The 63,435-nt window shown below is 36.2% G+C and overlaps 1 protein-coding gene across 4 annotated transcripts; it reads left to right on the top strand.

Annotated features, from left to right (window-relative positions):
* Nucleotides 1–3,520: 3,520 nt before the first annotated feature.
* On the top strand, nucleotides 3,521–62,583 carry OPA1 (OPA1 mitochondrial dynamin like GTPase). Of its 4 annotated transcripts, XM_050902208.1 has the most exons (31): nucleotides 3,521–3,586; nucleotides 6,936–7,254; nucleotides 7,576–7,672; nucleotides 8,882–8,989; nucleotides 10,216–10,269; nucleotides 10,903–10,970; nucleotides 16,087–16,197; nucleotides 20,849–20,902; nucleotides 23,624–23,728; nucleotides 24,716–24,802; nucleotides 25,719–25,832; nucleotides 26,163–26,243; nucleotides 26,662–26,736; nucleotides 27,060–27,131; nucleotides 27,284–27,383; nucleotides 27,898–28,028; nucleotides 28,566–28,638; nucleotides 28,731–28,803; nucleotides 29,555–29,670; nucleotides 30,266–30,330; nucleotides 30,959–31,035; nucleotides 33,874–34,039; nucleotides 34,572–34,724; nucleotides 35,348–35,456; nucleotides 36,091–36,170; nucleotides 37,353–37,493; nucleotides 38,867–38,983; nucleotides 40,277–40,370; nucleotides 41,690–41,800; nucleotides 59,708–59,785; nucleotides 60,326–62,583. In XM_050902208.1, exons 1-30 carry the CDS (start codon nucleotides 3,558–3,560, stop codon nucleotides 59,770–59,772), a joined length of 3,045 nt encoding a protein of 1,014 aa, XP_050758165.1. In that variant the 5' UTR covers nucleotides 3,521–3,557; the 3' UTR covers nucleotides 59,773–59,785; nucleotides 60,326–62,583. The 4 variants fall into 4 exon arrangements, with proteins under 4 accessions (XP_050758165.1, XP_050758166.1, XP_050758167.1 ...); XM_050902209.1 differs by lacking the exon at nucleotides 10,216–10,269; XM_050902210.1 differs by lacking the exon at nucleotides 16,087–16,197.
* Nucleotides 62,584–63,435: the final 852 nt, after the last annotated feature.

Below are 63,435 nucleotides of genomic sequence, written 5' to 3'. Positions count from 1 at the left end.
AAGACACTGCAAGAAATAAAAAGTTAGATCTCACAAGTGTTTGCCACAATATGACTCTGGGTCATAACTCTGATAGGTGCAAGCAAGTGCTGTTGGCATACAACTTTCAGGGAAGGGCAAGAGGTGAATATTTTTCTTTGAGAGATTACGGAATCACTGGAGACCAGGAGTGTGTTCAAATGAGAAGGAAAATAGGCATTGCTGTTGTTAACACTGTTAGCAACCAGCCTGAACTAAGCGTCCAGCTCTGATCCCCACATATGCCTTGGAGAAAAATTCAAGCTCTGGCATTGTAAACAGAGGCCCCAGTTTGTGCAGGTGGATTTATGCACTGACTGTGTGTCAGGATCCAGCCATGTAGGATGTGTAACCAGTATTTTTATTCATTATTACGAATATCATCACAGAATGTCTTCTGACCTCACCATATAGCTTTGGGAAATGTCATTATTTACTCACTCCTGGGTGAAACTGGAGTTCCCCACTGAGGTCAGTAAGCTGGATACATATGTCTCTGACCTCTAAATCAGGGCCAAAAGGAAGCTGACAGAAAAACAGCACTGAGGGTTTTATCACCTCCTTTATTTGCTCCTGTCGGGCTACATTTGTTTGTTAGTCTTGTGATTCATTCTTGTTCTCATTACTATTTCCTTGTCCTTTGCTACTTTTTGAGAAGTTACACACCAAATATTTTAGGAATGAGGTCAGGAAAGGCAAAACTGTTCTTCCAGCAAATATGTTAAGGAAACTAAAATATTAGTTCTAGGGTAACTGAAACAGATCAAGAGGTGCCAAGTTAGTTCCTATTCATTAGCATTTTATTTCTATGTGGCATGGACTTCTACAAGTCCCAGACATCACAAGCACCAGGAAAGACCACTGCCTATCCTGCAGTGGGCAGGCTCAGAGAAGCTGAAATGGGAGAAATACAGGGAACAGAAAAGAGAAAATGAGGGAGCTAGGTCAACTCATACCATAAAAGTTGCCCATTGCTAATAATACGAGCCAGGCATAGACCTGCAAACCAGATGTGCATGTATGCACAGCACAGGGACAGATATGTTTGTAAAATGCTGGTGACAAGCAGTTTGTGTTGGAGCTAAGTTGTTTGGTCTTGACACCTAGCACACTTTCAAAAGGAACCCAGACCAGAGACTGAACAGAAAAGGATATAACTGTACCAAGCTGTGTTAAGGGTGATTTGTTGTGACAAGATCAAGGGGGAACAAGGTGCTCTCCATACCCCAGCTTCAGTGTTACCCCTTCCTTCCCCCCACTGCAACTCTGAGGCTAGCTTTGAGCCTCTCAACTTTTCATTTTGTTCTTCTGAGACCCAGCAACAGGAACTCCAGTTATTACACAAGAATCAAAATTTTCAATTAAAAATTAAAAAGAAAGAATGCAATAAAGTCTATTTCTGATAAACCTGATTATATGGGAAAACTGAGCATTGCTATCTAGAATCTACAAAAGACAGGAAACAACTGCAAAGGTACCTTTTCCAAGGCAGGCTGATGATTTTGGGAAATGACTCATTATTTTGGGAGGTGCCAGGGGTGGAAAACAGGAGTGCCACACACGCTTTTTCTGCCTGGTCAGCTTTTGCTGCTTCCCCAAATGTCAGCCTTGCCCTTTCTAGTGTCTGTAGAAGACTAGGGTGCAGTAGGGGTCCTTGGGTGCCCTTTCACGGAGAAGGGAGATGAACTGCATGCAGAGTATCCCACCAAATCTGCGTCTCCAGGGAAGACTCAAGGCTCATCCAATTTATTCACTATTCCTAGGCTTAGTCCAGCTCCTTTTGACAATTTCTGCTCCTACAGAACACCCTTATTAAGGAGATTTATATCTTCACAACTGAAAACAAAGAAAAAACAGATTAAAGGTGTAAAACATTCATCGTTTCCATAGTTTGGCAACGTGTCATAATATTCCAGCAAAATCTGTTAATCCAGAACTAATGAAGATGGTGGAATTTGTTCATTTTCTTAAGCAGGTTCACTTTCTCCTGGAGAAAACACCTCTAAAGCATCCTAAATTAGAACCTTTAGTTATATGATGCCCTCTACTGTTGAAAGTAAGAATTACATATTAGTTTATAAATAAAACCAGTTATTTGTATCATGTCCTATGGAGTATCATAATTCTTATTTTTAAATTGAAATTTGCCTAAAAAACCAGATATGAATCACAAAAATAACTGGTCAAGTTAAAACACAAAAGAAAAGGTAAGATTTAAAATATAGTCCCTTAAATTTACAAATAAATAATTCTAAAAGCAAGCAAGCAAGAGACAAAAACCTGTGCTTCACCTCATCCCTACAACTTTTATCTCAGTCCTGAAAATACATGTATGTATTATGTCACCCTTGTGCAACTTACTTTGCTCTGAAATATCCCACTGTATAAACAGAAGCCTGGCCTATAAAACACCCCAAATCTCTTCTGCTGTTTAGCTCAGCACGTGACACCCAGTTCTGGGCATGTTACAGAAAGGAAGCTGTGAACTAACTGGAGACAGTCCACAGGCCACCACAGAGAAGAATGAACGACAAAGGAGTCAGAAAACATGGAAGAGGGACTTGGGGTTGTTGAATCTAAAGAAAAGGAGACTGAGAGGAGTCATGACAACAGTTTTCTAACATGTAAATGGACAAAATAATATTCTCCATGTCCACTGTGGATACAGTTAATTTGCTGCAAGAAAGATGCAAATCAGGAACAAGGGAAAACTTTCTATTGATGTCAGCAAGCACTGGCATTGCTAGCTGAACACTCCAAACGCCTGTGGTCTTTATGGACAGATGAGGCGTGCACCTCTCAGAAATGACATAACTAGAGGTGATCCTGTCTGAGGGCACATGGACAGATCTGCTGAACTCTCCTGGTTCCTCCTCTGCCTCCCGCTTCCATGTGGTCCTGCGGCAAAAACCCCCAGCCACTCACAGAAGCCCATTTGGACACACCTTGTGTTTTCCAGCTTTCAAGACAGCGCTGCCACCCATTTCAGGCACCTCTTCAGCGCAACACCACCTGGGAACTCAGCTAGGAATCTCATATAAGCGGCGTGGAAGACCCTGGTACAACCACAGGCCTCCATCCGGGGCTGGGCCTCACCGCCCTCTCCAGACCTGACCCGCCGGGCCAGGCCGCCCTGGGGGTGCCGGGGGTGCCCTTGGCCAGCCCAGGGGTGAGGGGCTGAGGCCTGGCCCTGCCGTCTCTGGGGTGTGAGGGGGAACACAAGGCCCGGCTGTGGAGGAGCCATAACCCCCCCGCCTCTCCGCCCCTCCTGGCCGGGCAACCCCCCCCAGCGGTGCTCCCTCAAAACCCTCCCTCGCCGCCGCCGCGCCCGGAACCTTTGCGCGGGGAGGTGCGGTTTCCAGCCGGGCCGGCCACAACGGACCGCGGTGCCCGGAAGCGGCGGCAGCCCCGTCAGCCCGCGGCCGCGGCGGTTCCAGCTGCCCTTGCCCGCGGCAGCCCGGGGCGCCAGGCGCGGCGGCGGAGCCCCGGCCGGCGGCCGCGGTGCGTGCGGCTCCTCCGGGCCCCTCCCGGCCGTTAGGATGTGGCGGACGCGGGTGGCGGCGGCTTGGTGAGCGGGGCGGGCCGTGGCAGGGGTCAGGGCGGGCGCTGCGGGCCGCCGGCGGGCCTGGCCCCTGGGGCGCGGCGGCTGTGCGGACTGAGCGGCCGCCAGAGCCGCCACCCTCTTCCGACCTCGGGGCCTCTGCCCCGGGCGCGGTGTCGGTTGTAACACTCGTCCCGGCTGAGCAGGCCCTGGGCACCCGTGGGAATGGGACTGCCCGCGGGAGAGGCCGGAGCCGCACAGCGGGTCGGGGGGGGGTGTGTGTGTGTGAATGGCGCAGGGGTGAGCCTGAGGCCTGCTGGGGTGGGGCTGCTGCTTGCTCCCAGGTGGGGAAATTCCCTATCCTTCAGCTCCCCTGTGACCTGGGGGTGCCATGTGGAAGGGACCTGCATCTCCCACATTCCTGCCCTAACGAGTTCGGGCAGCCTTCGTGTCCAGACGTTGGCCCTCCCCAGCAGCTGCCCTACGTCCCTGTTGTTTTTCACCGTTGTTCTACGTGATTCCAGGCAGGAGCGGTGAAACTGAATGGTAATCTCACAGTGTTCCTTGGCAGATATGGGAGCAGCAATAGGAAAATAAGTGTTGTTTAGTGCTGAATGAGAAAGAAAATACCACGGTGCTTTCTGTTGGATTAAATTTGAAAGACTCCTTTGCAGTCTTAGCTATTAAAAGTGTATATAACCTGTCTTTTACAGAGAATTTGTCCCAGCTGAGGTGGGGATTTTTTGAACTCTTAAACTGGAGCAATATGTGTAAAATGTTAGGTATGACTTCCAGGTGGAATGCTTGGCTATCAATAGTAACAGGCCACTGTTTCTTGTTTTACAAGAAACAAATTATCTCAGTGCGATGCAAGAGTAGTCAGGTTGCAGGCCTGTAATCAGGCAGATTCTAATGGCAGAGCTACTCATGTCTGGAAGGCTAATTTTTGTTATCGTTGTTAAAAACAGCTTTCCAGAGGCTTTAAATTTGGAACTCCTGAAGTACTTCATTTAATAGCATTGTTTTGGCACCCTTTTCAGTCTAACTGCACTTTTCAGTGAAGATCTTAAGGTCATTTTTTGTCAGTATTCATCAGGGGTTTTTAGCAGCAGGAGGAGAGAAGAAGGGAGAAAATGGAAGTTGTGGTATAATGATGGAGTAGTGGTTTTTTTTAATTAATTATAAGATTTTATGTGTGCAATTAAAGCAGGTAGGGTTTGAAATATGTGATAGCACTCAAAAGACAGTTGTTCATCAAGTTCTTGCCATAACAATCTGTGATGGAACTCAATTTTTCCTTCAGTTTAAATATACAGAATGAACGCTGTAAAACACAGTGTATTTTAAAAGAACAATCACAGAGAAGAAAATTACATAATATTACAAAATGCCTTTAACCTAGGTAAAGGCTAATAATGAGAAGTGAGTGCCATAGTATATACTGCTGCTTGGTCTCTGCTGAAAATATTAAATGTCTATGTAATGGTAGTGACTGCAAAACAAAAGAAATAATGGTCCAGTCATCAGCTTGCTTCATACAGGCTTACCACACCCTGATTTAAAAAACTGTCTTCAAAAGTGGGAAATAAAACATTTCTAGTGTGGAGGCACTTTCATTTTTCTGCTGTTATGTAGCCACTTTTGTATTGGTACTATCTGTGTTAATTTCTGAGCCTTTTGCAATTCCATGTCAAAGAGGAGAAACTTGTTACTGCTTTAGGGATTATTCTGCCTCCTGCTTATTATTCTCTTTCTAGATACTAAGTTTGTTATTGCAAAGGCACAGCCTTCTAGATAGTTTAGTGTAGCAGCAAGAGGATACCCTTCAAAATCATAGTGACTTTCATGAACGAGGACTTTGATAACAGTCAGTGGAGTTCCCTTTTTTTAAGCTTTCCATTGCGCTAAAGGAAATTTCTAAACATAGATCATCGGGAGAATTGGTCTTTTAAGAGAGGATAATGTCTCAATTCACATAATTCTGATTTCTAACTTATCTTCCAAAAGCTCAATTTCTGAGTCAAAAGTGCTTTTATAACAAAGTCTTCCACTTCTTTGGACATTAAGAATATGCCTGTCATAGACAATGTCATCTCTAGTACATGGCAAATCTCAAGGCAAAGAACTCTATAGATTATAGAGCATGTTATTAGAAAATGCTGTAATATTTTCCATTTCATATGATTCACTTATTCTCTTTAAGATCTGTTCATTTTAAATGATTTAGGATTATGGGGTGAATAATTTGCCTTCTCAATGGTGTGAAGCACTTCCTTCTTTTGTATTTGTCCCCTTTGTAAGTAAATGCACTTGATAATGTTGAAGACCCTGAAAAAAGCGTCAAGGGACAAGCATTAATTTCAAGAACTGTAACTTCACTCATGTTTGCATCCAGTAAATGATTTAATATTAACCATTCTGATATGATGGTGAGACTAAAAATTTACAGAAGAAATTGCTTTTTCCAGAGCAGTTGTCTTTTCCTTAAACTGGCAAAGCTACCTCAAAATGTTGAAGCGTGCAGATAGTGTAATTGAAAGTATACAAGAAGCTTTACTCCAACCTATGTGTTTGTTTTAACGTAGGCAGGATTGATAAGGTTCCTGTGTTTTAACATGTGCTTTTCATGGCTGAGCTCTGTTTTCAGAGTCAAATCTTTCAGACTGGAATTTTCCCTCTTGCATAACTCTGAATTACTTTATTGAAGTCTTCAACAAATATGGTACAGCCATCTCCAGAAATCATCTTGTCTATGCATAACCTAAAACAAAACAATAATGCTGTAATCCTAGAACTGCAGAATATTAGAGTGAAAGGGACTGAAAGATGTCATAAAGTACATGCTTCAACTCCAAAGGAGAATCTACTTTGCCAAAAAATGTCAATTTTTGCAAAGGAATTTCATCTGTGTATTGTTTTTTTGAAGTTTGAAAATCCTCTACAAACTTAATGTTCTTTAAAAGTTCGTTTTGAATAACAGGATAGGCCAAACTGTCAAGTTTTCTTTTATGTTACAAGTTGATCATAGTCTTCTGTGGACTCTTAGCTGCCGTTTGCCCAAACTGTGTTTTACCACAGACGTGTTACTTGCCTTAATCCAGTGTGAAAGTTAAATTTAATTCATAACAGACTCCATAAATGGTATTTAAGGTTTTACTTCTGTAATCACTAGAAATGCTATACACATTAACGATGTTTACAGCTTTTTGTTTTCCTGGTACCATACCAATGATAGCTGGAAATTGTACATTCAGAATGATGCTCTAATTTATCTGTAACCAGCTAAAATGTAATGTGAATTGCTTCTAAAGAGGTTATTGAGTTAATGGTGTGTTGACAAAATCTGTTACTTAGAGTTTTTATTTCTTTCTTTTAGCGTCATCTGCCGGAGTCTAGCAAATAGCAACTATGGAATAAAAAGAAAATCACCACTTCAAAACTTGCATCTTGTTTCCCGAAGTATACATCATCCCTACTATCCAAGTTCAAAATTTCAAAGACCTCCATTAAGGATATCCATTCAGCTGTTCTCTTCTCTTAATCGTCTTCCCCTACGCAAAACGAAACTTTTAAATGTAAAATACGGATACCAGTTCCACAGGAACTTTTGGCTAGCTAGACTAGCATCAAGGCTTCTCAAACTTCGCTATCTTATATTAGGATCTGCTGTAGGTGGTGGTTATACAGCTAAGAAGGTATTTATCTGTGGAAGCTATTTTATACATTTTGTCTTTGTTGTTATTATATACAGAAGAATAGTTCTTGGTATATCCACAAAAATACAAGATATCGTTGTTTGGTTAACTAATGACAATAGAGATGAGTGAATGTGGAAAACAGGTTATTTAGAGAACTAGTATAGATCTTAAAAGATCCAAGTAGTATTATTCATATTTAAAAGATGGTGGGTTAGTATGTTTTATATGTAGGTATTACTTTTCAACAGATTGCTCATATGCTTCTCTACATACATTTCTTTTTCTATTTCTACTATATTTTTTTCCTTTTTGTATTAGACATATGATCAGTGGAAGGACATGATGCCAGATCTCGAAGAATATAAGTGGATTGTTCCTGACTTCATTTGGGAGCTTGATGAACATATTGACTTCGGTATCACAAAAGCTAAAATGTTACTCTATCTAAAGACTAGCATATGAAAAACTTAAACATAAGGGTGTAGGTCCTTAGTGCCTCTCTCCAGTAGTATCTTTATAGCTGTAATTTGAGTGAACTTGTATTGTTAGAGTTTGGTGTGTGTCTTACCAAGGTATTTGTATCAGTGTGTTTGTAGGAAGAAATTAAGCATTGTTTAGCATTGATATTCCATAATTCATCCTTTCATTTGAGAATGGTCTTGGTCCTTTCATATGGCTGTATAATCCCATTATTGAAAGGAAAGTTGCAGCATGATCAAGGGGACTTACACAGGTTTTGGTAGTATTATGTGCAAAGTTCTTTCTTTCTATATGAATGACACTTAGAAGTAAAAAATATAAATAGATAAATAAAAGATATGTATGAATAAAAGACCAATTGAAAATGCAGAATAGTGAACCTACCTATCTACAAAATTGCCTTGAACATACAGAAGAAAAGAAAATGAAAAGTATGGACTCTGTTTTCCTGAACCTTCTGGTTACAGTAGGGTTTTTTGCATATTTTCAGATGAAAGATAGAAATCTAAAAAACAAGCACTGAGTTACTTCTTATATATGCAGGGTAGTAAGGTGGTGATTTTTTTTTTTAAGTTTATGATGATTTTACTACATGTATAAGCATTGCATAGATAAATGCAGAGATTGAATAACTGAGGCAAATGTTTTCTTGTTTTTATTGCTAGTGGACACTACATTTTTATAGTACTTTAAAGCTAGTAAGTTTGGTTTTTTAGAAGGATTACAAAATTGGCTTATTTAGGAAATTGAAAAATAAGCTTTTCTTAAAATGTACAAGAGGTGAGCATAGTTACTGTGTCGTGTAATTTTAAAACATCCTCTACAAAGTATGTGAGAGAATAATGTATGAAATGTGGTGAAATGCAGCAATAAGTTTTAGACAATTTTAAAGTACCTGAGGCAGCCAACTTATCAGGGAGTTCAAAGTCTAAAAAAGCAATTGGTTTTTCAAATCTGCTGATCTTTCCCAACACTAATGGGGGGAGGTACATGTGGAAAGAAAGTTTTTAATTCTTTATTTTTAAAAAAAATTTTAAAAGCCATGTCCTGAAACAGTTGCTAGGTTTTGCAGCCTAAGCCATTTTTGTTCACAAAAATAATAGGGAAAAAACCCTACTCATTAGGTGTTGTACTGTTTTCCTAGAGAAACTTATCAAAGCCCTTCCTGATGCAGATGACCTTGCCAAACTTCTGCCTGACTTTGACAAGATTGGAGAGAGCTTCACTTCACTGAAAGGATTTTTTTCTCCTGGTGAGAACAATTTTTCAGCTTAGTTTTAATTTTGAAAACATAAGCTATTACAAGATGAGGTTACAGGTATGTCCTTAGACACTAAAAGAAAGCGGATCCTGAAAATGCATGCCTTTTCATTGAATATCTCGTATGAAAGTCTTATGGACACAGGTAAGTGTAATGTATTTTTAAAAGCAAGAATTCTAGTAGCAAGTACAGAGAACCAAAATGTGAAATTGAATAGAAAACTAGCATTCTTATACAGCTCTAAAGAAACAGATTGAAAGCTAGATTGCTTCAGTGAGTCATAGAACCTGGATGTGCCCAGCTGGAATTTGAAGAAGGTGAGTGTGGCACTGGACAGTAACAGTACCACAGCTGTTACAGGAGAAAAGAGTTGGATTATTAAGAATGATAGTTCTTAATGTTGCAAGCATGTGAAATAAGAGATTTGTAATGAAGATTTTCTTTTGGGTTGAATGATCTTTTCCATCTGGGTTTAGCTCCAGAAGGACTTGCTTGAAAATTTAGCTCAGGTAGGGGCTGCGTTTCAAAGGAGTAGGTAGGAGTTCTAAATCCTTAACAAAACACCAGGGGATGGTTTGTTGATTCAGTGTGTCCAGGTAGTAGTAGGCTTAATGGTTTTCAGGTTTTGGGAGACTTAAATAAGACATTTCTGGTCAGTGGGCTTTTTAAAACTAAAAACGATTGATTGGATCATCGTATCTGACTTGCTAATGAGCACAGCTCAAAACTTCACCCAGTCATTCTTGTAATAAAGTGCAAGATTATTCCTATTATATACCTTAATAATTATCAAACCACATAAATTTGTATTCATGGAAGATTATATCTGTGAGGTGTTATAGTCATTGCTCTAAGGGTGTTTGAAAATAGTTCCATATCAGTGTGCGTAAGAAGTGTACTTTCATTTTCTTAAAATACTGTCAATGGCGGAACTAGTTTATTAATCTTACAAACTCAGCGAGCACCTAAGTAGGGATCAAGTTCAACAGAGTGACAAGTAGATTACAATCTCCTATGTATTTTGGCTGTTTAAAATTGTGGTGTTATTAACTGGTATTGTGAGATGTCACCTATTATTTGTTATTATACTCACCTGGGCATAGTTGCCATTTATGATTGTGTGGTCCTCCAAATGAGACAAAGATCCCTCATCTTTGTTTTGCATTTTGGTTTGTATTTATAATTTTTATTTCCCCTCTTCTGCTGATTTTTCACAGGTTACAATTTGGTTAGTGAAGTCATAGGAGCTTCTGATCTACTTCTGTTGTTAGGTGTGTAAAAGCCCTTTTTACTGCCCTTAACCTGCCTCTTTAAAGCAAACTGTTAAAACACTACTATACTAAGAGGAGTGAATATCAATGTAAACACACTATTTACAACAATTTAATATTGAATTACAAATACTTCCCAACTATTTTAAAAATACTTAGGTCCTCCCCTGTGAGAATGAATAGATGAATAGTTGTTATTTCTCTGCCACAGTCCTTAGCAGATGTTTTTTATTTCAGGCATTTCCAGAAGCTTGGTTTGAAAACCTATGTCATGACAATAGGAAAGAATATTTTTTTTCTCGTTACAATAATACCAATGGAATTTTATATTATCCTTTCACGTTTATCAGAAATCATTGATTTTACAATGTTTTCAGAACTTTAATAGTCTAATTGAAGCTGCCTACTCCCTTGTGATATAATTAATCTGAGTCACAAACTGGATATAAAATTTTCAGATGAGTTTTAAACTGAATTTCTTTTCAGTTTCTTAAGGTGGATCTTTTTTTAATAGGAACTTCAAAGATTATTGAATTAATAATTCATAGAGGTTGAAACTTTATAGTAGGTGTAGCTTGAGAATTTTTAAGTGCCTTTTGCATGTTATAATGAGTTTCTGTAATTATGTCCTAGGTTCTCCAGGAGAAACAGCATTCAGAGCTACTGACCAGGGATATGACAATGACAAACAGTACAAGAAGGTAATTACTCCCTTGCAAAACTAAAAATGTCGTGACAACAGGTAATTTTTTTTTAAAAGTGCTTCAGTAGCTAGTTGCAGATGTTTATTTGAAGCAGCTTGAATAGATTTTATCATTGACAATGACTTGAGTATGCATTGTTGTTTTTAATATATAAACAGTACAATGATAATAAACATTTTTGTAAGCAAAATACAAGGCAGTCAAAAATCTTCAGGAATTGCATTCTTAAGAAAATTGGTTTGTAGTAAGAATGTAATTTTAGGTATTTTGTGTGCCTTTGCAATTTTTCAGAGCATCTTCTCAGTGGCACTTGAGCTTATAGCTTATTACTGAAGTTGATTTAGGCTTTTATAGTTATTTTCAAGCACTTCTGCTTGCAACCTCATTTCTGTTGACGTTTTCACAGTTGTGATTCTTACTTAAGGATTTCTGCCTTAATAAAGAATTTCTATTTCTTAAAGCAGTCTGTGTTTTTACTTTCTTTTAGATAAAGCATACACCACATTTTTGTTACTATCTTCTGGAAAAAAATGTTACTGTATTTTGATAACTAAAAGTTTTAGCATTTTTTTCATTGAAAGCAAAAAAATTAAACTTCACCTTCTTTACTTAATGAATAGTAGATCTTATTTCTATTAAATTCCTAAATTGTAACGTTGCTCATTGTTTAAAGGCTTTTCATTTTTCCTGTGTGTATTTTTAAAAACTCTTTTAAAAAATGGAAGGAAAACAATATATATCGGGGAATTTGTAAATTATTGTATGTTTATTTTTGCAACTGAAAGTGTCTGAACTATAACTGGGGCTTTTACATAAAAGACATTTCTGTATATGCAGGCATGTATACATTTATTCTACATTAATTCTGCATGGCAATATATAGTGAAACCTGTACAAAGCTCACTTTTTATAACTGTTTTTTTCCCTTTAGAGCAGTGATGGATTTCTACATGAGAATTAAGTTAGCTTTTTTGTTTCCCCTTTGTCAGTAAACTGTCTAGATGTATTGTTTTATTTTCTCTTGAGTGATTGCTTAGCACAGGTTTCACTATTTAAAACATAAAAAATACTTTACTATTGGTTTGTGAAGAAGTGGCCATCTTAGTTTATTGTCTTTGATAACTAAATTAACTGAGATTTTTACTGAATACCAGTAATATCCCTAATACTTCTTATTATTATGGGGGTTTTTTTGGATGCAGTGACAACTGCATTTTAATGTTGCCAAAAAAACTTTGGCTGTGGTATGGAAAATATCAGCCCATATTAAATCAGTATGATTTAGAAAATTTAGTCTGGTGTACTAATTTTTGTTATTCCAATTATATCTGATATGTTACGCTTAGAAACTGTTGGTTTGCTGATTAATGTGATCAATTTTGGTCATAATATTTCAAACGAGGCACATATGAATACCTAACAGAGCATAATCACTTAGTTTATTGGCAAGCAAAATTATTATTTTCAAGACAATGGGTTAGATGGCCTTTTTTCATTCAATGCTTTCCACTGCCAACCAATACAAGTTTAAGAATTGTGATTGTATGGATGCATAAAGTGCTATAGCATGATATTGAGTGTGTCTAATGAGCTGGTTTTCTTTGTTTCATTGTGAAAAGATGAGTAACTGGTAAAGGAACCTAGGAATTCCTCATTTGGAGGAATGTTCTGTAGAACTGTTACTGGGCATGGTCCTCAGATGGGTCTTTAAAACCTCCTGTAGAATGAGTGAGAAACCAGTTAGTTTGCAAGATAACTTTGAGAGGGTGAACGTTGTCCCAAACACTGCATCAGGCTGTACTGCTTCTTGCCAGCTAATGTGTTCATCTCATAATCTCTCATTTAATACAAAACATACAATTTTTTGAAAAGAGAATTAAATTAAAATTACTGGAGTGTTCAGATAAGTAATTTAAATAAATGGAGTTTAAATCTGTTTCTACTTGGATTAAATAAGAAATTTTGTTCTTGGAGAAAGAGGAGAGAAGATAGTTATAAAAGCTATAGTGTAGTAAAATATTTTATTGTATTGTATGTGTGGGACTAGTTCAGGCTTGCACTTGAAGTGGCAGTGTTACTGTCTTAGAAAATTATCTTGCATTATTGTCTGTCTCCAAAAAAATTTCCAAAAGAGTTTCAGCTTCCTATTAAAGCAAACAGATTCCGAAGCTTAGCCCAATTTTTAAAGAAAATTTATAGCGGTTATAGCTGTGATGAAGTGGGTGTGGAAAATGTGACTCAAGCATTGATTTGGGGCTTAGAGGGCAGATAAATAATTCCAAACCAACCACACAGTCCTTTCTCTGCCTTTGGTACTTTTATAAAGTCTCATGCCTTGAAGAACCTGATGCACTCACTGTTGAGGATTTGGCAGTGCGTAGACTGCCTTGCTCAGCCAGCACTGGGTCACCTTCAGTCAGTGTAAGAAGCGGCACAGTAATTCTACAGCTCTTCACTACAGCTACTGCTGGAGAGTGAAAAAGAGGCTTTAGTAAGGAATATTGCTTGACTCGGATCTTTTTTTTTTTTTTAAACATTCTCATTTGTTTCATTCTTTCTTGCAAGTTATACAATAAAGTTTCCATAATTTTCTCTTTTTCTATACATAGCACCGTTATAGTCCCAACTTAATTCCCAGTTTCGTGTTATAGGTACTCTGGATAAAATTTTGACATTTATTTAAATTCTTAGAAATCGATCTCTTTACCTTCCTCATCATTTTCACCCCTTTACATCCCTCAGCATTTAATTATTTTTCCTGCAAGGACTTACTGTGGCTCAGCTTTTCTCATGAGCAGTCACACTGAAGTCAGTGGGAAATAGTGAAAGAGTCAAGACATGTAAAAAGACAGGGCTTTGGTTGCTCATGAAAATGGGACACAAATATTTTAGTCATGAGGAACTTCTAAATTAAAGAGAGAGTCATAGTCAACTGAAGTACAGTATATTAACTTTTAATATAAAATAATGTATTTTTTTTAAAGCATATTCAGTAACAATGTCGGCACTTGTTTTGCCTTTTTTTATTTATTGTGCACCCAGATTCTCACGATGACTTTGCAGGGTTTGTGCCACTGTGTTTGTCAACTAGTGTTATTCCCCTTCACATTGTTTCTTTGATAATGGAAATAATAATATAATGATTGTAAACAACTTGTTATTTGAAATCCCATTAATTGATCAATGTTGATTTTTCTAGATAAAATTCTTTAAAATAAATACAGTTTTACACTGGAATGATTGATTTTTGGGGGTGGGAAACAGTGGTAGTGTCCAGTGACACAGAGATGTAAACATTTTTGTTTGTGTCCTGATTCATACCAGCCTGGGTGTTGTGTGTATAGTTCTGTGCTATTTAAGGTTCTTGATACTATTTTTTTTTAATTCAAACCTGTAAAGTAAGAAATAGAAAATAAAGGAAATAAGACTATTGCCTGTTATATACAAAGAAGAAAGTGTTATTGAGAAACCTTTTAAATCACTGTATTTTTTACTTGAATATTTCATTAAATGGGGTAACTGTAGTTGAAAAGGGCTTTTCATACTTTACTATGGAGTAAGAGTCACATGGACCAGATGTCTTAGAAAGTAATTACACATTAAATAGTTAGATTTGGTGACTTCAAACATTTGTTAGAGTTCCTGTTTAAACGCTAAAAGGCCTTCATGGCAGGTTTTGTTCAGTGTTTTTTCTTGTATTTTCTTCACCCATAGCATAATGCTTAAAGGGACTGTGTCAGGTCGTATTGACAGTTTCCTTGTTTGCGAAATGGCAAAATATTATTATTGTTCCTCTAATACTAAGTGTAGCCATGAGGCTCGCTCTCCTTGCTGCTGTATAGAAATGAAATCTTTTGTTTTGCCTGAGTTCTTGGCACAGCTCTAATGCGTTTGCTAGTCTGGCAATGTAGAAATTTATTAAATCTTAAAGCAGTTCAGTAAAATACAAATGTGAAGATTTTTCTATTCTTGAAATGTTATACAAATCACTATTTAACAAATGTTTATATTTGGTCATTTGATTCTCTCTCCTCTTTTATCCATTCTCTCCTGTGTTGTTTATCCTTATGTGTACATGCCTGTGTGTGTATTTCATGCAACAAATGTATAACTTGATGGTAGATGTCTTGAATTCTTACACCAAAGTTCTATTTCAGGGTTTGTTTTGATTCCTGAAGTGCATTTTTTAAACCTTTCATTTCACTGAATGTTTTCTTAGAAGAAGATGTAATATTTTTGAAGAGCTTTATTTAAATAGTTCATTAATACTTTTGTCTACATTCTCTGAAATAAATTGTACATAAAGTTCCAGTAGATGCTGGCATAGTATCTCTAAACCAATTTTGAAAGACAGCTTACCATTACAAGAGTATTTGGTGTGGAGGGAGAAGAGAAGAAAACTAAGCTTCATGGAAATGCTGAATAAGTAAAGGAATAAGCATTGAGTTGCAGGGATTTTGAAGTGATCAGGAAGGATTATGACAGGATGAATTTAAACTGCAGTGTGTTACAGAAGTGGAGAGGGGGCTTTTTCTTTATGGCCTAGAAACTATTTTGCTTCTCCTAGTTTGAGAAAGTTAAGTAGCAGGCAAAATCATCTTTCTATAAACTGTATTGCTGGGAATAAGAACCAAATGAGTACTTTTACGTTACTGACAGAGTTGAGCCTATTAGGTGTTGTGCACAACTTTGTGTAGAATATCCAAAACACTCTTTAAATACATGCATTGTTAAGTTGTGAAAAATTGCTGATACTTAAGAAGTTCTGGTACGAGTAATTGAAATGAAATCCTGAAACCTTTGAGAATATTTTAAAGCCAGGATAGTTGAATTTTTTTGAAGATTTAGATGCTTAGTTAAATTTGAATATAATTATAAAATGTAGCTAAATGTTTATTGTTTTGTTCTACCTGGACTTGCAAAATGCATGGTTGTGCTGGCTATATCCACTGCCAGCTAGCTAGCAAGAGATCTTGCTAACGAAATTTCACTTCTGTTTGAACTGACCCATTCATACCTGTTTTTCATCTGTCTTTGTCATGCCCTTTGGTTTAACTTTGTGCTCCTTACACCCCAAATTTTTCCTCTCCTTTTTATTATGAACTCATGGCAGGGTCTGCTTGGTGAACTCATTCTGTTACAACAACAAATCCAGCAGCATGAAGAGGAAGCACGCAGAGCCGCTGGCCAATATAACATGGGCTCTTCCCAGCAGAAGCGAAAGGTGATGGCTTAAGGGACAATATGTACTGTATTCACACTAATCAAATACTTCAGCCTTCTGCATTTGAGCTAGAAAAATCTAACTAATTAAATCATGGACCTAAATAGTTATTACAGCCAACTTCACTACAGATGTATAGTCCTGTTTCAGTTTAACCAAGTTGCGTTTAAAGCATGGTGTTAAAAGCAGAACAGGTACTTTGTGTCAGTTTGAAATTGTATGTTCTCTGCCTCTATCAAAACTGTTATTTAAATGCATTTAAGGAAGGTATGTGTATAAATGTCAAGTCTGTTTTCTCTACTGTTGCTTGCTTACAGTAGCTCTATCTTGTAAGGGTATAGCTATTTACAGGCAATATATCTCTGGGAACATTTTTTCCTGCTTTACACTGTTACCAATCTGAAAATGACAGCAGCTTCTTAGAAACAGTTTTGCACAGACAATTAAATACTGCTGTTAATAACAGTCTCTACTGTATAGTCATCAAAGGTATTCCTTTGTCTGTTTTCCCTCAAAGCACAGTTTATACTGATATGCTGTGGTGGTTTAACATCTGTACATCACTTTACTTACTTAATTTAAGCTCTGATCATTTTATTCATTATTATATGGCTGAGATGAATTGGAAATGCTTCCTAAATTGGGATGTTTTAGTTGTCTAATCTATTACAACCTGTAATTCTTAACCACATTGCTTTGTTGGCTGCTTCTGTGCCCCCAAAAAATCTTTCTGATTACTCATATTTTTCAACAGCTTTGGAGTTGAGCACTGGATACAGAACTTACTCTTCTGTACATCTGAAGATAACTCCCACAGAAAAAGGAACACAGTAAATGTGAATTAAACTTTTAGACATAGTTGCATAGCTGCAATTGTCATGCTTTTTAGTCCGTCAACAGAGGAAATCACTGTTCTTTGAAACTATAGTAGCATTTTAAATGTAAATATTTTACTTTCTTGCCATATTATTTTTTATGGTTTAGAGTTACAACCCCTGGCTGCTCTAAACTGTTAATCTTCCTTTAATTAAAAAAAAAAAGATGGTGAAAGGCAATATTTCCTCATTTCATTTTTCAAATTTATTAGTTAATCTTCTGTCTGGATTTAAAATAACGCTGATGTATTCTGTCCTCAGTTATGAAGTTAGGCATTGTATAACAAAATATAACAGAAATGCAATTATTTGAGATTATTCTATCTCAATAGGTGTCCTACAAATGTCCGCATTCATTTCCTTCCAGATGTATATTTTAGTAGAGGAGTAAAGGTGTCTTCAGTGGTCTAAATATTCTCTATTCAGTTACTCTTTTTTTAATAAAGGTAACTCCTTCAGCCTCTGTCAGATTGCATAGAGTTTATTGAGAGAGCTGAAGTATGGAATAGTAGCTTGAAGTTTATAATAAAATGTATGAAGATGTAAAAATTACTGGAAAGGCAATACAATATTTGATATATAAAAATGTGTCAGCCTAATAAAACGCAATCAGGAAAAAAAAAAATGAGCTTGATATTACATTTGTTTCTGATTGAAATTCTACCTTGTTAGTACCTTCTTGCAACTAATTCTACAATTCCCAAGCTGTGAAATAGCTGTAAGGGCTATCTTTGTAAATGTCACCCTGTCCTCCAAGGCAGGTGCTCTGTGTTTTCTGAGTGTTGAAATTCTAACTGCCCTTGCATATGAAAAGTTTTAATTTAGCATTCAAGCGTGCTGTTTGGCATACATGCCTGATGACAAGGAATGTGTCTTTTTTGTCACACTAATCTTTTTGCTTGAAACAAATTGAAAGAGATGGTAAACTATTTTCTTTAAGTTATATCCTCATATCAGGATATTAAAGATTCCAATTATTGATCCAAATTCTCCTTTGGAAGAAGAAATTGTTACTGTCATTGAAATAAGTCATTGCATGCCCTTTTGACAGGGCATAAACTAACCTTGTTTATTTTTTAACTGAGTTGGCTTGCTTGCCTGTCTACTAGAGAACTTGATCATTTAATTTCCATTCTTGGAAGTTCTGTTGCCCAATCTACTTGCACATTTTCCATTTTAATTTAATTACTCGATATTAAATCTACTTCAGTTGTAAAGTGAATAATAGTAAGAACCATCTCACAATCAGGAGAGGTATTAAAAACAAAAATGTAATTGTTTCCTATTGATTTCTTTTTTTGTTAGCCTTTTGATAAATATTTAGCAGTATAATTGATTAGTCTTGTATAGCTGCACTGTGCATGGCTGCTTCTTACATGCATTTTGTCCGGGCCTTGATATTTTCATTTATATTACTGGAAATCATTGTAGTTCTTCTGTAGATGATCAATTTAGAATTATTTATAGTCTGATTAGAGAATATACAAAACCAGTAACTGCGGTTTCAAAGGTACTGAATTTTCAGAGGCACATACTTATTTTATACAGTGTGTGACAAAGGTTGTTGGAAAGCAGCTGCTGTGCAAAGTGAGTAACTCTATAAGGAGCTTCTGGTAATCTTAGTAAACGGGTATCTGCATCTTTGTGTGCAGGAACCCTTGATTAAAAATGGCCCTACAGTTTTCTTTTCTCATAACTCTTTATGGCTGCAATGGGGAAAGAAGGAGGAATCTTGATGTACAAACCATGCTGAACTGGATTAAACAAATATTGATGTGCCTACATACAGATATTTTAATAGTTGATTATTTTATTTTTTGTGAGTAGAAATCATAGATAAGTCATGTGACTGTTAGTACTTCAGATTGTTATGGTAGTTTTAGCTTTTATTGGCAACTTAAAAATTTTTAGCAATATTATGAACTACATGTTCAAAATACTGTATGTACTAACATTCAAAGCAGACCTGAACCAAATGCTGAAGCATATACATCATTCTAGAGCTGTTTGTTGTTTTTAACATAACTTACGTAAGTGTCCTTGTTAGAATTAATCATCTAGTACTAGATAATTCTTTGCTTCAGATCTTGCAACATGTAGCTGTGTGCAATATTTTTACTTACTGTGTTTAACATAAGTATACTGTACATAAAAGACAGTGCTTATGTGGTTAGAGGTAATCTGTCTATAAGTATGTACTTCAAAGATGCATCAAGGCCCCAGAAGTACTTTCAGGAACAGCTTGCTTAAGAGCAGAGAGCGGGAAAATGTTAATTGCTTTGAAAATCTGTAGCACATGGCAACACTTTGTTTTCTTTCCTTTATTTTCTTGCTGCTTCTGACTCTCCACAGCATTCTCTTTGCCCTTCTATTTTTATTTTCCCCTTATGTCTCTGAGGTGTTTAAAGTGTGTGTATATGTAAATGTTTATTTACATATACCACCTTGTGGCTGCACACATCAAGTTGTCTGTGTGCTAAACTAACCCTGTGTCTGGTGCACTCTTGCTATCACTGAACTAAACAGAAATGAAAAGGAAGTCAATTTACAGCACTTCCTCTTTGCTGTTTATGAATAAGAAAATAATTGGATATAGATGGAAATGTCAGCTTGGATTGCCTTCTATAAAGCGCAGGCACAATCCTGTGTATGACAGGTTTAATAGCTAAATAATATCAAACACCATAAATAACTGTGTGGTTTTTTTTCTTGTTTAATCTGTAACAACTGGTGTGAAATTATAGTAACTAAATTGATTTGTGTCTAAAGGACAGCTGTCTGCTGCATGTTAGATAATATGCTCTTTCTGATATGAAGCTAGCTTGAGTTGTAAATGTCACGTGAGCTTTATTACATGAACTTTATTTAAATATTGAAGCTTTTAACTATATCATTCTTTCAGTAATTGTTTAGATTATAGTTTTTTCTAAATTTAATATTTCATCAGTCAACCATTAGATTTTATGTTGTTTGTAAATGTTTACATCATATGAATTTGTATTGCAACATTTATGCTTTTGTCTTTGTGTTATTAAAAAGGGATTGTTTTCAACAACTGTTTATTACATCTTGATGAACCCATTTTAAGAATATTTGACTAAGAATGGCTCTAATTGCCTGATCTTATTACATTTATGCCTTGAACTTCAAAATGTTTTATATTATAATATCCTAATTTTTCCAGTTTTTAATGATATTTAAATAATTTTTAAATAACCCTTTGAGACTGTCCTGACTAACTACAATTTATGAAGTTGTGCGTGCATGTTTAGGGTTATAATTCTGAAAAACAAATATGAAATAAGAATCCCCTTGAAGATTCAGAAATAGTGAATACTCACCTGAAAGTAGTTTCTGTAGCAAGCAGGTGTTTTAGTGATTGTATCCCATTAAGACCATGCTAATTCAGGAAATGAACATACGAGATCTTGAGAGTTTGACCACTAAAATTACATTTCGGGCAGTGGCCAGAAAGCTCTGAGCACCATATAGAGTTTGCTTTTCCCTAAACCCACTTTCCTAGTATTGAGTCTTGAAGGGTTAATTTTTGCATTTGCATGTACTAGAATTCAGACTTTTTTTTGATGTGAACCTCCTGTTGCAGATGGAACTTCCCATCAGTGTTATATCTCAAGTGCTAATTGAATTTTACTTGCTTTAAAATGCATGTAAAGTCAATTTTCTTATGTGGAATGAAGCTTTCAGTTTATGATTTGGTTACTTGCAGTGGATAACCTAAACAATGTGTTAGAAGCCACGATTATTTTTCTTTGTAGGTTTCTGACAAAGAGAAGATTGATCAACTTCAAGAAGAACTGTTACGCACTCAGGTAACTTTTCTGAGTTACTGATGTCTAAAGTACAGATTTATGTGCAGCAGACTTGGATTTACTAGACAAAAGCACACCTGAAATGTAAGATATTTGGTAAAAATGCAGTGCTTTTTTCAGTCTTTGAGTTTATCAATACAGAGTTGACTGCATTGGCACAGACCAAAGGTCAGTCTAGTTTGTTCTTTCTCTGATAGTGGCTGACAGAATGCAAGAGGGGAGTGTAAGAATAGGGCAAATGTGTAATCATACTTTCCCAAAATACCTTCCTTGCCTTCAATGCTGTATATTCCTGAAAAGTAAAGTTAGCCCAAGAGCGTTACATAAATACAATGGTGATATTCCAGTTTTTAAATTGTTATGCATGCTAACTTTACTCCTAGCATTCTACAGTTGTATTTTATAACCTCAGTGCTACTAAATATATCTGTGATATCTTGTATGTTTAAATGGCACATTTGTTGCAGAAAGGAAATGAGTTTACTTATTAAGGAGTTACATTTTAATCCCTTCATCTAGGAAATGTCATTTCTGGTAAAGTAAAGAAGCTTTTAAATGCATTTGCTGACCAAACATCAGAGGTCCAAGAGGAAAAATAGACATCTTATGGGATATGTGGGGTGAGATTTTCAGATTATAGTACAGTGGCATTCAGGAGAACCAAAGTATCTTTTTTGTTTTCTTCCATCAAAAAAAATAATTGCAGTTGCAATGCTAGAGTTGTATATAAGCCATGCAGTGTTAATCAGAATCTGTTTTGTGAAGCAGTAAGCAGTTCCTTCAATTAAAGGTGTTTCTGTGATTGGACTATTTGGTATGAAAATTGCTATGGGCAGATTAAAAGCTTTTTCTCAGCCCTCTCTTCGGGATTTAAGAGAACATTTAATCCCTTCAAGAAGCTGAAGAGGATAGTGCTGTTCAGAGTGATGTCCTTTAAAAAAAAAAATTAAAAAGTGAAAATTTGAACAATAGTGACAGCTATTGGTAGGATTTTTTAATACACGTTTCTAAAAAACATTGCTTCACAAAACCCAAGCCACTTTCAATTTCTGAATGTCTTCCATCTAGTACAATTGTTGTAGTTTAATATAGTCTGAAAGATGTGCTTTTGCAAGTGAAATCCTGTTTTCAGTATTTCCTCTTGTTACTTCTGTTAAAGAGAAGCCTGCTTCATTAGCTGGCAGAAAAGGAAAAGATCTGCAGAGATCAGCTTTAGGATCACTGCTTTTCAAACTGGTCTTTTAAAAAGTGCACAGCCTAACTTCAGAGGACCTAGGAGTTCAATAATAGACATTTGGAAAGCCCATTTTTTAATATGAATTTATGTATATAGTGAATACATACATGTTACTTTGTTCCCCTTACATAAAACTTAAAACCTGACAAGGTTAAAATAGTAATAAATCTAGTATCTTCTATCAAGGATGCAAGTGTATATGACCATACATTATTTAAGAATGAAGTCGCAAAAATAAAATCATTTTCATGTTCTCTGAAATTTGGTCTTGCATTCAGTAGCTAATTTAAGAATTCCCTGTCTCAGCTCAACCAAGGAACATTTCCAGCCCTTCTGAGGGGTAGCTTTCATAATATTGGGCAATACAGTGTGCAGCTGCAGATCTGGTTTACAAAGAAATATTTCATCCCTTAGGCAGTCCTTCCAGAGCAGGAACCATGATTCCTCAGCTATATGATTTACAGTTCTTGTTTAGACAGCAACACTCTTTCCTTCTAGGTGTGTTGCCTTACAACAAACTTGTAAGGGTTTCATAAACCTTAATGGCCCTTTTCAGTGCAAATATGGTATAAGGTGGGGCTCCTTCCTGTCTCATTAACTGACTTGAACTTCACCAAATCTCATTGCAACAAAGTTTTAATCTCCTTAATTAGCAAAGCAGAACTAGCTATTTTTAACCTAGACTATTTTCAGGGTTGATGCATATTAGTCATATTAGTCATTACTTCGGTTTGCTTGCTTACTTTTCTTAAGTTAATGTACAGTTAATCTTTTGTTGTATGTGTAGGCTTCTAAATTGATTGGCTGTTTGGCTCAGCCACATTGTTTTGATACAGGGTTTTGTAATCTCTGTATATATTTGCTAGTTTTGAAAACATTTATTACTTACCTTTTTTTTATAACAGCTTATAATGTGATTTGTTCTTAAAAGGCCAAATAAATTTCCACATCATAGAAAACAGTTTTCAGAGTAAGTATTAAAACTATATTCATGTCTCTTCTTCAGAGGACTACCATAATCTCCTTCTAAACAGGACTGAGCTGGTACAGTTGTTTCTTGAACTGAGGTGGTGTACGGAAGAAAGGGTCTAAACTAGGCTTTCAAACTCACGTTTAAGCCCTGTGATCTTTTTGATTGAACAGCCAGTTCCCACTGACACTAATTTCTGTCTGACTGCATATGTGTAGCTCTTTTGAAAATGATGCTTGTTTAAGATGCTTAAAGATTGATTTATGTATCCCCAAGTTTGAACATTGTGGTCTTATGAGAACTTTTGAAGCAAAGGTGTTTTGTTGCTGAAAAAAATTCTAACAGTCTTCTCTTGATGGCCTTGTATTTTTAATAAACTGTAGTGATCACAAAGGTTTCTATACTTTTGAAAGACTTGCCTGAAGGATAATATATTTTTCATAGGTAAAACTTTGCTCATGTGAGTGTACTATTTCCATAATTACAAGAGTGTATTTGTACCACTGTTTTGTAGCTCAAATACCAAAGAATGCTTGAGCGATTAGAGAAGGAGAACAAAGAGTTAAGAAAATTGGTACTGCAAAGAGATGACAAGGGAATTCATCAGAGGAAGTTAAAGGTACTTAAGTGTTATAAATCAGTATAGAAATATAATTATGCCATATTTTCCATGATACTATTCTAAATTGTATTTGTTAATTCGTATATGAACTTTTAACATTTGTTATAAGATATCTGTGCTAATTTTTTGATGTGTTAAGGCTTTTATACTTTTTTTTTCTAAACTATATAACTTTTGGAAATGCTTCGGTTGAAGAGCACAAAGGGGTTACCAGGTCTAACTAAATAACTTAAGTAAGTGGGAAATATGGACTGGGTTTTTTGATGTAGCTTCACTGTATTTGCTAATAAATATGCTTCCAACTCTTCTGAGACACACAGTCTGATACCTTTGTGCTTTGTCATGGGTCTTACTGTAGGAATATAGTTACGGGGTCAGGAAACATCTTTTAACAGCCATGTATAAATCCAGGGAGATTGAACTGAGTATGCTTTTGCTTTTGTCTGCCAACATCCTCAGCATTCTAAAAACGGACGTTTTCTGCCTCTCTCTGCGTCACTTGCTGACCAATATGGATCTTCCTCTTTTGTCTGGGAACTGGAAGATAAGGAGTTCTTATTTGTACAGAATGAGGTTGATAGCTCTATACCCTTGTTAATGGTTACTGTTCATCAAGCTGAAAATATAAGTCTAGATATTTAATGGAAGAAACTCAATTCAGCTTCTTAACTTGGAAACTGTGAAGTCTGAGTGCTGTTGTTCTCTTATGCTGTACGTAAGAGCTCTCATTTTGCTCCTTCAGCAAGATGCATCTGCAGCTGTAGCATTTTCATCTACAGAAGGCAAGGGATGACTTTACTTGGTATTGTACTTCATAAAACAGAGATCTGTGCTGCAGTATAGACAGTTTAAGTTTCAAATCATCAGGACAGAATAAACACATTTTTACAGATGAGTTAGCAGAATATACAGATGAAGTAGTCTGAAACCCAGTCTTTGTTCTGTTAATTGGCTGTGTTTTCTCTCTGTATTTTTTTTTTGTAGAAATCCTTGATTGATATGTATTCTGAAGTACTCGACATCCTGTCTGATTATGATGCCAGTTATAACACTCAAGATCACCTGCCTCGAGTAAGTAGATTAAAAATTCAAGGTTTTTTACTGAAACACCAGTCTTATAATTGAATAGAACATTTAATTATATTCCAGGATAATCCAGAGCTAGTGCTAAACTATTTTCTTGTAACTCCAGGGTTTTTGCTTAAGGCATGTTCTCCATTTTAAATGCAACAAGAGAATTTTGAGAATAACCAATGTAACTATGTTAAATCTGTCTTGGCTTATAGGTAAAATGCTATCTAGATACAGATATTGCTGCTGTGCTCAGCCTTTCATTTTAAATGGTTTCAGTCAGGGCACCCCAGCCTTCTCAGCATTGTAAAATGACTGTTGTTTCCCGGTGTGTACCAGTGGAGCTGAGAAGGCAAGGTGCCCCAGCTAACTCCCCACAGTAGTGCTGCTGTTGGAGGGGGGAGCGTGAGAAAGGATTTGGCTAGCCTGACTGCTGGTATAGGGGAGAGCCAGGAATGCCTGCTGCTTGCACAACCACCTGTAGCACTGGTGGCTTCTGTAGGAAGCCAGTAAGATGGGGGAATGACAGCAACTACATCAGAATTCAGCCGTCTGAATCTACCAGCAGCATCTACCAGATGAGTAGTCTTCAGTGTTTCACCTGCTGAAAGGCCTTTGTACAAGGAGAGAACTGCCTGCCAAGAGAACAGCAAGCCCTTCCTCTCTTCGTTAGGTGGCCTGGCAGGTTAGGCCTGTAGGGTGCTTTGTGGACTGTGCTGTCTTAAGCACAAGTCAATTTTTTTTGCATGACTAAAAGTTAGTATTTCTTCAAGGATTCCATATTTAAACCAATGCATTTATTGTCAAACATAATACAGCCAGTGTTGATACAGATTAACATCTTTTTAGTCAGCTTTTGTCTAAGCTTCCAAAATGTCCTGCTGAAAGCCAATGGCTGTTTAAACTTTCACTTAAGGTGGTGGTGGTTGGAGATCAAAGTGCAGGAAAAACCAGTGTGTTAGAAATGATCGCCCAAGCCCGCATATTCCCTCGAGGGTCTGGGGAGATGATGACACGTTCCCCTGTTAAGGTAAGAAACATGATAATCTCTGAATCGGCATTTGCCGTGTTGTTCTCCCTCTGATTATGCCATTAATTGAAGTATACGTGAACATTTGGTTATAAAATGGTGTCTAAGCAAGTGAGTTTTTGCAGTCAATGACAAAACTTCTGCAGGCCTGTATATGATTCATATATACTATCAGAGTAGTAGTAGTTCCTACTATAAGTAGTCCTGTGCTAAACAAGCATTGCATATAGTTGCATGTCTGCAGTGGGAAGTGTACATATGCTATGTACTTCTCATGTTTCTCTGTGTTAGATTTACCATACTTTCTCATACAAGGCTTTTACCATTTAGGTAACTCTTAGTGAAGGTCCGCACCATGTGGCTTTATTCAAAGACAGCTCTCGGGAGTTTGATCTGACGAAGGAAGAGGATGTAAGTGTAAAGAAGTGACTGGAAGTTAATGTGACTTTTATTAATTCTCTGAAAAATTTTGTGTCTTTGAGCTGTTAGCCCCTGTTTAATTAAAGTGAAGTATGTTTAGTGGGGCAAGGCATTATATTAGTTATTAAATTATCTTCTTCATGTGGTTTTTGGCTGGCACTGAAGTAGTTAAAATGTAGGAGGAGCTCTTGTGCCACGGCATTTTTTGGAGTATGCTGGGGTGTGCAGGTAATCTGTCATTATGTCGCGCCCTATTTACCAGACTTAGTTATTCAACATGCGTTTGAGATAGTATTTATAAACAGAGATCTTAATTCCTAAGTAAATGTTTTTACTTATGTTGGTGATTTTTCTTCTGTCACGATTATAAGGAGTTTTGTATTTGATATTTTACTTTTTCTCAAAACAGCTTGCAGCTTTGAGAAATGAAATAGAAATCAGAATGAGAAATAGTGTGAAGGAAGGGTGCACTGTTAGCACTGAGGTAAGACTTGTCAAATATTTAGTGGCAAATAGCTGTACATGTGTATCTTTCATAAATATTCTTCAAATAGGAGACTGGTGAATCCAGTTTGTGTATACTTAATATTTTGCACTATACAAAGTGTATTTGGACTGTTAAAATCAGTTTTATATCACAATTACATGCATATAAAATTGGACTTCCTGTTTAAAATTACAGGTTGTTGCTGGTTTAAAGTGTGTGTAAATATGTGCTTATATGATTTTATATATGTGTGTTTGTGTATGTAATTACATACAAAGTAGATGTGTGTATAAACCTTTAATTTTAATTTTACTTCACAGACCATCTCCTTAAGTGTGAAAGGTCCTGGTTTGCAGAGAATGGTATTGGTTGATTTACCCGGAGTCATTAGTGTAAGTATGCAATAATTTAAAAAAAAAAAATCTTTAAGACATGTAAGTGAGGTAGTGTTATTGGTGAGAACATTAGCTGTTGTTTTTCTTTTTTACATCTTTCTGTTTTCTTTTTTTCTTTAAATATATACCTCCATATATATATATTAAAGACTGTGACATCAGGTATGGCTCCAGATACGAAGGAAACTATCTTTAGCATCAGCAAGGCCTACATGCAGAATCCTAATGCCATCATCCTTTGTATTCAAGGTAATAAGAGTCTAGATGGTTATCCGACTGGCAGGATTTTTTTATTTTTTAATTGTGATTCTTATGTTACTCTGGGGACTCTCCTGTTGTTTGTTTGGGTTTTTTTTTTTCCATTTGTGGTAATTTGTATAGTGTACAAAACAGCATGCTGTGGAATGCCTATTTATAAATTAAGGCACCTTTGGTATCAGTGGCAAAAAGCAACTTTTTGATAAGAGCTTTTTGTCATTAAAAAAAATGGTGGTGATAAAATTCAAGATTTCTTCAAAAGTGTTTTTGGAGGCAACAAACAATAATAGAGTTTAATATTTTGAGCAAGCTGGTACTTGTTCAAAACTTAAACAACTACAACAAACTAATTTTTTTAATGCAAATTTTCACTGTGTGAATGTAAGTGTAATTTTACTGTTTTTTAAGTTGTAACATAAAACTTATTTGGTGGCTACTATATCTTCAGTACTGCATGTTAGGTTACATAGTCCCTAAAGTATAACTTTGGTTTTGTTTATTTTAGATGGATCAGTGGATGCAGAACGCAGTATTGTCACCGACTTAGTCAGCCAAATGGATCCCCAAGGAAAAAGGACAATTTTTGTGTTGACTAAAGTTGATCTTGCTGAGAAAAACGTGGCTAGCCCAAGCAGGGTGAGTCGAACCTATTTTTCTCATATTGTGATGGCTAAACTCACACATAGAAAAAATACTTGAGGTGCTGTCAGAAATATTGGACCTACCTGTTCTAGATGGTTTTGAGTGCTTATTTCTGTATTCCATATGATTTTTTGGGGTGGCTGTTGTTTTAATCTCTCTCAGGCTTTGCTTTTAGTGATCAGCTACATGACTTCAGTCACAGCTTGGCTACAGCTTGCTGTAATACTGGCTGCTTTTATGCAGGTGACCTGAGCAAGTTCCATTTCCTGAGAAGGCTTTAGGGTATTCTGGGATAGGCTTTTTCACTTTATTTTGTGTTTTGCTATGTTATGCCTAATTTGTTTTATGCCTTTATCTTTTTTTTTTTTTCCTTTTAAATACCAGTAGAACTCATAGTCCCATGACAAACTGCTTCTTACAGTAGTCTATGCATAGATACAACTAGATCTAGCTTTAAAACTGCACTGAAGGAAAGAATGTCTCTGTGCAAAGTTAACCACTTTTTTTTTTTTTAATCCTTTATTTTCATAGATCCAGCAAATAATTGAAGGCAAACTCTTCCCAATGAAAGCTTTGGGTTATTTTGCAGTTGTTACTGGAAAAGGTAGAGAGAGCTCTGGCTCTGCTTATTTTCTCCTTGATAGCAGAGAAGACTGTCTAAATGGAACTGTTGCAGCACTCTTTTTCTTTCTCCAGGAAACAGCAGTGAAAGCATTGAATCTATTAAAGAATATGAAGAGGAATTTTTTCAAAATTCAAAGCTGTTAAAGTATGTTGCTATTCATTCCTTTTACTAAAATGAGCCTGTGTTGGTAAATGCTAGCATCAGTTTTTCTTGTTGAACTTAAAAAAGGGATTGCAGTGTGGAAACACTATTTGAGATTTAATCTGCTTAAATTAAGTATCTTGTTGAGGTGACCAAGTTAGCCTGGTTTCCTAATGCTTGCTGTAAGTCAATGGAGAGAGACAGGCATCTTCAAGCAGCAGTTGGTTCCACTGCAGTTCTGAGCCTCTCTTCAGAGGTTTGTGTCTCTCCATTGGCTCTAGAAGAACTAAGTTCCCAGCCTATGTCTAGGCACTTGATACAGCTGGGAGAAGTGAATCCAGCCCAAATATGAGTTGTAGTGCCTCTAAATATCAGTTGTCTTGGTGTGACAACAATGGTGTATTCAAAGGGTTAGCTTGTGTGTTCTGGAAGTTCATTGAGCAGAGTTTTGATTTCACAGGCTTGTATTTCTCGGGCAAGTAAGCTGCATGGTCTTTGGGACTGCAATACCTGCACTGCAACCTCTAGAATAAAAATTTATTGGGGGGGGGGGGTTGGTGGGTTTCCCCCCAGCCCTTGCTTTGGTGATTATCTGCATTGAATATTTTGGAGGAGACTGGAACTGGGGTTGGGTGCATGTTGACATGTTATTCTCTGCTATAAAAAGCAGAGCTTTATTCTTGTGAGGAGAAAATGGGGACCAGAAGGCATGGGTATGCATAGAAGAATTTCCTCTAGCTGTCTGTCTTTACAGGACATGTATGCTGAAGGCGCACCAGGTAACAACAAAGAACTTAAGTCTTGCTGTGTCAGATTGCTTTTGGAAAATGGTGAGAGAGTCTGTGGAGCAGCAAGCAGATGCTTTTAAAGGTAAACATCTTTTCAAAAACCAAGTGAAATAGCAACTTGTTAAAGTTAGTTCTTCCACATACATATAATACTGTGTTGCCAGCATGCGTGGGTAATTGTGTTTTACGTGTTTTATATGATCACCATTTCTCATGAATTGGTAATTGCCCCAGTTAATCTTTACAAAAACACATTAAAAAAAAAAATCATAGTATGAAGGACCCACTTGCTCTAAAAGCTAAAGGAGTAAATAAGTATGAAGAAAAAAATTCAGGGTTTTTTTGTGGGCAAAACACAGTTCTTCCACTGGCTTCAGATGTTGTTTAAAATGGCTTCCTATATAAAGATACCAGGGCAGGACTGACTTGTACAGAGCTGGAAGTTGAATGGCTGTCTTTCCACTACATTTTTTCAATGCATGAATCCTGCAATTTGCAGACAGAAGTATCTGAGCTTAGACAGCAAAAAACTTTGCTCATTTGCAGAGGCACTTAAAGTTCTTGGTTTGTCATAAGCAAGATTTGTGGCAATTTTAGGAGCTGCTAAACTTTTAACATAGTCATGAAGTGCATATAGAAAATTAAAAAAATTAAAGCGTTCTTTCTGATTTTTGCAGCCACACGTTTCAATCTTGAGACTGAATGGAAGAACAATTACCCCCGGTTGCGAGAGCTTGACAGGGTAAATTACACAACTGCTTTAATTTGTGTGCTACAAAGTGTTGAAGATTATGGATTAAAATTTGTGCCACTTAATCTCATTTGTAAAGGTTTCTTAAAGTTAACATGAAGTACTGACACTTTAAAACATGAGAACAGTGTAAATTATTCTAGGGGAAGGAAATACTGAGCTGTCTGTTTTATGAAATAGTGTGCTTCAAAATTGTGATACTTCAACGCTTAACAAGTCCTTCGCTCTTCTAGTATACAGTTAACTGACCTAACTTGCCCACAGGAATATGTCAGTGTTTCTTTGTGATCATGACAGAGCTGGCAAAGAGAAGTTACATTTCCTGGTCTTTCAGACAGAGTAAGAAAACAATTATGATCCCATTCTCTAATTCTTTTATAGAGATCCTGAATATTTAAATGCCATGCCTGGCCAGAGGCATGCAAGAGATGGGTGGGAAGATGTATGGTAAACCAGGGTAGCTTATGGCAAGCACATACATTGTCCAGAACATGACCAGAAGGTATTGTTTTAGGCTTAAAGGCCGTAAGAAAAAGGTTTGGGTTTTTTACTTTTTGTATGGAAACATGCTCAAACTATACTTGAAATCTTATTATTTCATATTTTTCCTTTTGCATAGAATGAACTGTTTGAAAAAGCAAAGAATGAGATTCTTGATGAAGTCATAAGTTTGACTCAGGTCACACCAAAGCACTGGTATGGTAATTTTTTCTTGTTTCCTTTTTTTTATTAACTAGCAGAAGTTTGCCTTTAGAATATAAAGAAGTTTAGTAACAAAATTCTCAAATATAAATAAGGAACTGTTTTTCCTAGGACTATTATTATGTCCTTTGTCCCTGTGGAAGTAGTCTATGTTTGTTTATTATTCTGAATCAGCAAATACTTGTATAATCCCTCAACAAAAATTGCATGATGTCAGTTTGTGTGTTGTTCTGTTTTTATACAGTATAATGAACAATAGATATTCCTCAACAATTAAAAGGAACAGTCATAATAAAGATGTTTTCAGATGTTCATTTGAAGTACAAATCAGTAATTCCTCTTAACTTGATGTTTGGGGCTTATCATTGTGCATATCAAAAATAATATATGTGACCTTGGAAAAAAGAAGTTTTGTATGTCTGTGAATCAGAGATTCGGAAGTTGAGAGATTATGTAATTCCTGGCTGTAAAAAGAGCTGATCTGGATGTTTGAGAATTTCATCCCACATTTGGATGTCCTTGGTAGCCTCAACCAAGTAGCACCATACTATGCTGCACTACTTCTTTGTAAGGCGGGCATAGGTCTGAGAGAGAGAGCGAGCTTAGCCTAAGTATTTTAACAGTGTAGCATCACTGCATAGTAAAGCCACTGTAGATGCAGACTGAGAGGAGAATAGCCAATGTAAAGGATTACTTTGACAGCCTGTACCACAACTGAGAACCACAAAAAAAAAAAAAAAAAAAAAAAGATTAATGCCTTTGCCTTCAGCAACCTGAATTCAGCTGTTACTTGGTCATAGATTAAAGACCAAGATAAAATGTCTGACTCTTAATGACATTAGAATAATTCTGGGCATGTGGATGTGTTCAGAGAAAGTGTTGTAGGCAGTGTATTAGTCTGAAGTTTTGTTCTAGTCCAAATGTAATGCAGGTTTGCCATTTTGGTGTTTGCTGCTGTTCGCTGTGTAATGCTGAAGTACCCTGGCCCATGTCTAGTCTGCTTCATCTTATGTTGTGGATCGGGTGGGTGTGTAACATGAATGTTTCTGTGCATTTCTTTTGAAAGTTAAAATGTAGTGGTGATTCTAGTTTTATAACACTTAATGAGCTATAAAGTAGAACTGGAAACCTAAGTCATGAAAAAATGCTTCTGTTAGCCATTATATGCAGCCTAAAAACAGCAGTGCATTTGATGAATGCAAATGGTTCTATCCTGTTAAAATTTCCATTCCTTCCAATTAAGTTTGATTGGATGAAGCAAAGCAAAAGTGTATTTTTATTGACATGTCAGTAAAGAAGGAATGAGATTGCATTTGTTCTTAATCGGAGGACTGCCCTTCTCCTACCGTGCATTTGTAAGTGGTAAAATCCATAACAGACGGTTTCCAGCACACCCTGTAAGTGAAATTAATTTGCCACGTCCCCAATTCTTTTAATGGTGATCAAGAATGATCAATAATTGATCTTTGTTTGAACACTATCCAAATCATCCTATTTTGAACAAAGCTTTTTAATGAAAACATTTTTTTACTGGTGTCAATATTAATTTTTATTTATAGTGAATTCTTTCAACATTTAAATGCTTGAGTTCCTTTTAATTTTGTATAAGTACTTTTACTACCCTAAATATGCCAAAGATCTGTTCCAACAGTAGAAAAACTAGTGGCTTTGATCCCCATTTATACTAGTATGTCAGAAGGACAGCTTCAAAGTTTTTTAAATCTCAAAGTAAGGATGCTTTAAACACAAAAGAGAAATTTTCAATTATACAGTTGTTGAAACGGGGGGAGGAGTGATATTTGAGAAGTTCTTCAGTCTGTCCACAGACAGCCCAGTTAGAGTAGGGGCATTATCAGCGATGAGGCTTGTGTCCTGACCTTCAGCCTATTTGGAAGAAGAGGGCTTGAGTGAATCTGATAGTCTTGTACCACCAAAAAAAGGCAGTTTTTATTCTTCGGCTCTTAGCTCTCATCATTCTACCAAATCTGGCATTCAAGTGACCTATTGGTAAGCTGATTTAGCGTGCTGAGCTAGCATAAAATTAACCTGCAAGAAACCCACAACCTGTACTGGAGACTGCGACAGGAGCAGAAGGAGCATGACTGTCTCTGTGGGTACTAGCTGCATGTGACACTGCAGCTGCAGTGAGACAACTCAGCTGAGCCAAAGTTTCCTGTGTAAGTTTATTGTAAGTTAAAAAGGTTAAAGTTAGGTTGTTTCTATTGTTACTTCTTGAAATGCATCATAAATAGGAAAGTGGTGCTTAGTTTTATAGTGACGTGAAGCACGTTTGTAAATGAATGTCAGTATACATTTTGGTAAAAGGTTGGACTTCTCAACTTGCTTCATTGTTTATCAAATCTGGGAACAATCAGTGAAAATCCCAGATGGAAAACTACGGCATGTTCCAACAAACAAATCGGAATACTACAGAAACAAAACCCACATGCTTTTTTGGGAGTGTGGACTTTTTAGTCAAAGAATGCTTTACAGTCTCCCCCCTTGTCGTTCCCCCACCTGCCATGCATATGCACACACAGCTCTGCATGGTTATACTGGTATAATTAAAGGCTGCAAGGAACTGTTGTGCAGTGCAGTGGCAGCCAGAAGAGTCGTAGAGGCCAACTTCTGAAGCTGTCTTTGCTGCTGAAAACGTCGTGCGTTTGTGTCCTTAGTTCCAAGCAGATTTTGGTTGAAGTTGTGTCCTGATGTTAAGGACTATTTCCTGTGTTCTGTAGTCTTGTTTTCTCAGTGTTTCTAACAAATTGAATGCATACTTGTTAGATGCTTTTGTATTGGAAGCCATCATATGTGTTACAACTTCCATTTTAGGGAGGAGATTCTTCAGAAAACTTTGTGGGAAAGGGTATCTACTCATGTGATTGAGAATATATACCTTCCGGCAGCACAGACTACGAACTCAGGGACATTTAACACCACTGTGGACATCAAACTGAAGCAGTGGACTGACAAGCAACTGCCTAATAAAGCAGTAGAGGTGAGAATTGAGTTATTTAAAAAATTAAAAAAAAAAAAATCTGTGCAAAGCCTGTTGAAATGAAAGCACAGCTCCAGAGAAGTACGGTGATGGTTTGAAGGGCTGATTTCAGTTTTTCTAACCAGCTTACATGTCAGAAAAAGCTAGCAAGATCTTGATGTTGAGAAGCATATACAGCAGGAACATTGTATTTTGCTTTTCAGGTGAATTTTCCCTATTAAAGACCAAAAACCCCTTCCTTTTAAAAGGTTAAACAAACCCTTCAAGCTAGGTATATTCACATTTAATAGATTTATGCAAGTTTAACAGAATTCCACTTGCTACAACATAGCAAAGCAAAGTTTAGTGTTGACTTTATTAGTAATGGATAAGGCAGCAAAGGAAAAGTCAATGACTTACTCTTATGCTTGTACATTGTTTTCAGAAAGTATGCAAATTTTTATAATTGCAAGAATTGTCATAAATGTTCCTTTACCAGCTGGTGTATGGTATAATGGTCCATTTCAGTAGGCGTTGTTTGCTAACTTTCTAGGTGGCATGGGAGACTTTGCAAGAAGAATTTTCCCGTTTCATGACAGAACAAAAAGGAACAGAGCATGATGATATCTTTGATAAACTGAAACAAGCTGTCAAAGAAGAAAGTATTAAACGACATAAATGGAATGAGAGAGCAGAGGATAGCCTGGTATAATGTAGTGGGGTTTTTTGCATTGTTGACTAAATGCTGTTGAAATCTTTTTACTAAAGTTGCATATTCAGTATTTTTGCATTCTTTTAATGTAATCATAAAATGATAGGGAGATGTGTCCGTCTCCTTTTCTGTATAATGTTTTAATTCAGTGTTTCTCAATTCATTTTATTATTACCTTTTGTTAATTATTGCCCTAAATAACATCTAATAAAGTTGTTTTGGTTGGTTCAGGAAAAAGTCCTCCATAATCCACTGGCTGCCCAAGGACAGCCTTGTGAAAATTGTTTACTGTCAGCACATTTGATCTGTTAAGTATAGCCACATAAAATAATAGCATTTCATTACCATCTTTATAGATTCTGTAATCTGGAGGGATTTCATATTGTTTACTGTATTTTTTACATTATTTATGCTAGGCTATAGAAGAGAGTCAAATTAAAGGCACAAGAAAATATTTTTGGCAGTGCTTTGAAAAGGTGCCTTTTGAATAAATCCTGTGTGCCCAATACATGCTGTTTTTATAGACATCAAAAAATAAAGTGAATGTCAGAAATCTTTTTTTACTAAATCCTGAGTAGATGATTTATCGTATGCTAAAACGATGTTCTGTATTGCAGCGAGTGATCCAGCACAATGCCTTAGAAGATCGGTCAATATCTGATAAACAGCAGTGGGATGCAGCTATTCATTTTATGGAAGAGACACTCCAAAGTCGTCTCAAAGACAGTGAGTTACGTGATGTATTACACTCTTGTGTGGTTTTTAATCTGGGCCAATTTCCGGATCTAGTTCACTTCACTGCACTGCAAGCTTTTGTATCAGCACAACTGAGATAGTGGTGGCAGTTTAAAGTGGTACCAATGCTGATAGAAATGTTTAGCAAAATACAGCCTCAAAAGCTAGTGCTCTTGCTCTTGTGATGAGGCAACTGAAAGATAAGTAATAGAGATCTGTAGAGTCAAAAAATTGTACAAACACATGTGGAAGGATAGGATAAATTCAGGGAAAGTAGTTGGTCCATTTATGGTTATCAAGCATAATTAATTTTGATGCAAGTTGCAACAAGGTAAGATGTTTTAAACACATGACTTGGAACCTGGAGGGCTGTCTCAGTGGAGGGGTGTTATGTTTTTTATATACTTCCTTGAAGTTTCTACCGGTTGGCAGTGATTTTTAAATTTTAGTAAAAGACATCAACAGTTGCTTTAAGTAAAAGACATCTGACTTGACTCAGTGTGGCACATCTTGAGTTCTTAGGCATAAAATGTCCATTCTTGATCTTGTACCTAATTTTAGAACTATAAATTTGGCTGGTTACTTATATTTTGAGTGATACTTAATATCATGCTTCCTTTTTTAGCTGAATCTGTTATTGAAGATATGGTGGGTCCAGACTGGAAAAAAAGATGGTTATACTGGATAGGCCGCACCAAAGAACAGGTAAAAGGAAAAAAAAAATATAAAGAATTTGTATTTCACTACCTTTAGAAAACTTTGATTATTACTCAGTAAATTTTCAAAAATACCAACTCTCTTCACACTTTAGATGATCACAAAAAAAAAAATTACTTTTAAATACTTTACAATTACTTTTACTATTCATTGTTTTAAATATTACACCACAGAGAATTCCATATACTTTTTTCATATCGCAGATACATAGTGGTTTGTAAACTGTTTTCCATTCTGCAGCTGAATTACATCTTTACTATTATGCCATTGACCTGAATATTAAAGTTCTTCCAGTAGAAAGAAGTTGATGAAAACAGGGTGGAAACTGGGCTATTCTCTTCTATACTTTCTAAGGATGCTTTTTAAGCAGAAGTCGTGTGCAGTTTCCTATCATGCTCCATTTGAATTTAATTAGTATGTGATAGCATTATCACTAGCATTCTAGTCACAGTTGTATCTTCTGATTGACTGTTTTCATCATAACCTCTCTTCTCATTTGCTCATAGCAATTGGAAATTTCTTTTGAATTTAAGTAGCACCTTCCATTCAATGCCCAGAGATGATGGGCTTTTTATGTTACTTTTTCTAGATATTTCTCAAACTGAATCATACTTTAAGGAAGTAAGTAGAGTTTAAAAGAATACAGTAGAAAGTAATTGTTTCAGAGAAAGGAGTTTTACAGTCTACTGTATGCAGCCAGGTATGGGAGAAAGGCAGTGACTTCAACCTATCGTACTTGAATTTAATGAACAACAACTTAAAGGTGTGAATCCGTGTAGAGTTCTTGCTAGCTATTAGGCAAAAATTACAGTTCTCATCAGTGTCACAGGTGATATGTGAATGTGAACCCCGCTAGCAGATGTTCATGGAGGGGAAAGGAGGCTAACGCCTATGATTCCCCCCCACATCCCCCTTCTCTTCTTCTTCTGCATTTCTGTGCATAATGAAAAGAAAAAAATATGAAAAATTGACAGGGAATTATCCATTTAAAAGTACTATATTTGAGATGTCACTGCAGAAATACTCTTTTGAGTCTCTTAAATGTAATAGTTAATAGTGTCAAAGGTATTTTCTGTTCTGGCTTATTAAGCAGGTAGACTGTTTATTGAGGAGGTGCTGATGATCTCTGAGTCTATAATAATTAATTCTAACTAATCATTCTTACCCTAGAATATTCGTAACGAAACAAAAAATGAACTTGAGAAATTAATCAAATGCAATGAAGAACATGCAGCTTATCTGGCAAATGATGAAGTGACGACTGTCAGAAAGAATCTTGAAGCAAGAGGAATAACAGTGGACCCATGTCTGGTAAGATGCAGAATTGTAACAAAACATATGGAAGCTCCCTGTGAACATTTGAATGTTCTTTCTAGATAGCACACAAAAGACTCCATCTAAATACTAAATTTGTCATCCAGATGTTTCCAAATGAATTACGAAATGACTAGTTGCACGCAATTCACACACTTCTGTTGGCTGTCAGACAAATGCAGTACAACTCTTTGGAATCTGTCAGTTTAGACTGAAATCAGAATCTGCTAAGCAGATTTTCTCGCCTGCATTGTGACAAGGCTTGTTTAAAATTATTGTTCAGATGTTATATAGTGGAATCAAGGCCTTTGTGAGCACGATACGATAAAAACGTATTGTGCATTCCTAAGCTTTCAGTGTGGTTGTATGTGCGGTTTGAAGTTCATAGGTACATTGAAGAGAGGGCAGTTTTGTAAAAATACTTGGAAAAAGGCAGGGTTTTTTAGAGTGCCCTGAGGGAATGTATTTTACATTTAAAAGGTCCTGGAAAATTATTTATCTCATTGCAGTGTGAGGCTCTTAACCATAATTAGACCTTTTATCTAATTAAATGTAAGATTTTAAATAAATGAGAATTCAAACATTAATAAGTAATAGATGTAGATTTTCTTTAACAGTGATTTATTTTCTGCAGTAACTTTGGCTACCTTTTCAACATTAATACAGGTACTTATTCAAGGTAGAAGAGTTACTTAAATACCTGCTGCCCCTTTCCTGTACAGCACTTACCATACCTTTTTGTAAAGGTCAGAGTAGTGATCCACATCCTCTACATGAGGAGACGGAGTGCAAATTGAGTTTCCTTTCTAGCTAAGCAACAGATTTTCTTAATTTTATTTTACAGGTTTTTTTGAAGAGTCATATCTATATACATATTTAATTTTGAAGAACTGGAACATAAATAAGCCTAATCAAGAAAAGTTACAAATATTTGTTTACATAAGACCCATTAAATATTTCTCTATGCTTTAATCTGATTTAATTGATAAATTAATGGGTACCACTCAAAAATGTATTCTCAGTGTTAATGTGAAGATTACATCATGCCAAGAGCAGAACAATTTGTCCTGTTTTGTAGTATATAATTTAAATGTATTTTGGCTGCAGACAATGTTTTTAAGCACTCAGTTATGTTACAAGCATGGAAGAGTAGATTTTTAAATTGACAATCATCTGTAATGTTTGCCAAATGTAAATAACACATTAATCATATCCCAGTTGCAGACAAATTGCTGAGAAATATTTAAACATTACGTGATAGCGATAGTGGAATTTGGAAGTTATATTTTAAAATTAAATGCAATCATTAAACTGTGCACAACAGTGAGTGTATGTATTTATTTAGTCAAATTTAAGTACTGTTTTCCTAGATTAAAGACACATGGCACCAAATTTATAGAAGATATTTCCTGAAGACTGCTTTGAACCACTGCAATCTGTGTCGAAGAGGCTTCTATTATTATCAGAGGCATTTTGTGGACTCAGAGGTAAATTGAAGAACAGCTATATACTGGTATTTTGCCTTAATATTGCCATCTCAGTTGAAAAAAAAAAAAAATTCTACAAATACTTTAAACAAGCCTAACCTTTCTGTTATATCCTTTACCTTGAGATAGCTGATGATCTTAGATACATTTTACGTGAGGCTTGTAATTGATAAAATGCCATCCTGGTGGTAATTATATAAAATGACCACTAGGTATCAGCCATGACCTAAACTTATCAACGTGTACTGAAAATACACTGTTAAAAGCAGTATTGTACAGCTATTGATATCTTGTTGGTATCCATTTCTCCCACGTTCCCATTGACACTTATTTACCTCACTGATACGAAAAATTCAGAAAACATGAAGTAAGGGGGTTTTATGGGATAAGTATGATAAATAAGTGTTTAGAGTTAATGCTTGGAACCACATGTGATCAACATTAAAAAAAAAAAGTGTGGAGCTTACAAACAGATCTTTTAAATGACTTTCCAGTTTTGTAAACCCAAGCTTCTGCAACAAATGACAGTATGCACGAAGTCACACAAAGAAAAGAATATACAGTTTTCTTACCATTATATTTTAAAACAAAAAGAAATTACTGGGAAGGTAGAGCTCCTCACTTTCTGTGGGGTTTTGTTTCTCTTTTTAATGAGAAACAATGATTCCCATGGAGCCAGAAATCTTTACTACTGTAGAAATACCTTTGCCTGTAAGAGATGAGAGAATGAGATCGTAGAGAGCTGCCTCTCTGTGACACTTAACCTCCTGTTCCTGTTACTGTCTTTTTAAGGTGTCCTTATGTGAACTTAGTGCCATCCTTGCAGGTGTAGAAACTGTCTCTTCTGTTGTGAACAAATGTAGCCCTTGGCCCAACACTGTCTTCAGAAGCATTTGTCAGGCAGGGAGTCACAACATGGAGTTCAGCTGTTGTTTTTCAATGTGTTTGCTATGAACAAGTGTGGTGTTTCAGTGAGCATTAGGTTATACTCACCAGCCTTCATATAGTTTGTGCAAATTATTTTTTCGTGATATCCCTTGGTATGGCTCTTTCTGTTCAAAATAGTAGATGTAGAGGTGATGCAGTGTATTAAATAGGGCTGACATGGTTCTTGAGAAGTATTTTTGGTGTCTTTCCTTGTTACTTACAGCAGTTATTCTGTGGGATTTTTGTGCAAGAACAGGATATATATACATGAGTTTACAGTTGCCGCTAAAGTGTCAAGAGATTCTTGTAAGTGTGGAAAGTTCACTGGACATGAGAGGTCTGACACTACAACTTCCCTCGTTTCAGCTCGAATGTAACGATATTGTCCTCTTCTGGCGAATACAGCGAATGCTGGCAATTACAGCAAACACGCTGAGGCAGCAGCTTACTAATACTGAAGGTAAGGCTCATAGTGCATTGAGGTGTTTGAAAAAAAGATTGTTTAGAAATTTTCTAGTGTTCCTCTAGCTGTGTGTTCCTTTCATGCTTAGCATGGCTGGCTGATTTTTGTGTCCTGGTTAGGTAATTAAAAGATGTAGAGTAAATAGAATTTGACATTCTATTTACATTGAAGGATTTAGTGTAAATAGAATGTCAAATAATTAAGACACTCTCCAGTTTAAAATATTTTCAGCTTACATGACGCCGTCAATATCTTTTTCCAAGCAGAAAGAATTTCAATAAATAGTGACTATATTCTTTTTTTTCTCAGGTCGATCTGGCTGTAGATTTTAATTTAAAAATGTTTGCTATAAAAAATCAATTCTAATGGATTTTTCAAAGCCATGCAAATGTGCCATGTAATATCTAGACAAGGTTATACAACAGCAGCTTCCTTATAAAGCATCATTTATGTAGCAATCAGCTAGTGCCATGGTACAACTACTAATAATGATCTTTGATCTGTAAAATAGTTTTCAACCTGCTTCTTGAAGATGGTGCAAGTAAAAGGTTTGAACCTTGTCATGTGGTGCAAGTTACCCTCCATGGAGAAGAAATTGCCCCTAAATGTAGAAAGCTAGGTCTTGTCTCTTCAAACCACCTACCTTATTGAGAACTGGTGGGCTGAAAATTAGGAAGTTTCATTAGGAGGTACTCCATCTAAGAATGAAGGGCAAGGATATGAGTGTTAAGATGAATGTAATACTGCTTTAAAGAGCTTTTGATTCCTCTTAGCCTTGTATACACAGCAACACCCCTCTGATTGTGTCATCAGTCCGTCAATACCACACTCTGCTGTCGTCAACTTCTTTTTCCATCTTTCACCTTTAATTGACTTGGCCTTGATTCGTCTGATGAGGGTGATGTTGATAGCAAAAGTATAACTGTTAAGAAGGAGGCGACAATGATGCTTACAATAAAAGATTTGTTGGACGCTCAGTTTCAAAGAAGAAACTGCTGAATTTAATAGACAGCAAAGCAGTCTACAAATATTTTTACCTCCCCCTCAAAAAGTCATCCAATAATAATTTAATTCAGAGAGAAAATACCCTTTGAAATGTAAACATCTTTCTCAAAGAATTTCCTGTCTTAATGGCCCAAACAAGGGGCTTATGTGTTCAGAAGTTTGCCTTTTCTCCAATGAGGTTAGTTAGTCTGGTAACATATACTACATCTCCAACACACCTTCCCAAAATTTTGTCCTTAGGTCATTACAGGTGCAGAAGTGTTACCACTTACTTTTTTTGGTTGGTTTGTTGTTTTGGGTTTTTTTTACAGTAAGGCGCTTGGAGAAGAATGTAAAGGAAGTGCTTGAAGATTTTGCTGAGGACAATGAAAAAAAGGTGAAGCTTCTAACTGGCAAGAGGGTCCAGCTCGCAGAGGATCTCAGTAAGTACCTACTCTATAGTGTTTTGGAACTAGCTTGAAATGAAGCAAATTCTGACCACTGTCCTTGAGAACATTTAATGTGATATGGGTTGTTCATGTGCTAGCATTTAATTAATATCACAAATGGAATTTTTCTTGTATACAGTCAGATCTTACTGATTCAAAGGTAGTCATGGGTAGTATAGTGTGATAAAACAACATAATTTACACTAAATGTAAATTCACTGATATAAATATATTGCATCAGTATATTGAGAAATGTAGTTAAAACAGAGTAATATTGTAAAGGGAAGTTCTTGTTTTTCTAGTACAACATGGTTAACCACGCCTCAGAGACCTGTCTCTGGGTGATTCAGTCTTGACTGTGTAAGGAGGTTTGATCCCATCTTTTTTTAATTATTGGGTGAAATACGCAGCCTTCCCACAGATAATACTGACTTTTAATACAGATTAGCTGGAAATGCCCGTGACTTACTGGTCAGCTCATTTTAGGCCATGTATACAGAAACAAAACCTGTCAGACATGAAGATCTGATGTGTTGTGCTTATTAAGCTGAGATGACCATTACATTAAGAGATTTAACAAGGAAGAAAATCTAGCAGATTTAACTTTTCAGAAGGATTACAGTAATTTAATGCTTTGAGTCACTCAGAAAGTGTTAAGGGGTTTTGTGGTTAATACAGTAAGATTTTAAACAGTGAAAGTTTAAGGGGACAATCCAGGCTGAGGTAAAACTCCTGTTGTCTACCTGCACATCCAATAAGGTTTAGACTGACTTTTAGCTGATGGGGCTTGCTCTTGCACGTATATTGTTGATTTTTTTGGCAGTATTTTGCTATTGTTCTGTGAGACTTCCACTTAAACTGTAGCTGTACACCTGGACGAGTAGGGGAAAGCAACAATGCTGTGCAAAAGGGAAAAGAAAAAAAGCTTGTGATAAATAAAGTTCATGTAGGTATATAAATATCTGCATGTTGACATCACAGGTGACCTTTCTTCTTAGACCTTTATTTTGTGTTTGATGTAGAAACTGATTTTTCTCTTAAAATATGACTTTGGATATTTAATTCAGAATAAATTAATGCTGTGGTCAGTGTTTCTTCTTTTATTTAGCAATGTTCTGATATCCAGGGTTCAGTGGGACAGAGGAGCCTTCAATTGCTGTTAGTTTCCTAAGCATGAATTGTGTCTTCCATTTTTTATGTCCAAAATGTCATATCAAACGAATGTTTTGCTTACAATAAACTCAAAAATCTAAGGATTTATTTTTGATAGTGCTGGTTTGGTTACATTGGAAGTGTTATCTTATTATTGGAAGTATTGTTATTAAAATACCAATCAGTTATGGTATTTGTTGTAACACTTTCTAAAGGACTATAGTATTTTGGAATTGTGAGTAGGAGGTTTAGTGAATCTAGGGCAAATTTTCTGGGTTTTTTGACTGGTCTCTGAAACAGCTGGTGTGACTATGTAATTTTTATGATAGGTTCATAATTCTTTCCAAAGATCCTGTGTTGCTTTTGAAACCCTGTATCAACCTTCATGTAGCCATTCTTTTAGAGTGGGTGGAATGTGTTTTACAAAATAAGGCTTTTTCCTCTCTCTGTATATATATGTTGAGGTAAAACTAGTGGTAGCCTGCATAGTGGGACACAGATATTTAATGAGGAAGTTATCTCCTTTTATTAGTGAGCAGTGCTGTTTGCTTTCTTGCTTTGATGCTGGATGTTAATTTTTTTTCCTGAACAAATACTGTTATACAATAAAACTTGGTGATTTTGATTTATCCTTAAATATTCCATGTTTCAAAACAAAATAAAGGAGCACTAGCAAATACATAGTGTTTAAGTTAATCTGTCTTTATGTTGCACTGAAATTGACCTGGAATTTTTGCATTGTCAATTTTGCTTCTCACCAGCATCAGGAATAACCTCCCATTTCAAAGCAGTAACAGCTGGGATCGTTATTTTGTAGACTAAGACTAGACCTGTAAGAGCAGCCTGTCTGTGTGTTTATAATCCTAGGTATCTGTGTATTAGTATATATGCTTCAAGTTTGTAGTATGCATTTCATAAATTACTATGTAGCAAAAACACTGTCACTGCACTGTGTTTCTTTAGATTCAGGAGGTCACAGATCCCACACACATTATTCTAAGGAAATAATTGTTATTCAGTACAAAACGATGTATGATGACATGTTCTGTTTTATTGTACCTATGGGAAGATTTTAAACCTACCACTGCTTAGCTCTGTAGTCAAATCAGCAATGTTCTCTCTACTTTCCACATGCTTTTATTGCTAAGTGGTTATAATTTTTATGGGCAAATGACAGGAAAAAGGGATTTCTTTGCCTTTCCCTTAGTGGACAGAGTGCTTTTCTGTGGTGCAGGTTTTTTTTTTTATACTCCTGAGACACTTTGATAGCATAGAGCATTGAACTCTCAGATGGCTGTACAAGTAATTTCCTACTTACAGCATTTAGTGATGATCAGGACTCTGCTTAAGGAAAAAAATCCTGACTTACACAACACACATTCATAAAGTATCTGTATTTTAATTAGGAATGGAATGGAAGGGATCTCCTGAATTATGAAGTCCAGTCTCTCTCTGTTCCAGGCAGCTGTGTTTATGTAACCCAGCTCATTCACATATCTTGAGCTCCATCTTTAAATCAGTTAACTTGTTGGGGCTCGCTATTCATACTGAAAACATGTTCCAGGATGTCATTCCTCTGATGGTTACGAATGGTCTTTTAATTTCCAGTCTAAATTTGTAAATATGAGGCTGGGATTCGCTTCCTGATTGGAAACTGTACTTGTAAATCTAAATTATTTATATACCTGAGGTTGGGATGCTTCCTCTAGATGCTGATTATGTGGCAACATTGTCTCACTTCTGTTGCATCAGTCTTTTAATGCTGAAGCACTGGAATTGTTTTATTGTTTGTTCAGGGTACTGGTTAATGTCAAACTGTTTCTAACATGGGTGACCCAGTCTTATAATGAGAGCTCATATAAGACTCAAAACTTATTTGAGCAGGTTTGGTTATCTGTATTCTACAGCCTTGAATGGTATTTTAACCCTATATATGAATGTTCCTTGATAACCTTTAGGCCCTGAGTCTTGCTGCTTCTCAGTGTTTACTTCTCAGGTTTTATTCTAGATATTTTAAAAAGTGTAAACAGATCTTTTGAACGGTTTCTAACAAATGACATATTTTATAATTTACTGAAGGTTACTTTTTCTTCAAAAAAAGGCTTTAAATGTAATGTAAATGTACTCCTTATAAGTATCATCATGATACTTGTACCAGTGAACAATTACTAAGTTTATGGAAATAAAGAAGCCCTAGGACTAGAGATCATCTGGAAGAAAGGATCGTAAGATACAAAAAGGGGCAGAGCAGAAAATGAATAGCTGAACTGGAAAAAGTGATTTTAAAAATGTCCTAAAATGCAATCAATCCATAAGAATATCTGTATTGAAAGAGGCCCGTGGTCAGTATATCCCAGTGTCCTGTCCCTGGCAATGAGTAGGTGTGGGTACTTAGGGAACAGCATAAGAACAGGTTAAGTATACAGGAGTACTTGCCTGGTATGCTCTCTCAGCATCTAGCAGTCTGTGGTTCCAAGATTTCCTAATCCTGAGGTAATATCTTTGTGATTAATAGCCATTCATGGAGGTTTTTTTTTTCCTCCTGTGAATTTCTCCAATTACTTTGTGAACTCATGTAAACTTTGGCATCTGCAACATCCTGTGGCAATTAGTTCCAGAGTTTAACTACACACTGTGTGAAAAAGTACTTCCTTTTGTTTGTTTTTGAGCCACCTGCCAGTTTCATTTGGTTCTCCTTAGTTCTTGCACTGTGAAAAACATTCAGTAATCTTTCTCTCTTCATTTTTTGTGCCACTCATGACTTCATAGATATTTATGCTACCTGCACTTGCTCTTCTTTTTCCTGGCTTGAAAAGTTCTCATCTGTGTAGTTGCTCCTTGCATGGACATTGTTTCATAGCTTCAATCAGCCTTGCCACTCTTTTCCCCTTTTTTAGTTCTACTAAACCCTTTTTCAGATGAAAGAGCAGAACTGCACACAATATTCAAAATGTATCTGCATTATCGATTTATACAGTTGCATTATGATGCTTTCTGGTTTTTAATCTCATCTTTTTACAGTAATTCCTTGTAGTCCATTTCCTTTTTTGCCTGCTGCTGAGCAATGAGCTGATGGCTGCACTGGACTCTCTGCTACAACTCCAAGTTCTTTTGGGAGAAGTAACAGCCAGTTCAGAGCCCATCAGCCTAGTCATTTTCCATGCCATGTTTTTTAACTGTAGGTGCAGTTGAGATGTTTATTGTTTTGCTGAGAATACAGAAACAAGAGGAAATTGCTGTCTGTTACATGTCTAACTGGGTATTTCAGGCATATTCAGTAATTGGTAGGAACCTGTTTTAATGCAGTTGTTTACAACCTCCCTCACAACTCTGGTGCATTATTTATATCGAAGTTCTTCACCAAAGTTGTCTGTCAGTTGAAGAACATACCCAGGCCTTTCACCCTGTCTTGGATAGCCTTATCAGCAATGGGAAGAATTACATTTACTTCCCAGTTGGCACATGCATCTTGATTGTGCTCATTGCTGAAGGACAAAATATTTTGATTTGAAACTTATATTCCACACAATTTAATATTTTACTATATGCTTAGTTAAATCAGTATCTTAAATATACCATGTGTTAGGTTCTGTAAGAAGTAAAATGGGCTAGAGGGAGCTAAAAGTACAATGGTAAACGTTAATATTCTAAGAGGAGCATTTCCGCTCATAAAAATGCCTCGTCAGGACTGCCCTGTTTGTATTGCAGGCTTTAAGGCACTGCTTGTGCCTGGAGGGAAAATCTAGTATCTAATGGTGGCAAGTCAGTCCCTTCAAATACCTATGGCTGTGTTATGCACAAGTGTGTGTAGCTGTACATAAAGCTTTTCCACTTTCTCTTTTTTAAAATATTGATCACCCTTTGTTTCTACAATACCTTAGAAGATGGATCAGTCAGTATATATCCTTTAATTCTATCAGTAGTCTTTTACTGTATTTACTTGTTCATACTGTTTTCTCCTGTATTCGTGTTTAACTTTTCTGAAGTGACTGACATGAACATTCATGCAGGCTGCCTCTGAACTTACTGAAAGTTTTTAAATTTTAAATGTATTTTAAAGTGGGAGGTTCTTTCTGCAAAATTTGTGAAAACTGTAAAACTGCTGGCATTTGCTGAGTTTCAGGATCTTTTTGATGGCAATGCTAAAGTGGGTTGATTATTTATGAAAATACAATTCTTTGAAGTCACACCTTCCCTAGAACTATATCTTTTTAATTAAGTTTTTCAGTATTGGGTAATACATTTTTTTTTTTTCCCTGGTAAAAAAATGAATACATAGGTGAAAGAATTTGATTTCAAGATAAATAATATCTTTTCTGCTGTTTTATTTTTAACACAAATGAAGGAGTAGTAATTTCAGCAGAAATACCTATAGTTCTATGCAAAATTGATAGCATGTGGATAAGTCCTAACTTTCTGTAGGCTACTTTTTAACATGGCAATTTTTTTTTTAATGTTGCGCTCCCAGTGAAAGGCTTCCCAGAACTACCTAATTGTTTCCAGAATTCCACTCTGCTGGACTCGCTCTTTTTGTATAAAGGGCCGAAGCAAACTTCCTCAATAGTGTGAACTTTGTACAGTAATTAAGTTGCCGTACAACTTTCCAACACAAGATGGCAATGAATGGCCTTTATAGGAGGAGTGGGGAGGATGAGCATGCAGCAGAGCTGGTGCCAAGCCTCCCATCTCTGGTTACTTTTTCTTGCTTTTTGATGCATGAGCATGGCTTAGGCAGTGGGCATTGATTTCTTGGATGTTAGGTTTTTTCCTCTGGGAGGAAGATGCACTTGCCTAGCCTTGTCCCTCTTGTTTTCCACTCTCTGGTTTTTTGTTTGTTGGTATGACGTATAATTTATGAAGATTGTAAGGGGTGGTCATTTTTTCTCAGTTACGCATTTCTCATTAGCAGCTGCATGGAGAGTATTAGTTTAGTAAGCTTTCTTACTAAAAAAGCTGTTATGAACTAAATGCATTAATCATTTCAGAAAGGAAATGGGGTCTTCTAGCATCTTATCCTAAACCTAAGCTACATATATTCATATTGCAGTAGCATTTAAAACATGCTAGGTGGTGCACATGTACATTGAATACTTAAGGTGAATCCTAGCTTCAGGCAGTCCGCAGGAGCTTTGCCACTGACTTCACTAGAGATAAAATTTCACAGACCCCAAAGAAATATGCATGCTCTTATCTTCACTTATTTCTTCTCCTTTATTCCTTTTAAACAGCTAAACTATGAATGTTGCAAAGGCATCTTTTATGTGCACAGGATAAACACGTATAAGGATAGTACATGCAAAGCATCTTTCCCAAGTCAGCATACTATTCATCCAATATCCTGTTTCCTCACAAGTTAAAAAAGGAAAAGAAAACCCAGAACTTCACCAAACTATAAGTAAAACCATGTGCATTTACACAGGGAGTCATTGGCAGGAGGTGGGAAGAGACTTGCGGAATGCCTGTGGAAACTTGATCCTGAAATTACGAGATATATATGTGAAGGGGTCAGCCTCCAAGTTCATTTGTCAGTAATATTGACACCTGTACAGGTGTCATGGGCTAGCTGAGACTTCGTTCTGCACAAAAGCTTATTGAAACTTTTGAGGAGTGAGCCCTCACATGAAGAAAAGATAGCTTAGGGCCATTTGTTTAAATTCTGTCACACATTTGTAAGGTATGAAATGTAGCAGTTTGCAGGACTTAATTATTTTCTTATAAAGACTAAAACATATAAAGACTAAATAAACCAGTGTTACAGTAAAATACTTTAAAGTTTTATATCTAAAGTCATTGCTTTACAGTCACTGCATTAAATTCTTAACTTACTTTTTCCTCTTATGTTGAATCCATTAGTGTTGAATGTAAACCTTTTGCAAACTTTGAGCATGAATGATTTAATATCATATATGCATATAATAAACTTGCCATTTTAATGGAATTAGAAAGCTAATGTTAGCTAAGGTTGGTACTTCCATATGCAAGCTGCTGACTCAGGATCTGGAATTTCTGTGATGTATTTGGCTAAGCTGAGTGGGCGCTGTCATGTGTGTTGTATGTAACTGATTTAAATCCAAGCGAGTCTCCTTTTTTGTTACGCATTTATGCAAAGTTGGGGATAAAGTCTGTGAGCAGTGCTTTGCTGATAATGACTTGCTCAGTGGTTACATTTCTTTTTTTCTTTCATTGCTGTTAGCTGCAGAATAAAAATGCTGGGTGATACTAATCCTATATTGTGGTCGTTACTGTAGCCTAATTAAATTTCAGTCCATTGAGATGACTGTCAACACTATTTTGATTTGACCTCTGTCCTACATTACATTGTTGATTACATGTGCTCCTTAAAATCATGCTTTGACTTGGCTTTCTAAAGCCTTTGCTTCCATTTTCTCTTCTATTATGAGCTTCAACTTTTTTAAAAGGTCACAGCATTTCATAGAGGGCAAAGCTCAGCTGTAGGGGGAAAGATCTCTCAAATAAGCAGATCTTAGGTAATTTTTCCTTAGAAACCAGAGGCAGACAAAACAGCTCACAAGGCAGTGGTTAGTAGTCCTTAAATCGATCCTTAAGGTGCTTGTTCAGAACCAACATGGGTTTTGATGTTGACAAGATACAGGGAAAAATGGTATAATTTTGAAGATATTTGAATGTAGAGCCCAGATGTCGTCCCCGCTGCTCAAAGACAGACATGGGACAGAGGAAAGCATCCTTGGAAATCCAAATGGAGGAGTAATTTTATTAGAACCTGCAGAATTACGGTTATTTTCTTCCACGATGCCTAAATATTGGAGTTTTAGAAGCTACATAAGTAAAAATATGGTCACTTCATAGTTGTGAGATGATTCACAGAGGTGGCAGCAGTCTTGCTTTGCTCCTTTCAGCTGGTCGTAGCAGTGAGGAGCACTCAGTTACAGTCTGATCCTGAGCTGGCAGGACGTTACACCAGCAGATCTTGTGGCCTTCTAACCAGACAAAAGCAGAGCCGCCATTTCCCTTTGGGAATTACCAAACAGATCTCCAACTTCTGCTAAGCATGTGCAGGGTAGCTGCTGTCTTCACAGTACCCTGCCAGCAGCTTCCCCCAGGACATTAATATGGCCTGCATCTTATCAGAGGCTGGTTGTCATTTAGAGCACATTCATTTCTGCCCAGTTCTCAGTCAGTCAAATAAAGTGCTCGTGTAGGCTGTCTTTGTCTAACGAGTTCAAGCTTGTGCTGGTGTCACCAGTGTGCTGGTGGCAGTATGACTCCTGTGCTGCCTCTGAGCTCTGTAGAGGTCCCGGTGCTCCGTGACACGGGAAGTCAGGGGGCAACGTGCTTGGAATCAGTCTGTGCGGTCGTGTCTTCCATGTCCCCTGCCTTTGAACATGAGCAAGTCAACAACAATGCATCCCATTATTTTTAGTAGATTTGCTAAGTTTCTGGTACTCTGTTAGAATGCAAGTTAATTGGTTTTGCATGATTATCGTGTTCTTAATTCCATGTAGATAATTTATGAAATTAACCCAAGCAAGTGTGCTTTGACATGAAAGACGCTGGTTGAATGTTTAAGTTTTTTTAGTCTCTCTCTGAGTTTTGGGGCAGCTGCACGAAACTAATGAATTAAAACCAGAAGAATGTGTAGGACGGTCTGTGTCAAAGTGCAGATAAGGTAGTTCCTGCTTTGTGTCATGGCAGAAAGTGCTTTAAAAAGCTGCATCTTCTCAGAGAGGGAAGTAATCCTCAAGGGAGAACATACATCACTTGTAAACCTCCTGTGATGGAGTGATGGTTTACTTAACTTAAGAATCCCAGATGACCAAAGAGTGTCTGCTGTGATTTCTTAAAGTTATTGATGAAGAGTTAGGCACTGATGTCCAGGTTCTAAAATGGATCCTTACAAAGTTCAGCACGTTTGTCACTGACTAAGCGAAGCCTATCACTTAAAGTTGACATTGAAAAGTAATGATAAACTGCTACATGAGTAATGACATATTTAATGCCTGTTAATCTTACCCTAGACCCATGCGTCTTGTACTTCAGGGTCATTCTGGTGTTGTCTGCCAAATTTATTTTTTTCCTAAAATTTCCTTAATGATGCAAGGATCAACACATCTAATTGGATGCTATTTTCTTTTTAGTACTGGTAGCTTATGAGGGTACCTACTCATCAAAATTTAAATAAGTACTTATCATGGAGAGATTACTGTTTGTATAAATGCAAACTTTTGAACTAACCAATATATGTATTTGTTTTGAACTAGTATGGAACTGTGGAGTGTAACATTCACGTTTCCAAAAGCTGGAGAAGTCGGTGTCGTGTATGTTGCACATTGTTAATGTTGTAGTGGACTCCACTTGGCTTCTAATTTGGAAGCCCATATAAAAACAAAAGGGAAGGAAATATTTTCAGCTAGGAATGATAACAAACTAAGAAAAAAATAATAGAACAACCTGTTTTTCTTCAGGGCATGATGACTTAAGTTTCTGACTATCAGAAATGAAGTTTATTATTATTATGATGATCTAAAAATTTATCTCATCACCATTTCATTTTCCGACATCGTATTTTAGAGAGACTTTCACATAAATAGTCCTGATAGCATATTATTTTATTAACTAGTTAACTACTGAGTATGCTTTATTTTGGGTGGAGAACCAATATGTATCAGTTTTCTTATGTTAAAGTCTCTTTACAGTTTTGTAGCCTTAAGGTTTTTTACGTAAGTAATTTACCTTTATAGCTGTATATGTCCTTTGCATAAGAAAAAGTTAATTTTTTTTTTACATCACTGGATGAATCATTGGGTAATATTTCTGGTTTGCCTTTATACTTTTCGCTATTTCCACCCAAAATATTAAGCATCATCATGTTCTGATTCATTCTAGCTTAACAGTTTTGATTTGGAAATTAAATCTTTCTGTGTCCATAAGTCTGATTCAAGATGTGAGTCTGTTTTATGAGATTGCCTTGTCATTCTGCTACTAAGCTCCTTCTAGCTGTCCAGTAAGCAGCACAGCTAAATTCTGTTGAAAGATTGAGTTATTAGAACAGTTTTAATTAAAAATCTAAGGTAGAGACAGAGGACTGAAAGGTGCCTGAAGTCCTACCTTGCAATTGCAGGCATTGTGACTCTCATAAACTTGCAGCTTAATATAGATTAGTAGTCATTTGTATATTAAGCTAACCTTAATGACAGTATAGAAATGTGTACTAGTTTGTGACCTCACATCGCAATTTGGTAATACTTAGTTTCTTTTCTGTAGACAAGCGAGACTGATGTGTAATAGCCCATAGAAACATACCTTGTATAAAGTCAGTAGTCTACATAGTTGTCACTTTTGCTTCAGCCCCATACCTCAGTTCTCATATGCTATCTCAGAGACAGAAAGACTTCCTGCTTGCCAGCCTGAGGAGCCCTGGGGACCGCTCCAAGAAATACAGTCAGCTTCTGTTCTGTTCAACTAAGGAGGGTGAAATGTGTTGCCGAAGCCATTTCATTAAGCTGCAGAGGTCTCGCTCATGAATCTGGGGCAGCTATAGATCAAGACATTGATTGATTAGTAATCTACGATTTCATCAGCACAATGCACAATTCCTGTGTCTGGTGCTAAAAAGCATTATTAGTAATGATAAAATAACATTCCAATGCTCAATACCTTGTAAAAAAAGCTGAAGTGTTTTCAGACAAGCTCTCTTCTACTGCTGCCTGGTTATCTTTAGTCTGAAATAAAGGTGATATTATTTTGTACAGGCAGCTGATAGCTTTGCTTAGATATGATATGCAGGGATTAATAATTAATATGATATTAATACTTGCAACAAAAGTGACTTCAGTGATGGCAGCTGTGATTTTTATTTTTTTCCTGTCTAAAGTGACTTCTTAAGACTAAGATTTTATTATGTTTCTACAGCAGGCTAAAGATACAATCTGGAGGTGATCTTTTTCTGGTTTAGAGGTGGATTCACCTACAACAGGGAAAAGAAAAAATGTACGTTGTATATATGTCTTTGTAGGAAACAGGTTCCGTGATATTTTCTCCTGTTAATGCCATGCAGAAGGAGATTTTTCAACCAGGTCACCAGCAGGCAGTTGTTGATGAACTCATATCCGTGAAATTGATATGTTGACTGACCCTTGGAGATTTTAATAGTGATATTAAAATAATATGTTTAGCGCCTTGTCTTGTTCTAGGGTTTAAAATATATATTTCTGAGAGGACACTGAAATACTATCTTCGTCTATTTAATAATGAAAGCATCTCACTTGGATAGTTAGAGCATGTCCCTGTCCTCATTGTCTTTCTGGAACTGATAACTGGAGTACAGGTATTCTAGATGTCGCTCAGGTTAAAATACCTTTTATCTCAGGATGGCAAAGGGATTTAAGGCAAGTAGAAAAGTTGTCAGTAGTTCTGGTGAATATAATGGTGGATGTCTAGCTTTAAATGTCAGAGGGGAAGCCTGATTTATAAATGTATGTACAACATTTTGTATTATAATTATCCCATTCCAGTGAGCATACTTTGAAGTCAGAATTTATAGAAAGAACTCAATTAAACTGGCTGCAAATTCAGATCTCATTATAGATTGCAATACATGTAAGAAACATTTTGTAACAATAAAGGAAAGCTGCTACGATGTAGCATCAGTTAGCATCTTCATTCAGTCTAACTACTAGTAACAGAAGAGTATGCTAGCTATTTTCTGCAAGCTTGCATTTTAAAGGCTGTATATTTTTAATGATTCATGGATTTACTACATGAACTATTATAAATTCCATTTAAACTTTTCAGGGTTCTGCAGTGCTTTTATTACACTAATGAGCTAATTGTTTAAGAATCATTCATATGATTCATCCTCCAGCTCAGCCTTTTTTAAAAAACTTTTAGCTGCTGAAACTCTCTTGACAAACCAATATTTATAGCAGTTTGACAGCAGGATGAGGAACAGCATTTGTCTTTGTAACAGCTTAAAGAAAAGGCCTTTCCAGCACCCAGCCATGCAGTTACAATCTTGACCTCTTTCTTGTGCTGGGAACATACATACAGCAGACAAGCAGCACCTCCCATGTGTTTTCTTGACCCTTTGACTGTCCATTCACTTCCCATCTGTTTTGCAGCCTTAAAGGAACAGAGGCGGCCCTCTACTTATAAATCTGTCTTTGCAGCTGATAAATGATGTTCTGTCTCTTTAAGGGCAGCCTGGGTGGTTTTGCCTTCCCCCCCCTTTAAAACTTTAGCTTTCCTCTTGGCCTCATCCAGAGGAAAATATGGCATGTGAACAAGAGGAAACTGGCAAAAAACGTGATGGGTTTTCAAAGGATTTTCTAAAATTCAGCAGGACATGACCTTGCAATGATCAGTAAATTATAGTAGCTGTTAGGCTGTGGTTGTGTGAGACATGAGAAAGCATGTTGATGCAGGTCTTGTAACTGTGGGTGGAAAGTCTGCTTTCTGGGGCATTATTTGGAGTGGCAGTGAGCATGCTGCCTCATACTATTTCAACAAGAAGTAAAGCTTTTGCATGGCCCTTAGAAAATCCAGGAATGTGGTACAAAAGGCTGAACTCCGAAGAGATTATTTCGTGACCCCCCCCACCTGACTGTTCATGGGAGGTTGTATACAGCTATGGGGTTTGTGTCTTAGCCCTAAGCTAAAATTCGACTTTCAATAGGAAACTGTGGATCGACATTTCCAGTTTTTAATGGTGTGCTTCTGGGCATTCTGATGAAATCTGACTACAGACCTGGCTTTCCTTTTTACTAGAGGAAAGATGATGCATTTGCAGCAGTAAATTCAACATTTCTGCCTCTATGGTTAATTAACCATAACATACAAGTAGCACAGCAAGCAGTGAGAATGTTCATAGGCAAGGAAGGGATTAAGAAAGGAAGGAAGATTAAAAAAAAAGGGGGGGGGGGGCGGAGAACAGCACACACACTAAAGTCTAAGCACGATCCAGAGCAAAAGGAGTAACAACCATGAGCTTTCAAATATCAAAGCCATGTAAACATTAGTTGGAGGTAGAAATCACTTTAATGTTGAACAGCAGGATTTATAATGAGGTATTAACACATTTTTATCGTGGTTGTTTCATGCTATAAGTTTCATCAAAGTACAGAATAAAGATGGATCTGTGTCCAGAAAGATTTTACAATTTTTCTTGGTGCTGCAACTGAAATTTGATGTCATATGTGCAAACTTGTAAACAGGGGAAGGGAAAGTTTTTTGATTTGCCTAAAATACTCAAGCAGTTTTCTCCCTGTTGTGGCACAGACAGACATGAACATCTTTAAAATTCTGTGCTAAAACCACTGGTTTTTTACAGGTGAGTATGTATGATTTGAATGTCTCAAAATTCATTTATCTTCAGAAGCATAAGCAAGACAGGTTTTGTGGGCAGAGGCCACATCTTTTATTAAACCAATTAATGCAGTTGGAAAACATCTAGAAAACTTTTTCTTGCTACTTAGAGCATGGTTGAAATAAATCAGTAATGTACTTTGGTTTTGTAATTTGTGTTTAATATTATTTTGAGATTATTTGGCCTTACCTCAGGAGATTCGTTTGATACCTTACTTTAGCTGTTTCATTTTAGCAGTGATTACCCAGCTTCTGCACTGTTAATTAGTAGCTAAGTTTGGCTATCTAAGGCAGCAATCGGTAAGCAAGCACTCCTTGTAAGACTGAATATTTCAGGGGATTCCATTCTGACCAGCTTATGATATTAGGAAAAGCAAACTTCATCTATGGCTGCGTCTTTCTGTGTTCACAGTGTATCCAAATCCTCATTACAGATCAATTAGTCTGGTTTTGAGCCTTTTAGATTTAGGATCACAGGATTAATGAAAAGAAAATGAGTGGGTAGCAATATCATTTCATATGGAGATAAGGAGAGACTGAGCATGAATGAGGATCTCAAGACGTCTGAATAAAGAATTTCCTCATTCTGTCAGTGAAGTTGTATGGGATATGGAGGGAGGATTATGGGAATATTCATGACCAGATCAAGAGGCATAATGAGTTGATGTATGAACCAGCTTATCTTTTAGGTAAACACGGGGTAAATGGGAAGTAGAATACCCATTCATTGCCCCTAGGCCTGTGAATTTTACTGTTCTAAAGATGGAAACAAGGGTTTAGTTACAGTTGTTCTTCATTGATTTCATTTGATTTTTGATCACTCTTTAACAGTTGCTGGAAGAATTACGTATCTGTAACTTCAGGTCTGCATTAAAACTACCAAAGACCATGTCATCTTTCTAGAATCCAGTGTAAGCAATTAGTATATATTTAAACTTCTGCAGTACTGTATAGTAAGAGTGTAGTACTTTAACAACCGTCTGTGATATTGGAGCATTGTATAACAGTGCTGGGGTAGTTCAACCTGTTACAAAAATAATTTGCTAGCAAGCTGAATGCTTTTAATCTGTGGCTTACTTGTACATGGAAAAACACAGTATCAACAAACCTAGAAAGAGCAACAGGTCACCTTTGTCTATCCCTTAATTTACTTGTATAGTAAGTATTCTTATCTGAAACCCAAATGATGTTCTGGGTTTGGCATGTTGACAAATCTTCCTTAAAACAAAATGTCCTGTAATTTACAAGTGTAAGCCACTAATATTTTGATCTAAGTGTCAATCAAAACCCTGCAAATGTGGTAACACGGCTTGTGCATTTCACAGAGGAGAGAACTTCCCCAAATAAAGATGGGTAACATCTGACTCTTGAATTGTAACAATTCATTGTTGTCCCAGACGCAATGTCACATGGTGCTGATGAAACTATGGGCAGTTACCCCAGAATTGCAGACCCTGCGCTTGCACTCATTAGAAGAGTTCTGCCCGAGCATTTGTATTTACTGGTTTATTAAGATTACTGTTGTGTAAATGCATAACTCTGCCATTAGCCTATTTAAAAAGTAAACCAATTTAGCAGACTGCTTCTCTGTGCTACAGAATGGACTTGTGGGAAAATGTTACAGCTTAGCTGGGGTCTGCTGCTGCAAAAGGCTTTACTACTGCTAAGAATACAAGGTAAAGCATGAATAATTGCAGCTATTTGGCAGTCATTGTAACTGTTCTTTAAGAATAGATAGCATGTTTTTTCAAAGTATTAAATTACCTCAAGACCTCATAATTATTACAGTTAAGCAATCATTTCAATTCAGTCCAAGTATAAAAACTAATAAAGTGCTCATAATATGGAGTCAATTTTAGTATGTCTGTTCTCTGAGCAAACACAGCTGATTCAGTATATTCTGGTGGAATACATATTTGCTATCCTGTTATTTTAATGTGCCTAATCAGAAAATTAAAATAGATTTTGGTGGCACAACCCTTTTTTTTTAAGGGTGAAATAATAATTATAGATTTTTGCTGATGCTATTAATTTTCAGGACTGGAATATTTCATTAGCAAGAGATTGAGAAGGGAAAATATTTGCATTTAATACTGCTAAATCTGCCTGCTTTCACTGAGTCTAATGGCTTGATCAATATAAAAAACATACTTGGGGAAGGCATACAGCAATTAAAAAAAAAAAATCCACATCAAAAATAAAGCTATTGAAAGCACAACATGAAGAGATCTTCTGGATCGTGAGAGCTAATCTCCAGTTATCACTGGCAACTGCTGCTCATTTTGGAGAGTGAGGTCCAGGATTAATAATTTCCAAAAATATGTTAACTCTGTCCAAGATAGTAAGACATCGTTTCAAAGGCTAATTTTATAAACATACATAGAGCATCAGTATTGGAAGCCAAGCCTAAGTAGTTGCCTAAATAAATGCCATAGAATTAATGTTTTCATTACACAAGAGATTTATATACTGACATGCAAACAATACATATTCTTTTTTTATTTAAAAAGATAGTAATGAAAATGCTTTGAATGTGCTTAGTAAGGAGAAGTGATCATAGGACTACTTTTTTTTCATTGGCAGCTTTCAAAGATTCTCTCTGCTGAACTGAATCAAGGATTTTTTTTTTATTTATTTATTTTGTTTATTTTTTTTTCCTGGTAAGAATCAGCTACTGATGTTTCTTAACTTCCAAGATACGGCTTTTGCCCTCACACTGGCTGTAATCTTCATTTAATATCAAAGTACTTTAAAAAACCAAAATCAGCTGAAATTCAAGAAAGTTCTTTGGTGTTTTCTTTAGGACTCAGGAGTGTGATTCAGCCTCACTGAACGTCTGTGTGTGTGGATAAGCACCATTGGGGAAGGGGACACTGAAGTGTTGAAAGTATAAGTGGCTTGCCCTTTGTCACCTAAGAATTGCATGATAAAGATATAAGATTGAGACTTCATCCTTATGCAGGCTATTTTCCATATTTTATTTCAAATGCTAACTAAAAGTCGCTACTTCTGTTAGAATAGGACTACAGAGTTTTGTTGCGTTTTTATTATTATTACTCTAAAGTAGATCTCATAACTGTCTGTGGGATTGTCACTTTGTTACTGGATGAAACTTTTAGCTCCCATAGCCACATTCTTACAGCATTCTCTTTGGAGGTTAATTTTTTTGTTCCCCCACTCATGCTTATGTATCCCATTTGAGGCTGATTGTTTTATTTTTCTTTCTGTTTTGCTGTTATTTCAGCTCAGCAAAGCAAGTTTATAACATATGGTATTGCTAAAGAGAAGAAAACATTAATAAAAGATTTAAAAAAAAAAAAGCTCAAACCTTGTATCTCATACAAGGGAACATACGGCTTTAATCCAATAGTATTTTTAGCTTGAAAAAAAAAAAAAAATTTGTCTGTGTTTATGCTCATCTAACTTATTTTTGTCTGTCCTACTGCTCTCCCCCTGTTCCTTCATATTTCTGAAGTGTGTGTTTTTCGTGGCTATAATCACACACAGAAGGAGCTTCAAATGAGGATGTGGTGAGAGAGAAGCAGGAAATCTCGCAGGCTTTGGATTCCAGCTATGTTCTAAATCTTGCTTCATAAGCAATTTAATAAATCAAATAGGTTATATGATGACAAGTGTTGTATGGAATTGAGAAAGGAGTGGAAAAATGCCTAAACCCCTGAATTTTTCCCAATCAATGTTGCCTTTTCATTCTCAGTAACTCTTTGTAGTTGTGTTCAAGTCGTGTTTTTGTAGAGAAATAAAATCCCAGCTTTAGTATTTATATAAAATAAGATTCTGCCCACATCCATCTGGTTACTACTGAAATGCAAGGAAATAAAGTGCAAGTTTTAAACATTTTTAACATTCTGCATGCCCTTTTGAATAGGTGTCTTGAATACTGACATTTGGTTCCCTGAAATTCTCCCTGCTGAAAGGGCACTAGCTTTCAACTCTTTTTAGAATGATTAGTAGGGTTTGTGGCACTTGCTGTGGAGAATAAGGATATTTGGTTAAAAGAGAAAGGGATTAGTGGGCATTATTTAAAAGATAACAACTCCCTACATGTAACAGGTGTACAGTAGTTCTGCTGTGCATGATCTAATGGAAATTGCAGTTTTTTGAAATACAACATTTCTAGTATTGGATTGCTTTGGTAATTTTCTGAATTATTAAATTAGCATGATAATTATAAAATATGTTTGTAGAAGTTCTTCAAATGGGACAGTGTTTAGTTTCTTCTGATGTAGAAAAATGTTCTAAATCTTAGTAATTAAGAAAGTAAATGCATAGTTCATGTTTGCAGGTTTGAGGTGTTTTGTTTGTTGTTGTTGGGTTTTTTTTTTCTTTCTGGGCATGCTCTCAATTAAGTAGTAGGTATTTGAACAGTGATCTTTTTAATTCCTCCAGAAAAAGTTCGGGAAATCCAGGAAAAACTTGAAGCCTTCATAGAAGCCCTCCATCAAGAAAAGTAGATTGTTCAAGCAGGTAATCATGTTTAGATCATAGAAAGATTGCTACAGTTTTCTCATTGTTCAGTATAAAATTATTATCCATTTCTTTTAGATGCACGTGTTTTCTTACAGACTTTGTGAAAATTCTTTTTTGTTTTATTCCGGTGCCTGGCTGCTGCTGCTGCTTCTTGCTTCTAATCTGTAGATCTATTCTTTCGGCTTTTACACCACAAGCAAATATGAAACTTAGTAGAAATACAGTTACTGGCTAGTTACTCAGATATTGTGAAACACTGTAGGCTGTTTGATTACTCCCAGCTCATTATTTTTATCTATTAAGAGAAAGAAGGCATAGCTAGCTGGATCAAAATTAAGGGAACACTTTTCTTGTCTATAAAAGCATTTTGGTTGGTTTTTTTTTTTCCTTAAAGGCACTGTGTATTGTTAGCAAAAATACTTGCATGCAGGTAATTTCTAAATTTCTTTCTTCTTTATTAATTCTCAAAAACATAAACCTAAGTGCTGTCATATATTTGCACACATTTTAAAAATAATCTCCTTTCTGTTTCAACAGCAACTTTACACAAGAATGCAGCCTTTTCCAGGATACCTTGCACAAAGAAGACTGAATAGAAATGGCTTTTGTGTCCCATTCTCTTTCCTGTCTTTTGGGGAGCATCCTGAAATGTTGGAGGAGAAAGAAAATAATGTCTCATGGGATTGAGAAGTTCAGTTAAAATCTACCTGCTCTTTTAATTTTTGAAGCTACATGCACATGACAGAAGAATCTGACTTGCGTGTCAATGAGATAGCTTGGGAGCTTGCTGAAGTTGTACATTTAAGGTTGTTTTTTTTTCCTGAAAGGAAAAAAGCTTTTATTTTTGTCATCTGTCTTGTATGGTAGAGCTGGATCAGATTCATAAAATGATTTTATCTGTTGTCATTTTCTTGCCTGCAAATGATCCTGAGAGTTTGACATAAAGTTTTGTATTTGTATGTACATTAAAACGCCCTTCTAAGTAATGCCATTTATATTTGTTATGCTCTGTGTTGAAGCATTCTCTGGTCACTCTGGTACAGATTTAAAAGCATGGTATTGAGATCTTGAGAGGAAGTTGTGGATTTTGTTAAACTCCTAAACTCTTGAGAGACATCATCCAAGCAATTCTTGTAGTGCTTTCAAGTGAAAGTACAGACTGCTATTCACTGACACCTTAAAAGGTTTGGCTCAGGAAATAATGTCAACAGCTGCTCCTTTTACCCATTCTTTCCTAATATATGTTGTTACTCTCGAATCATAGCTGATTACATTTCATTTCTGGGATTGCACAGACTCTGATTTCCTTGTTAACTCCTCCCTTCACCATAGGTACAAAGTAACCTGATTGAGTACATGTGAAATGTAGAAAGATACTCTGTACAATTCCAACTTGTCCAACCTCCTTAACTAAAAAAGGAAAAATATAATTAATTTCATTTTTCTAATAGCTACTGTAAGACCAAAATTGCTTTTATAAGAATGTTATGCACAAGGTCCTTCCACACCCACTTGATTTCTATTACTCAGTATAGTAAATATAGTAAGTAGTCTTTCTTTTACTGCCTTTCGGTTTTGCCATAGAAATGTCACTTCTGACAAATTTAAGCATGATATAGGCTCTGTATCATAGGTGCCTGGTGATTAATTACCACCATATTTTTCTGCCCACACTTTGCCACAAATGATCTGGATACACTTCTGAATACTTCTGTGGAAGAAGATATTAGGCCTCAAACAGTTTGTTTTGCAGTTGTCTGATTATGTACATTGAAAAATTGACCTAGGTTTATTTTTTCCTTTTGAAAAGGCTGTTGATTTTGATGTGTGGCAATTAAAAGAGGGGAATCTGAACATTTTCCAACAGATACTGTTTCTGTTTGCTCTCAGAGGAAACAATACAGAATTTGGTAAGATGTTCCCCAGATGTTCAGACATAAAATATTTAGTCAAGTGGACAAAAAGTTAACATAGAGCTATTCATAAAATGGTGTTGAAAGGTTAAATATTTCAAGGTGATCTGACTGAATGTTTTGGGATTTTCTGTTTAAAATTACTTCCTGAAAATGAGTGTTTGAGAATGAAAAAATGGCTTGTGTCATCATCATTCTCTGAAGATAATTTCAGAAATGTAAATTTGCACAATTCTGAAGGCAGAGTCCTTAGGTTGTATAGCAAGTGAAATAAGTCTGTACTTGTGTTAAATCCCTCTTTGTAAAAAAACAAACAAAAAAACCCCCAAAACAACAAAAAAAGTACTTTTGCATTTACCTAGAGATCACTGTTTGAAACTTCTGTGTAATGTAAATGTTGCAAAATGTCGCATCCAGTGGCCCAGCGTTCATCTCTTTTAGTGTGATGTTCCTATAGTTTTAGTTCCAACTTCTCTGTGCTGCTCATCTAAGACTTAGCATGATGTATTCCATGAAAACTAGGTATTTATTGAATAAAAATGTAACTGAAGGAATAATAAAATGTGGGTTTTGAACACAGTGCTGTTGCACCTAATTCAGAAGTCACTTTGGCCTTCTTTTTCTCATTTGTTAAACTGTGAAAAAGTACACTGTTAATGATATTAAAATGTCTGATTTGGAAGTGCTGTGTCAGCACCAAGTTAGTGGTAACTGTACTAAGTGTTATCTTTTACTATATAAATTAATGATTATCATTTATGTAATACATTTAGACAAAGATGTTTTATGAAAAATCATTATATTGAAAGCTTATCTCTCTGGAAGTTTAGATAATGAACTGATATTCAAAGTATAAATGAAGACTGGTTATGGAGTGTTAGTTTCAGGTGCATTTAAAATAAACATGCTTACTGGGTCAATGGGTTTGAGAATTATAGAGCAGTCAGCTTACCAACCCATGAATTCAGGAATATATCTTTTTTCTTTCTTTTTCTTTTAGATGAAGAAAAATTTTACAAAGTCAATTGGAAAAAAAAAAAAAAGTATTCACCATAAAACTGTAGTATTGAAGGTGCTGCATATTTGCTCCACAAAGCTTAAATTGCAGACGTGGGCATGTTAGGATCAGGGAAGAATTATAACTCTACATTAACTTGATTTCATGATTAAACTAACCAAAAATGGTCTTGACAAATAAGCAACAGGTAATTTTATGCTGGTTTTTATGGGATTTTATATTAAGGTTAGAGGAAAGAAGAGTTATGGCAAGTTGTGCTTATCTTACTAGTAAGTTAGCATCACTTAACAGAAGTAAAAATGGGCTTAAGTGTTCTTAGTTGGCCACTTCAAAATTGCTCCTTGTAAGGAGTATCTTACTAGATTGTTAGCTGTAGCTATGTTAAGCAGCATAAGAAGGATGTGCTGACTATTACAACAATTATTAGATAGTAAACACAATTATTGGAACTGTCTCTGAATTCCTGTGATACTGAAAAGTATGTTATTCCAAACTGTTTTGCACAAGTTCAGGATATTTTTCTGTATTACATATACTACCTTCAGATTTTGCATAAAGGAATTTATTGTAAGGAGCAAAGACTAATCTGTAATTTCTGTGGCTTTTTGAGATTAGGGAGGGGATCAGCAAATGTAAATATAATTATTCCATAAATGGATATTTCATTTCCAAAGCATGTTCTTTACTGTCATGTGGATATGGTAAGATATTTCTGT

Source organism: Gymnogyps californianus, chromosome 10 (assembly GCF_018139145.2).
Source record: "Gymnogyps californianus isolate 813 chromosome 10, ASM1813914v2, whole genome shotgun sequence".
In the NCBI taxonomy this organism is placed as follows: domain Eukaryota; kingdom Metazoa; phylum Chordata; class Aves; order Accipitriformes; family Cathartidae; genus Gymnogyps; species Gymnogyps californianus.
The sequence above is the reverse complement of the archived record's forward strand: the minus strand, read 5'-3'. Positions and strand labels throughout refer to the sequence as shown.

Bases quoted from the DNA above. Each gene is read 5' to 3' on its own strand.
- OPA1 (XM_050902208.1), top strand. From the start codon at position 3,558: ATGTGGCGGACGCGGGTGGCGGCGGCTTG. The intron at 34,040-34,571 runs GTGAGAATTGAG...CTAACTTTCTAG, and splicing joins TGCCTAATAAAGCAGTAGAG to GTGGCATGGGAGACTTTGCA. The intron at 37,494-38,866 runs GTAAGATGCAGA...CTGTTTTCCTAG, and splicing joins TAACAGTGGACCCATGTCTG to ATTAAAGACACATGGCACCA.